General features: G+C 48.6%; 1 protein-coding gene and 1 long non-coding RNA gene across 2 annotated transcripts in view; one reads left to right on the forward strand and one right to left on the reverse strand.

Annotated features, from left to right (window-relative positions):
* Positions 1-231: 231 nt before the first annotated feature.
* On the reverse strand, positions 232-40,964 carry LOC146861379 (putative G protein-coupled receptor 139). The gene is made up of 2 exons (XM_085646429.1): positions 40,833-40,964; positions 232-1,407 (listed from the first exon to the last, which is right to left on the reverse strand). The coding sequence occupies exons 1-2, from the start codon at positions 40,903-40,905 to the stop codon at positions 452-454; spliced, it is 1,029 nt and encodes a 342-aa protein (XP_085502555.1). The 5' UTR covers positions 40,906-40,964; the 3' UTR covers positions 232-451.
* A 25,361-nt stretch (positions 40,965-66,325) lies between these two features.
* LOC146861380 (uncharacterized) overlaps positions 66,326-72,089 on the forward strand; it is an 11,567-nt gene continuing 5,803 nt past the window's right edge. The window contains exon 1 of the long non-coding RNA XR_014979254.1: positions 66,326-66,539. This is a non-coding gene — a long non-coding RNA (uncharacterized LOC146861380). The remainder of the gene's footprint in view (positions 66,540-72,089) is intronic.

The following is a 72,089-nucleotide window of genomic DNA, read 5'->3' on the forward strand; positions in this document are numbered from 1 at the left end:
GAGCTCATGGTGTTGGCATCTAGACACAAGCCCCACCCCTCCACCCCCATCAGGCAAGGCTTGAATCTGGCATGGGGCTAAAGATGGCACCCGCACCCTTCTGGGCTCCTTGCTTTATCTCTTTATCCATTTCTTCCAGATCGCATGCTGATTTGCAAAGTCAAGCCATTTTGCAAAGGTGTTGATTTTATTATATTTTAATTTTCAGAACAGAACAGAAAATCTTTTCTGGGTGATATGTTTTTGCCAGCTGAGGAGGAAGTCCTTTGAAAATTACTTTTCAAAATGGATGAATAATCTGTCCTCTCCTGTACCAGCCGGGTTTTTCCTGCCAATGTGAGATCACCAAAACGGAGAGTCCCATAGATTGAAAAACACAATAAAGTCACAATCTGAGCGCCTTGGCCCTAGTTGAGTCATCGACCTAAGATCTCTACACGACAACGTGTCATTAGGGGGGTACACCTGTTGCTTCTGGCTCATGGGCCTCTGGTTTCAATGTAGTCACTTTTGCTGGCAGCGCTGGGCAGCCTCTGTGGTGCAGCATGGCGGCACACTGATGGCGGAAGCCCGAGCAGGCCAAGCAGTAGAGGCAGAAGTCCAGGCCTGAGTTGAGCCACTGTAGCATGACCGTCACCTCGGCTGCCACGCTGGGGTGGGCGCTGTAGCCTAGACTGTCCAGGCCTCCTGCGCTGTAGGGGATGCACTCGGCCACAAAGCGTGGTAGGCCCAGGCAGACCGCTGTGAGGGATATGGTGAGCAGGAGGCCCACGGAGCGCCGGGCTCGGGCCTGGGTAAGCCTGAAGGCTGCACTGTCCCTCTCCACCTTTACCCTCATTGTCCCCCTAAGCTGGTGGGCGATGAGGGAGCTGAAGAGGAGGATGAGGAAAAAGGGCACTCCCCCACAAACGGTGGTGTGCACCCAGGCGGATGTGGAGAAGTAGGTGGAGTTAGGCACATAGCAGCGGTCCCTGCCTAGGGCGGCCTCCAGGTCTTCTGAAAGCAGCGCCGCGCGCCGCATGTGCTCATTGAGCAGGTAGGCCCCACCGGCTACGAGGTATGACATCAGCACCACCGCACCAACCGTAGTCATGGCGACCCTGGGGCGGGCCAGCACCCTGCGGGCCCGCTCACAGAAGAGCACCACGTATCGCTCGAGCGTGAAGGCCACGATGATCCAGGCCGAGCAGAGCATGGCCCCGTACTCCAGCACGAGCGCCAGGCCGCACCACGGCTTGTACAGCCAGGGGCTCCCCGAGCCGCTCCACAGGCGCTTGCTCAGATTAAAGCCGGTGGCCCACGCCAAGCAGACTGTGTCCGACATCGCCAGGGCAACCAGGTAGATAGTCGTAGTCTTGGATAAAGAGCAGGGACGCCGAAGTACCACGAAGGCAGCAAAAAGGTTGGCTGTGGAAAAAATGAACAGAGAAGAAAATGAGCAGAGAGGAAAGATATTGCGTGAAGTGAGGAAGAAATGGAAAAAAGAAAGAGACAGGAAAAGTGCGGTTAGAAGGGCGGGAGGAAGACATCAGGGCGTGTCACAAAAGGAAAGAGACAGGTGGTAGGAGGAATGGATGTAGAATGAAAGACATATACACATACAGTGGAGGACGAGAGGAAGGAAATGGAGCAGGGGAAAAGATTCTGGAAGAAAAGAAAGAAGAGGACGTGGTAAGATGGATACGAGATACATAAGGACAGATCAAGGGAGGAAGAAAGGAGGAATTAACTGTGATAGAAGGAAAGGTTTTAAGAAAAAAGGGAAAGGAAAGATGGTGCAGAAAGGAATGACAGCGGATGGAGAAGGAAGGGGGAGAGATAAACGAGAAGGAATGTCGAATATGAGGTCATTAAGCAAGAAAGATAGGGAGGAGAGAAATGGAGGGACGATGACAACAGACAGGGGAAGGTGGAAGGAGCAGGAAAAGGACAGTAAGAAGAAAGGGAGGGAGGAAAAGGGAAAGCAAGAGGGAACATGCTTTGCATAAGAGAACGGTGTAGGAGAGGGGCGAAGTGGAGAATAGTCGGAGAGATGAAGGAAAGGAGGACAGGAGTTCAGAAGAAAGATTAAAAGTTAAATGAAGAACAAGAAAGTGGTTAAAACAAAAAGGAAAAAGAAGGAAGTGAGCAGAATGGTGGGTAAGAGGATGGAAAGTAAAAAGGAAAGACGGTACAAAGAAACTACAAATGAGTTACAGGAGAAAGTAGAGGATAATCAAAGAAAGAACAAACTTTGGCTAAGATAATAGATTTGGCCTTTGTATAGTTCATGAATATAGAAGTACATGACATAGAGCGATGTATACACACATGCAGATAAATCAACATCCTTGTAGGTAGTGAACAACACACAAAAACACAGCAATGCATAGTGTGCGACATAGGTGCACACAGACACCCGGATACACACAGATAGGCACGGTTTACACAAGCAACATACAGAAATGCAGTAAGAAAACTTGCATGCAGAGACACTAGGCCCGTACCTCATTTAAATTACGCTGGCTTAATTCATGTAATTTCGAGTTGTTTGCAGTGCGCTTTTTAACTGAAATTACGCCATATCGCGTAATTACGCTGCACTTCGCAGAAAAATTATTGTATTGTATTGATTGCATTTATATAGCGCTTACTACCCCATACGAGGCGTCAAAGCGCTTTTTTGGCGAGTCGTACGCTACTCCAGGACCCATAGAGGATTAGTGTTGAATTAGTATAGTGAAACATGCAAGTACATTTTAAGTGGTGGATAGGTTAGTCAGTTATTTGGATTCGGAAGGATAGAATAGGAAAAAAAAGAAAAAGGTTTGTATTTATATAGCGCTTGTTACCCCTGATGGGGTGTTGAAGCACGCTACTCCGGAAACCCATAAAGGATTAGTGCTGAATTAGTATGGTGAAATATGAAAGTAATTTGAGTGGTGGATTTTAGCCAGTTATTTGGAGTGAGAAGGGTAGCGGAGGGATAAGAGGGAAGAAAGATTTGCATTCATGTAGCACCTGTTACCCCTGATGGGTGTTGAAGCGCTTTTCTGGGGAGTAGGACGCTACTCTGGTATCCATAAAGGATTAGTGTTGAAAATTAGTATAGTGAAGTATGAAGTAATTTGAGTGGTGGATATGTTATTCAGTTATTTGGATAGAGAAGGGTAGGTTGCGGGATACAAGCGGGAAAGAGGTTTGTATTTATATAGCGCTTGCTACCCCTTGATGGGGTTTTCAAGCGCTTTATTGGTGAGTAGCACGCTACTGTGGAACCCATAAGGATTACTGTTGAATTAGTATGGCGAAACATGAAAGTAATTTGAGTGGTGGATATGTTAGTCAGTTATTTGGGTTGAGAAGGGTTAGGGAGGGGTAGAAAAGGGAAAAAGGTTTGCATTTATATAGCGCTGGTAACCCTGATGGGGTGTTGAAACACTTCATTGGCGAGTAGTACGCTACTCTGGAACCCATAAACGATTAGTGGTGAATTAGTATAGTGGAATATGGAAATTGAGAAGTGAACATGTTAATCTGTTATTTTGATTGAAAAGGATAGTGGAGGGACAGAAGAGTGCGATTTCTTTATTTTGATTTTAGGTCATAGCAGTAGGAGGAGGCTTTTGGATGAGTAAAAAGGAGTTTTTGAGGGGAAGAGTCAGAGGGGACAGTTTAAAAAGGTTTGTTTTGGGGGATCGGTATAGTAAAAAAGAGGTGTCAGATGATCCAAGGTGGGGTAGAGTAGGAGAGAGTCTAGAAAGGGTTATTTTGGGGATCATAGTAGTGGTATGAGGTTTGGGATAAATGAGAGAGTGGATGTAGAGGATATATTGATAGATGTATAGGGTGAGAGATAGGGTAGTGCATTGGAAAGAGTAGTAGAAAGAAGTTTGAGGTGAGTCAGAAGGTTGGGCCAGAGGATATATTGGAAGCACAGGAACATCAACAACCATAAAACAGGTAGCTTGTTGTTCGCAGAAATTGTGCTTTTTTGCACTATTTGTTTAGCACGAAATGCATCTGAACTCGAAAATGTATACGAATGTGCATTTCATGCTAAAATATAACGCTAAATGGCAGATTTGCATTCATTTAATTACACTTAATTTCGTGTAACTGTCCCGAAATTTCAAATAATTGTGCAAGAGCAAATGATGCAAATTCCACACACGCCTAGTAAGCACACAAACAGTAACAGTAACACAGCATCAATATGAAATGAAATGAAATGAAAAAGATTTCTAAAGCGCATGGCTGCCCTAGAGCGTCCCAGCGCTAACAATGTACTGAACCACTACCCCAAGACACAAGGGGAGACCTACAGAGGAAAGAGGTAAGTCTTCAAAGCTTTGCGGAATTTTGCCAAGTTGGGTTCTTTACGCAGAGCCATCGGCAGAGCATTCCATAGTTGGCCTGCATTAATGGAAAACCGGCGTCCACCTGATTTCGCCTTTTTAGCTCTGGGTATCATTACTAGATTCCCAACTTCAGAGCGAAGGGCTCGCGTAGGTTTATAGGGGAGAACCAAATCTCTTAGAATGGGAGGACCCGATCCTTGTAAGGCTTTGAACACTATGCAGAGAGATTTAAATTTAATGCGCTCTCTGATAGGGAGCCAGTGCAAGGTCTTCAAGGCGGGCCGGGCTGAAGAGCATTTGGCAGTACCAGTGAGCATCCGTGCCGCTGCATTTTGAGCTCTTTGGAGAACATTCAGTGAGGATTCAGGTGCCGCCAAGAAAAGGGCATTGCTATAGTCAAGCCTGGAAAGCACCAATCCCTGAACTAATAGTTTCCTGGAATTGTCAGGGAGAAGCGACAGGACTACAGGTGTACATGAGGGAATGTCTAAGGGGGATCGGTGAATGGATTCATAAGTGCAGTTGGATTCATGGATGCGTGTGTCTGTATGCCCATGTGGATACATGGCTGGACCGGATTGATATAGGAATGAAGAAACATAAAAGAAAACAAGCATTGGCAGAGCCAATAGGTCTCGCCTTTGGGGCCTTATAAGTATTTAGTTATGCAGCACAATATCCTTGGTGCAACAACATCAACGGTAGCATGGCTAAACACTTATAAGGTCCCAAAGACGAGACCTATTGGCTATGCCAATGCTTGTTTTCTGTAGGCACAGGAAAATTAAGTGACATGCTTAGAATCACAGAATGTTGAGCCGACACAGAGACTCGACCCAGTGTATGTGCACAACCGTAGTTATATATATTTTTTTACCATGCAGCTTACTATCACAGTTTTGCAGCTTGGTTGCAATATTGTGTCTTTTGCTCAGCACTGCGTGTAAACCTATACACACAGAGCTTACTAGCAGAGCTCAGTGAGGTTATGTGGTCATTGCATGTGCAACTTGTAGGACACACTGACCTGCAACATAGCCCGTTTGGTTATGTCCCGGCTGGAAAACATCCGCATGTTAATACTTTGACTTCGCCCAAATCATTGAAGATGTTTGATAAGCTTTAATACATTGTTAAAATTAATTTATTGATTTTCTTGCAAAAAAATTAACTTGCTCCTTTAGAATGCCAGGAAGAGTCCAGTGGACACAAACACCATTTTATCGGTAGCTTCCTGTTTTTGGTTTATTTTCGTGAGCAACACAGGTGTGTTCAAAGGCCCAGAACACTAGCTCTACTGCTCTGATAGAAGCCGCTGCAGTAAATAGCTGCACACCACTAAGCATAAATCCACTCTAAAGGGATGCCATGTTCTCGCGCATGAAGGCTCAGGGACACACATAGGGTCAACATTCTGTGGCTGGTGTGGCTTGCAAAACAGCCTGTTATGGTAACAGGCAAGTCAAAAGTCCTAAAAGAAGAAGTGGGGGGACTAACCTTATTAGGTAGTATGCAAGCGGCATCGCGGCACCCGACATCACACATGGCATCACAGGAATGTACATAATAGAAAGTGGCAGGGGTTAAAAAGCATGGGGGCGGTGCGGGGGAGTCCTTGTTGGCAAAAAGCTATCTGTGATGTAAATCATAACCATTCAGATAATGTTAAAAGGTGTAGAGGGGTCATAGTGCCATCACACCACGGTTATTATTTGAAATACATGTGGTCACCTCATGACAAGTTTCAGAAACCTAAAAGTAACTGGAGGAGGAAAAGGCACACGGTATGGAACCCGGCGGATTATTGGTCTGGAGGGCTCAAAGGATGAGGGGCGTCTAATTCACATACTGCGAGAGGAATACATCGATTTAACAGGACTTATGATGTTAGCAAATTTTATGAAAGGGCGCCTTGCCTGGGTAATAACCACTCTGGCAAAGAATACAATAACTTGTCCCAACAGCATTTGAAAATGGTCTGCTATGGATAGTACGGCAGATCGAACTTGAAAGAGTCGTACTGTAACTTCTGGCTAGGTACAGAGGTGGAAAAAAAACAGAAGGACAAACATCACCATCAGATACGAGTTTGCTCTGTGTAACTTTGACCAAGACAAGGAAAACCATATGATGAGATCACAGCTGTCATCCAATGTAAGAAGTATGCAAACAATTAACTATAGGGTGTTTTGTTTTCTTCACAGCAAAATAAATACATAAAAAGGTAAAGCATAGACAAGTCAAACATTCCCAGGGGCGTCTGCATGACAAATTCCGATTCTAGTAAGTGTGCTTAATAATGGCTGACAGCAAAACGTACTGCTCTTAAGTTCCTGAAAGCACAGAGCCCGTAAACTCCAGGCCACGTTTGCCGTCACAGTCTCCGAAGAGTAAACTTGTCTTTTGGCTAAAGATCGGGTCCACGTTTCCGAAAATTAGATTTTTATTAAAAGGCATCGCGAGTTTGCTATTTCTTCGTTTACAAGGGTGAGCCGGCTATCTTCAAAAATTAACCGCGCTGCTGCGAAAGTGAAAGCGACACGCACTCTTGTGGAGGTGGGGTGGAGGGATGCGCTGGAGAAGGGGTGGAAGAAACGGAGACTGTTGTAGAAGCAGCCGAGGGCAAGAGAGTGCGCGCTGGTCAAAGAAATATATAAAATGACTGGAGATATCTTTTGTGATGTGTAAGTATGTGATGTATTGAAAGCAATATAATAAAGGTGGTGCAAGGAGAGGTAATGGTTTCAAACAATAAGTGAGGCGCTGGATGGCAGAACTGAGAGCTATAATATTTTACTACAAGTGCCATTCACCCCTGCGAGAGGCCGCTGACTGGTCGTTGTAAGGCGTGAAGGAGAGAAAGGGTTCACTTCCTGAAGGGTGATAGTCAGACCACACTGTAATAATTTGTCTACAAATTGTGCCCATTGCTTAACAGGGCATTATTTTATGTGTTGGGATCTCCCTGACAATCACCAGACAACATCAGCTGCAGTCACTCTTTGAAGAAAGACTGTGCCCACAGAGCACCACGACAAGAAGCCTGGCGAAAAAAAACTGCACTGGGGATAAACAAGAGCAGAGAAGCACAACCAAGCGTTCACGCCAACCAAAGGGTGGCACTTTAGAAATCCGTGCCTTCATCAAGGATCCCATCTGCACATGCCTGCCCAGCCCACAGGTTGAAGATTCCCAGCACTGATCAACAGTCACAGCAGCTCCCCCATAGGCTTCAGGGTGTTGGATTTGACGCTTTTTATTATAAAAAGAGAAAGTCCCCTCAAGAGATCACCACGCAATGCTTTCCACAATAAAAGAAATAAATAAAATGAAAGACAAGCGGCCTTCAAAAAGGAGACGGAGAGGGCTGAGCGAGAGAGAGGGAGATGAGGTAGGGAGCAGGAGGTGAGCACGTGAGCGGTGCGCTCGCGCGCTTACCGCGAACAAAAGTGAAAGCGCAAGGATGTTGAGCCGGGAGAGCAGTCTGCTCTTTTTCTAAGCATATACTCATGCTTGTGGCGTGCCCCTGCACGCTCCCGCAAGGTGGATGCCACCAAGAGCACGAGTGTGTGCTTCGAAAAAGAGCAGAACAACGGCGAAAGGTCCTCTTATGCAGCACATGCGCACTGCGTAGGCGAGACCTAAAAAGAAAAAAATCTTTAATGCTTAAATTTAGACAAGTTAACTTGTTTGGGTATAGAGCTTTGAAAGGATGTAATGTGTTTGCGGTGTCAACATTTAGGATAGTTAACATTTAGAATTTGGTACAGAAGCGCCATTTTTCTTGTGTATGACTTGGAGTTTTCTCACTGCAGAAAAATATTGGCAGTCCATAGGTGAAATCTATATTCTGCGCACAATACTGACACTGAAACGCATGCCAGAGGCCTGTATTCTAGATGTAATGACCTAAAGGCTGAAAGCAAAATGCTGCCAGCCAGAAGATGATTAAACGGATGCCAATTAAGGCACCAGAACTGAAAAACTCGACTGTGGATGCACAGGTTGACCAGTCTCTGAGTATAACATATCCGAACAACCCAATACACGAGCTAAGAGCCAATAGGCTTGCAGTGGATCATGCAAGAGCCAGGCGCACCCTGTAGACGAACTGCGACTGTGATTCAATTGAACATAAAGGTGGTTTGCGTCACTCTTGCACCATATGCGATGCAAACCTTAAGTCAGATTTATGAAGCCTCGCAAGGCCACTTTGTGTGGCCCTGAGTGATTCCATAAATTTAGAGAAAGGTACCGCAGCGCAAATCACTGCGTTGCCTTACTGTGCCCTGAGAAGGCGTTCCATGGGCATTGCATGGGTATTCCAAGCAACTCCCATGGTTTTTGACGCATTCCCAGATTTACCAGAACTGGTAGATCCGGGAATACACCAAAAAGATATGCTTTCTCAGGTGAGGCGTAACAAGGAGAAATATCTTTATTTCTCCTTGTTACTTCCTCTTTCTATGTGTGCTGCATTCTGCAGCACACATAGAAAGAGGGAAATGCTTCTCATGACTGTTTCTTTGCAAGAAGGTGTTCCTTTCTGCACAAAAACAACCCTGTATGCAACAGTGGCACCCTTGCCTCATGGCTCAAGGGTGCCTACGTTGGCACTAGGCTGCCAAAAGGGGCCCAGCTCAGGAGAAAAGGTAGGAATGCGCTGTATTGCCTTAAACACAGAATATCCCTGACAGTGCCCTGTCACGCAGTGCAGTGCAGCAGGGTGACTTGCTGTGCTGCACTGCATGACAACTTCGTAAACAGGCCTCCAAGTGCATACCATATGAGAACAATGTAATATTTATCAAACTGATATTGACGAGCTTAAAGATTGTGCTAGTTTCAAATACACAATTGAATGAGTCGAATAATTGTATAAGGTTCGATCGTTTGCGGGGATAATTGTTTCATTGTGTAGTAATAATACTTACGTGATGTTTTTAATTAATGTACTAGTAAAATGAAGTTATATTTTAAATACAAAAAAAGACGTTTATAATACTTTGTGTTGTGACAGTGGTTAAAAATCCGCAGGAAAACTTTCCAGCTTTTTCTGTGGCCTTCATTCTGCCAAAAATCTGTTTCTGAGTAACCAAAACAGGTTTCCATTGTTCATCCTTTTCCAAGAACATATAGAAACGAAAAAACATATAGCTAATCTTTTTTACATGGTGGGGGCGGAAATATGCAGGGGCACATTTACTATTATTTCTCTCAATGTGGCACACCAAGGGAACTCGCTGCGATGCGATAGGGAGAGAACAGAAATGCTCCATATTTACCAAGATATGGCGCATTCCTGCTCTCTTCCTGCACTGGTGCACTTCAGGCAACCTAGCACCAACGCAGACACCCTTGCACCATAATGCGAGTGTGCCTGTATAATGGGAAGATTGTTTTTGTGCTGGAAAGGACACGTTCCTGCACAAAAACATCCATAAGAAGCAATTTCCTCTTTCTATATGTGCAGCAGAATCAAACATCAAAAGAGGAACTAACGAGGAGCATAAAATAGTTTTCTTCAAGTTTCGCCACCCTATGGGAGGCATACGGATTTGACGCAATCCCTGGTTTACAAACGTTTTTAAATCTAGGATTGCGTCAGCTTCATGGGTGGTTGCACGGGAAAGTCCATGCTCCACCCATGGAACACCTACCAGCTTGAAATGTAACGAAACGGAGCACAAGCAGCTCTTTTTGTTTACATTTCTTTATAAAGCCACACAAGGGGGTGCAAATCGCCCATTTGCGTGGCTTTGTTAATATGAATTAAGGAATTGCACTGCCCTGCATGACGCAAAGACAGCGCAACTCCTTAATAAATCTGTACCTCTACTGTGAAAAATAATGGTGTCTCTTGGGCATCAGGCAGACCTATGATATTATGCTCTGTCTATATTGGGACAAGAAAAACATGCACCACTTTTTTTTCAAGCCATGAATGCTCCAAAATCCGCGCAAGTGCTTACGTTAAATGTTTGATCCCCAATTCACATTGTCAGGGTGGCCACTTCTTTAACTAAAATACCCACATGGTGAGGGAATATCATGCTAATGGCTCAGCCTCAAAATTCCACTTCATGCAGTCCTTCCTCGATTTTGATTTTTCGGGAACCTTTCACAAAGCCTACAATTGTGCATTTCCAGCTCAACCTTCCTTCTTCATATGGAGAATATTATATTTAGGTATTTCTCTGCAGGCCAGCGGTGATCTCTAAATATTGCGCCCCTCGGTCTGTCCGGGTGGTGGACATAATGTCCTCCACCATCCTGACAGACAGATCACTGCTAAATAGTAAATCAGGCCCTTGGTTTGCAATGTCTTGGTGCTGGGCTCTTGCCTGGAGAGGGACGGGCACTGTCTGTGCTTGGTTGCAGTAGCAGCCCTTGGCAGTCATAGATCCCATGTGTGCTCTGCCAGGCAGGGCTGCTTGTGCTGGGGCTGTGAAATAATGCTTGGCTTTATACTCCCATGTATGCTTACTTGATTTAGTAATCGCTGATGTATGTCTTTCACTCGTATTATGTTTATAAATATAGAATATACTCTTCCACAGACCCTTTGTCTGTGTTTCTTATTCGTTGGCTTATTTACTCTGTTATTCGATTTGTGGCTTCGGTCCCGTTCTAAGGGATTGCCTGGGGAAATATTTCAGGTACCACATGATACCACAAGTCTCAGAATCCCAGTGGATCCATCAAAAAGTCAAAATATCTAAGAGCATATGTATGAGCAATCTGTGTTCACCCTTGATACACCTCGGGCCTAAACCCTTCTCCCATCACTAACTCGACTAATCTATAATCCACCCGGACATTTCATGACCAAACCTCTAACCAGAACAAGGAGGAGGTGAGGAAAGCATGCTAAAGCCAGGGTTAAAACGGATGCACCCCAGAAGCTGACTGTTGGGATGGCAGAGTTCTCCAGCATCACTGCAGGTAAGTTATGTTCATTGAGTTTATTTACTCTCTTTCTTCAGGCCCCATGCCAGCTGTACCCACCTACTTGCAGAGCCAGACAAACTTCAGTGAGGCAGCGTGGTGTATGCACTAGGACAGAGACACCAGAAGATGTGGCAGGCATGGACAGAGATGTGACTGGGTAACATAGACACCAGGAGTCATGCAGAGATGTGAAAGAGGAAACGCAATGGGTAACATAAACACCAAAAGGCAGGGGGAGCCACTGAGAAGGAAAGACACTACCTAAGATGGATACCATAAGGCTTGAGGAGACATGGACAGTGTAGGAAGGTGGAGTATTATGTGGTGATGCTGGTTAGGCTTCACCATGCAATACCATCACAAAGATGGTCCTTGAATTCACAATAATAAATCCTTAGCTCAGTCCTGGTAGAGTGTCAAAGAGCAGTCAGGCTTTACTAGAGGAACATGTGTTAAGCATTTCAGAGTACAAACATGGACGATAAGTAATTGACGCGACTCAATAGAAGTCTGACACCAATTTATAAAAATATAGCAGATGTTTGTATTAATTTTGACATGAAAATGAACATTATCAGATATATATAACCAGTGTTATGGATTTTAGAAGAAAACATAAATCACAGAAATTCACTTCTGCAGAACTTTTGCATTGTGGTCAATGGAAAAAAGTGGTTGTGACAATCGGTTACCTGCAGGTCAAGTTGCATGGAACCCAAGAAGGGTAACGGTAATGCAGGTCCCAGGAATAAGCCATGACAGTCAGTTTGATTTTACCTGGCTTGAGAAGCCCGGGTGCAGAGTAGTCCTGGCTGTCCTTGGTGCTGAAATGGAATCCATGAAAGAGATGCTTTTACCGCTTACATGGTCATGGTGGTGCAAAATGCGTACAATGGAGCTGCTGCTGCTGGCATCGGATGTAGATTGTGCAGAGTTCCCTCGAGGTGCAGCGTCACGTAAAGGGGTTAGTTGCTGAACTGGCATCCAACAAACCTTGGCAGCGGTAAGCCCAACTTCGTGGAAGCCAGGACTACATTCCCACAGTGCACTGGAACATCACATTTTGGCTGCACCCACAAAGGGCCCGATGGCCTGCGAATCTTTGTTTCCGGAACGACTTTTAAATATGGCAGAAGTCTGCCTTAGCTGTACAGGCCAGGTAGCCCACCCTGGGGGTGTATACCTCCTGAATACCTAATATTCCTGCCTGCATGGGTGCAAAAGTGAATGGGGACATGGAGAGGGCTGTTTCTTCCTTTGGGAGGCAGCCTGGTTGCATATCACAGGCGGTGCAGCCATTGAAGCTCACTGCCTTGATGTGCCACTTCACTAGCCAACTTGTCAGGGAGGTAAGAGTGGCCTCCTTCCCATCGAGGCCATAGTTCCTGACTGCTGGGAGAGTTCACACCTCTTGGCAGGGGATCAGATTCTTGTCCTGGCTGCAGCAAGTGTGAGTTGGCAGCCAGAGCACAGGAAAGGCTGGGACAACCAGGTGGGAAATATCTAAGGTAGCCACCTGGGTGCATGCCACATCATCCTTGATGCAAGATTCTTGTCAGGAGTGATGAGGCACATTGTTTGATACCAAACATGACATATGTAGGTGGTCCCATACTGGAGTTGCCAACCGCTGGTTTGCCCGAGTGCCAGCCCTCGTGATCCCATTGACCGTCTATCACTTATAGTATCCTTTAATGGTAAATGTCACTATAATGAATGAATGGTGATCTTGCAGAGTGCAAACTTTGCCCGAAGGCATCAAGGCACTAGGGATAGAACCGGCGGTCCTAAGTAGCAAAGATGGGAATTAGCTGTTAAAGTGTGAAGAGCCAAGTTTTTACGGCCTTATGAAACGGTAGATGCGAGTCTTGGCAAGAAATCGATAGAAGGAGAGTATTCCAGAGTATAGAGGCAGCGACAGAAAAGGCTCTTCCCCCCCACCTGGCCCTCCTGAACCTGGGAACTCCCAGCCAGTTTTTACTGGCAGACCGCAGTTGTTTGGTAGGGACATACCATTGGAAGAGTCTTTTAATACCTACGGAACCAGAATTATGAAGAGCTTTGTGAACACGGTATAAGGCCTTGAACAGAATTCTCTTTTCTAGAGGAAGCCAATGCAGCTTACAAATGAATGCCGAGACTGGGTGGAATTTAGGAAGATCCAACACAAGTCTTGCTGCTGCATTCTGTACAAGCTGCCGTTTATGGATGGATCCCTCGTTAATGTCCAGATAAAGAGCATTACAATCATCCAATCTGTACAGAACCAAAGCAACAGCTGCCTGCTTTCTAGAGGAGAGAGAAAGACATGGAAAGATCGTCCTCAGAATCCTGATAATACCAAAACAGGTGGAAACCGTTCTGTAGATCTGGGTTTCAAAATAGAGTGAGTTATCAACTATGAAACCAAGATTCTTTGCTGATACAGCAGGACAGGGGCAAGGGCCAAGAAATTTCAGGCAGCCAGGAGTGGGACCATATGGATTGTTGACTGTAAAAAAATCAAAACTTCCATTTTGTCTCAATGAGTCGCAGGTAGTTGTCTACCATCAAAGTGGCCACAGCCCCAAGCAGCTTTTGAAGTTTGCAGCTGACACCTCAAGGCTGTTGGTAATTGACACGATTATTTGTGTATCATCCACGTAGGATAGTGCTTCCAGCCCAAAAGATCTAATAACCTTGGCCAGTGGGGCGACATAGATGTTAAATAAGGTTGGACTGTTAGACCTGTCAGCCCTTTGGGTGGTCCCTCCTCATCATTATTTATTTTGTCCCCCTTTTGCCTCAAACCCTGTTAGAATTTTTCCTTTTTGGGAACCACCAGACTTTTTAGTATTGATGCAGATTCAGGGAGCCATTTTATCTACCCCTGGAACTTCTGTCTGAGGGCCTGGAGCACAAAATGGTGGCCACCTGTGACATCATCAGAACCCACTGGAACCTACTAGAACCTTCTGCAACATTCTGGAACCCTGTGACAGTTGGAGGTGGTTTGGAATGTTGGGAAGCTAAGTCAGAGTTGGCAGTTGGAGTTGGCAGTTGGCACCTGACTGGTGAAGAGAGAGCAGCAGAAACCTGAAGGAGGAAGGAGTGAGGCAGCAGGGGTGGAAACTTGTGCCTGGAGTGGGGTCCATAAACCCACCCTTGATACTAGTCCCTACTGACTGAGCCCAGCCTGGAGCCCTGTGTGGGAAAAAGCAAGAAAAACCATCTTAAGGACCTGGACAGCAGGAACAGGCCTTAGAAGTAAAGAACAGCAAGTTCCTGACCTGATTATTGGTTTCCCTGGAGTCCGACGTCGAGAAGCCTGAGACCTGGAGCCCGAGGTGGAGAAGCAGCGCTGACTGGAAAGCAGACGTCGTACCCGGAGCCGCCGGAGGTCGAGAGAGGGCGCCGACGGAGGTCGTGGAGAGTACCAGAGGTCAAGGAGGAAGACACCTGAGGTCAAGTGAGCGGCGTCGACGGGGGAGTGAAGTCCGCCCTCCGGAGTCGCCGGAGACCGAGGTGAAGGGTACCGGAGGTCGGGAGTGGAGATCGCACTCCGGAGTCGCCGGAACCTGAAGAGGATCGTGCCGGAGGTCGGGAGTGGAGGTCGCACTCCGGAGTCGCCGGAACCTGAGGAAAGGAGCACCGGAGGTCGGGAGTGGAGATCGCACTCCGGAGCCGTCGGAAGTCGACATCGAGCCAAGACTGCCCGACGTCATCGAACCGGAGGTCGACATCGAGCCGAGGCCGCCGACATCGAACCGGAGCCGTCGGAAGTCGACATCGAGCCAAGACTGCCCGACGTCATCGAACCGGAGGTCGACATCGAGCCGAGGCCGCCGACATCGAGCCGGAACCGCCTATCGACGTCGTCAAGAACTGACATTGCGCCGAGGCCGCCGACATCGAACCGGAACCGCCTCACGGCGTCGACACGACTCCAGCGGCGTCGGACCTTCATAAAAAGGGCAGTAAGTGGAATAGAGGGCGCCTAAGGCCCTGTGGAGCCCTGAGAGACTATCCTAGGGGCTAGAGAGGTGCTGGAACCAGCTTGATAGTGCCAGGGGTGAGCTGAGACTAATACAGAGGGATTGTGTAGTGTGGGAGAGCCAGATCTCTAGATTCCCCCTTGATCTACCTCAGTTTAGGCCTCAGCCTTGTCCAAGCCAGGGAGTATAACCCTCAGGCCATCCACCTAACCACAAGCTGTGACTGGGCCAAATCAGCCCATAGTATTTTAAATGTGATCTGATTTTACAAATGTCATTGTTGGCTGATATTATTTATTGAGGGTACTGTATTTATTGTATTTATCTAAGTTATTCCTGTAATGTATTTATTGTCCTGAGCTAACTTATTCCTATACAGTATTTATTCCCTCACAGTATTTATTTGACCTGATCCTATTTATTGCACCTGTAAAGTGTTGTTATTTATTTGACCTGCACTATTTAAGGAGAAGCCTTGTGTATTGTGATTGTATTATTATTTATTTAATCAGCAACTAAGAGAAAAGAAGATAAAGAGATATATTTTCAGTATAATTTTTACGGTGTAGTGTCGTTTTTGGAACGGATGCACGCATGGTTATTGTGTGGGTATAGAGTATGCTTAACACGGTGCCTTCCTTACCGCTCGAGCCAAGCTACCACAGCGTGTCTGGGAGAACACCACCACCACCCTTCCGGTGTGGGAGTGGGTTTTTCTAACATGATTGGTGTTCAGCGGCGGGATTGAGCTGTGCCTACGTATACTCGACAATAACTGTGGGTAGTCCATAGGCCTACACCGGGAGTTTTCTCAAAGCGGCCTTCCTAATTGTGAGTTTTTGTTTTTCCAAATTTACTCTGGTGGTGGGAGGAGGTATTATTAAAGGTACCCCCCTGCATTGCTTCGGTAAAAACCTGTCTTCTGTTCTGAGTGGGCAAAATGGAATTTGTCTTAGAAAATGTGGAAAGTTATACTGTGGCCCAACTCAGAGAGTTCTGTCAGAGAGAGGGGGTGTACTGTCCCCCAGGTGCCAAGAAGGCTGAACTCCAGACCAGCTTGAGGGCTTGGGGGGAGGCACGACGCGAGAGTAAGGCTGAGCAGGAAGACAGGGATGGAGAGTGTTGTAAATACTTATTTACATATTAGCCTTGTTAGTACTTACTCTGTTTCTTGTGTGTGAATCAAGCCTTCCTTTGTGTCCTTTCCCTGTTCAGATCCTAGAACGCTTGTAGCGTTCTTAGTACTAGCATGTTAGTGTTGTGGGGATTCCAGCTGGCGGCAGTTGGTGTCCGGTCAGCGGTTGTGGTGTACGCTTTGTCTGTGCTCTGCAAATAAACATCCTGCTTTATACAGAAGTGGTTCCTGCATTCCTTCATGTGTTTACTTACATCATTTTGGCGACGATTGGAGAAACAGACCGGACGTAGGAGCACAGGAATTGGAGGTAGCTGAGCAGACAGACAACGAGCGACAACAACCAAGGAGAAGCCACGACGTGCTATCCAAATTTTGTCACGACGGGAGGAGGAAAAAAAAAAAGGCACTTCAGCGACTTTTGGGAGAGAAAGTGACGTCACGCCGTGAACTGTAAGCCTTTCGAATCTTGTGAGCGGCTACGAGAAGAAGCGCGGCCAGGCGTGAACGTAACAGCGTGAGTGCGTAACTACACAGCGCGTTACTAGGCAACAAATCCAATGCGCGTGTGAGGCAGTAGAGCGCGAGTGTTGCCTAGCAGCAGGACTGACTGTAACCACACAGCGCGTTACTAGGCAACAAATCCAATGCGCGTATGAGGCATTAGAGCGCGAGTGTTGCCTAGCAGCAGGACTGACTGTAAACATCAACTCGTTTCCGTGAGCTTACGCTTATATTCTCGCGCTACTGTGCGGCCGTCGCAGTTCTGGTTCGTGCATATTTAAGTACAGCTCTGGTGCAAAGTCCACCGCAAGAGGGGATTGAGTGTTCTAAAAGAACAAGTGTCTTTTCTCACAAGCGCAGGAAATAGTGTGTATTTTTAATCCCGTACACAACCTGCTTTCGCTAAAGAGTCACCTTCAGAATATTGTCACACTTCAACTTCAGGGCAAACGGAGGCCAGCATGGCACAGCAAACTAACCAACAAGTCAATGTGACTCTTCCACCTCAATTTCTTAGCGAACCAGGTGCCCCATCAATCTCTTGGGAAGATTGGATACGTATGTTCGAGAACTATTTGGACGCATTAGATGGTCAAGAATTTCCTGCTAAACGGAAGAAAGCATTACTCCTGACTGCCCTGGGCAAAGAGGGACAACGAGAATTTCAATACCTTCCTCAAGCTTTACAAGCTAGTGGTCAGCCTATTCCTAACGAATATAAAGAAGCTGTTACGAGACTGGAAGTGAGGTTTGGTAAAGAGGAGAACCTTGTAATGAATAGATACAAATTCTACACTCACAAACAGCGCATGGAGGAGTCAATAGATGACTTTGTAGCACGACTCAGGGAACTGTCGGTTAAGTGCAACTTTGGGGTAATGAATGACGAGTTGATACGTGATCAACTCATAGTGCAGTGCAACAATAAGAAGATTAAGGAGAGATTGTGGGCGGCTAAGAATCCGTCATTGAAAGTAGCTATAGATTTAGCCAAAGTAGTAGAAGAGTCAGAGAAATGTATAAAAGAGCTAGAAGGTTGTAATTCACAACAGGGTTTGATTTCTGTAGTGGCCGACAAACCAAACAGTGAGTGTGAGTCAGGTCATGAAGAGAATGTAGCTGCGTTGGGTTACAAGGGTAAGAATCCCTTAAAGAAAAGTAATTTTGGGAAATATTCAAACGACAGAGGTTGTTGTTCTAGATGTGGTAGCAATAACCATAAGTCAGACGCAAAGTTTTGTTTTGCGAACAATAAAGAGTGTCTCAAGTGTGGGAGATTGGGGCATTTCTCTAGGATGTGCAGGACGAAAGGAAATTCTAGTGTAGCTTTCGTTGAAGACGAATCCAAGGGGTTAAAGCGTGATAAAGACAAAATTTTGTGTGTTGAGGATGTTTGTGTGAGTGACTGTAATGAGAAGAGAGAAGTGAGACCTAAAGCTCAGTTTGTGATTAATGAGCATAATATAACTCTGATGGTCGATACGGGTTCTAGACACACAATTATTCCCGAGCCTTTATTCAGGGGCGAGTGGGGTAGTCAACCTTTAAAGGAGAGTGACATCTCACCAACAGGTTATCAAGGAGAGAGGATAGACCTATTGGGCTACTTTGACGCGGATATTCACTTTGAAGGAAGATCAATCACAGGGAAAGTTTATGTTGCAGTTGATGGTCCACCAATTTTGGGTTGGATTCATCAATATGACTTGCACATAATAGTGAACCCTAGAGCACCTAATCAAGTCATGGTAGTGGACGAACACACTCTTAGTGACATTCTCAATGAGGCAGGGAGTGTGTTTAGGGATGAGTTGGGAGAGTTGAAGGGATATGTCCACAAGATAATTATGAAACATGACACAGTTCCTGTGCAGCATAAGGTGAGGAGAGTCCCAATTTCAGTGAAAGATGAAGTCAAGAAGGTGATTGAGGAGATGTTACAGGGGGGTGTCATTGAACCGGTGGAGGCATCTTCTTGGGTATCTCCGGTCGTTATCACGCAGAAGGCTGATGGCAAAATTAGGTTCTGTGTGGACTTGAGATCATTGAATAGGTATGTTGTGGCTGATACATTTCCTCTTCCAAATATAGGCGAACTTGTCTCAACCTTACAAGGGGCAAAATTTTTCACGAAGTTAGACTTAAAGAGTGCTTATCACCAAATCCGCCTTCATGATGAGTCTAAAGGACTCACAGCTTTTATTACCACTGAGGGCACGTTTCAGTTTACTAGACTCCCGTTTGGCTTAAGCTCTGCGGCTAGTGTGTTTCAACGCATGGTTTCAGAGATTTTTAAAGGTATTAAGAAAGCGGTGTTCTTTCAGGACGACATTTTAGTCTTTGGAGACACCATTACAGAACACAATGTAGTTCTTAAAAGAGTTTTGGGGAGAATCCAAGATGCTGGGTTGACTCTACGTAAAGAGAAGTGTCGGTTTCTTGTCCAAAACATAGAGTATTTGGGTTATGAGATTTCTGCTCAGGGAGTTAAGCCGAAGAAGGACTTACTTGAGGCTATTAAGTTAGCTCCGCGTCCTATGGATAAGGAGCAACTCAGGTCTTTTATGGGCCTCATCGAGTTTTACTCGAAGTTTGTGGAGAATTTTTCTAGCAAAACCATGACCCTAAGATCCTTACTCAAAAAGGGGGTGAAATTTTGTTGGAGTGCTTGTCATGAGGAGTGTTTTAACCTGATTAAGGAAGAGTTGTGTCAGGCGAAAGTGTTAACCCCCTTTGACATTAGACGTTCTTCCATTTTGATGGTGGATGCCAGTGCCATAGGAATAGGTGCGATTTTGTTGCAAAGATGGCAGGAAGGCGAAAAGACCATTGCTTTTGCTTCTCGCACCCTTTCCTCATCTGAACAGAATTATTCGGTTATAGAAAAAGAGGCATTGGCTGCTGCTTGGGGTGTCCAGTACTTCAGGACATATTTGTGGGGAACTAAGTTCCAGCTTAAAACAGATCACAAGCCATTGTTAAAGGTTTTGTCCCCAGGGGGAGCGGGAAAGGGTTCACCGAGATTGGCAAGATTAGCTTCAAAACTTCAGGAGTATCAGTACGATATCTCATATGTTCAAGGGTGGCGTAATGTACAGGCGGATTGTTTATCAAGGCTTCCTGTTAGAGAGGATGTTACGGTGAAGGAGGTGTCCGTTACGCATTGTGATGAAGCTGTTGCCGTCATTCAAGATGTGGTCGCCTTGAGCGATGGTACTTTCACCAAGGAGGAATGGTTGGATGCCATGGAAAAAGACATAGTTTTGCAGAAGGTTATTGATTTGGTGAAACTAGGCTCCCGGCGGGAAAGCTGTGTCCAACCACCGGTGCGACCTTTCATTAAGGTGTTGGATGAGTTGTCAGTGTATGGTGGTGGGATCTTAATGAGAGGCGATAGATATATTCCACCGTATGGTTTGAGACTGAAAATTGTAAAGTTGGCTCATGAGGGTCATTTAGGGCAAACTCTTACACAGCGTAGGTTGAAAATAGACTTTTGGTGGCCTGCCATGGACTCACAGGTGACTTCGTGGGTGGAGAATTGTTCGGTGTGTAAGGACAGTGAAAAGAGACTCAAGATTGGGTCTAGTTCTACGCCCAGCCACATTGTTGGTCCGGGTTTACCATGGCATACCGTGTGCTTGGACTTTATAGGTCCTATGGACGAATTGCCTTTTGCTCAACGGTTTGCCATTGTAATAGTGGATGTTTACTCGAAGTGGCTTGTTGTGGAGTTTGTTAAGGATATAACCACTGATTGCACCATTCAGTTTTTGAAAGGGGTTTTTCTGGATGAGGGGTATCCTTCGATTTTAATCACAGATAATGGTACCCAACTAACATCTCAGAAGATGCGTGTGTTTCTGAGTGGGTGTGGTGTGACGCATCACCGTACTTCGCTTTATAACCCGCAAGCGAATGGTGTGTGTGAGAGGGCTAATAGAGTGGTCAAGGGTATTATTCAGATGTCGTGTGTTTCAGGTGGGTTCGCACATGAGATGGTCAGGAACATGGTATGGGCCTATAGGACCACTGTTCATAAAGCGGACTTTAAGTCGCCTTTTGAACTCATGCGGGGGAGACGTCCTGGCACTAAACTTGCTCCCTCTTGGATTAAAAATTCAGCTCTTGGTTGTACTCAGCAAGAGACTATTGTTAAAACGGGGAGTACAATTTCTGAGGGTGACTTGGTTAAAGTCAAATCGGGGAGAGTGGCCAAGGGTCTTTCGAAGTTTAGGGGTCCACATGTGGTGAAGAAGGTTTTTCAGCATTATGTGGTGCTTGACAATGGGGAGAAGTGGAATCTTCGAAGGGTGGCTTTGTATAGCAAGTCTGCAGTGGTTAAGGATTTCACCACGCCTGTTGTTTCAGATTCAACCAGTAGCGGTTACTTGTTTTCTACTCCGGAGGATCTTACTCCGGGTCTGAGTTCAAGCCGCTGTAGGGAGGATGGTGGTGATGATGCTTGTAGTTCTTCTGATGTACAGAGTCAAGCCCGTGTTAACAATGATTCTGTTCACTGCGAGGAGACCAGAGTGGTGAGGTCTCGCAGACCTCCAGCTTATTTGGATGATTATTTGTGTCACAAGTAATGTGATCGCATCTTGGGGTATATCGTTTCTTTGTTTAGTTTAGGGAAGAAGATGTGTTGTAAATACTTATTTACATATTAGCCTTGTTAGTACTTACTCTGTTTCTTGTGTGTGAATCAAGCCTTCCTTTGTGTCCTTTCCCTGTTCAGATCCTAGAACGCTTGTAGCGTTCTTAGTACTAGCATGTTAGTGTTGTGGGGATTCCAGCTGGCGGCAGTTGGTGTCCGGTCAGCGGTTGTGGTGTACGCTTTGTCTGTGCTCTGCAAATAAACATCCTGCTTTATACAGAAGTGGTTCCTGCATTCCTTCATGTGTTTACTTACATCAGAGAGCCTGACAGCGAGGGGGCTGGGATGTACCAACCTGAAGTGGGGAACCTAGTAGCGGGGCCCAGAACCATTTCCAGGAAGGGCAGCACTGTCTCTAGCGGTGGCTTATCTGAAGTAGAGTTAACTGACCGGAGGGAGAAGAGACAGCTCACATGGAAGTTAGCAGAGCTGGAGAAAGAGAAGGAGGGACAGAGGATGGCTCACGAGTTAAGGCTGAAAGAGATAGATCTTCAGATCCTAAGAGCTAGGGCCCACCCTGTTCCTAATGGTGGCAGCAAAGACCAAGAAATCACCAGGGAACCCAAACCCTACCTGCCAAAGGACATAGTAGCTAGCTATGGGGCGGGTGACGATATCGCCAAGTGGCTAGCGGCCTATGAGACGTCTCCTTAAGGGCCCATGGGGTTCCAGAGAAGTACTGGGGAGGGGGATTGTACAAGTACATGCCTCCAGCTGGTAGGGATGCATTATTGGCCCTAGAGGAGGATGAGCAGACCTTCTACCCCACCATGAAAGTGGCGCTCATAAGAAAGTTTGGACTAACACCCGAAAAGTACAGACAGAAGTTCCGGGGTAGTCACAAACTGGGCACACAGAATTGGGTGGACTTCCTGGACTATGCAAAGAAGGCATTAGAGGGTTGGATTCAGGGCAGTGAAGTGAGGAACTACGAGGGGTTGTTTGATTTAGTACTGAAGGAACACCTGCTCGAAAAATGTTTCCCTGAACTGCGTCAACACCTGGTGGATAGCAAGCTGACCAATCCCCGGAAGCTTGCTGAGGAGGCGGACATTTGGGCTAGTACCCGGGTGTCCACAAGGGGGACTGGAGGGGATACTCAAAAGGCCGGACAGGGCGCCCCTCAGAAGAAAGAGGGAGGGGAAAAGAAAAAGGAGTTCTCCAAAGGCCCCCAAAATAATTTCCAAGGAAAGGGAACAGGATTCACCCCTAGGGCTAACCCACCCAGAAACCCTAATCCTGGCCAGAGTCAGCAGCCAAGGGTTGTCCATTGCTTCGAGTGCGGTGGCGTTGGACACTATAAGGGAGATGCGAAGTGCCCGAAACGACCACCCCCTCCCATTGGAGGAAAGGCCCCCGGAGTAGCTAGTGCAGTGCTCGGGGAGGAGATGCCCTTAACTAAGGGAAGGGAGTGGGCGGGTGTCACTTTAGTGTCCCTGGGAGAACGGGAGATGGTTCCTAAGATCCAGGTGCCCGCAAATACCGTAAAGTATGGGCAGTGGGTCACCATCAACGGCCAAAGAGGGGAGGCTCTGAGAGACACAGGAGCCAGTATGACTATGGTACGTAGCCAACTGGTGTCTCCAGAGCAGGTAATTCCCGATGTACTCCACCCAGCCGCGATGGCTGACGGCAGAACAGGCCACTATCCAGTGGCCGAGGTTCCCTTTGAATGGGAGGGGGTTGCAGGTTCACTTCGAGTTGCGGTAAGCCCTGCCGTGCCAGTCGATTGTCTGCTGGGGAATGACATGGAGCACAATGCTTGGAAGGAGGTGGAATACCGGACTCATGCCGAGATGCTGGGTACACCTGACTGGGCCTGTGTGAGCACAGGGTCCGCGACTACCCGGAGAGGGAGTTCGTTTCGGCTGGAGCCTGGAACAAAGGCCCAGCCAGCTGCCGATCAAGGGAAGAACCGAGGACAGGGGGAGCCTGCCTCGGCGTCCACACCCCGTAAGACGGATAGGCCACCGGAGGGGGTGGACCAGGAGTCTGCGGAGGGGGATGTTACCAAACTGGAGGACCTACCCATCCCGGCCGAGTGGCACGTGGAGGGAGGCCCGTCCAGGGAGGAATTCTGCCAGGGCCAGAGGGAGTGCCCTACCCTTGAGGGGCTGAGGCGACAGGCCAAAGCCCAGGCAGCAGGGAACGTTGAAGGGAACTACAGTGTTTACTGGGAGGATGGCCTCCTCTACAGTGAACCCAAGGCACCCCTACATGGATCGTCACGAGCCTTGGTAGTCCCTCAACGTTATCGAGCCTTCCTTCTGGAGTTGGCTCACGAGATCCCATTGGCAGGACACCTGGGGCAAGACAAGACCTTCGCCCGTCTTGTCCCACACTTTTATTGGCCTCAAATGAAAGTGTCGTCCGATACCTACTGCCGGACATGTGTGTCTTGCCAAGCCAGTGGGAAAACAGGGGTGAAGCTGAAAGCTCCCCTGGAACCACTTCCTGTCGTTAGCACCCCCTTTGAAAGGGTGGGCATCGACATTGTGGGTCCGTTAGATCCGCCTACGTCAGCTGGTCACAGGTTTATCCTGGTCCTGGTGGATCATGCCACACGGTACCCAGAGGCAATACCTCTGAGGACCATAACAGCACCTGTTGTGGCTAGGGCCCTGATGGGAATCTTTACCCGAGTGGGTTTTCCCAAGGAAGTTGTGTCCGACAGGGGGACCAACTTCATGTCAGCGTACATGCGGGCCATGTGGAAGGAGTGTGGAGTGACCTACCGGTTCACAACTCCTTACCACCCCCAGACCAATGGTCTGGTGGAGAGGTTTAACAAAACCTTGAAAGGCATGATCAGAAGTCTGCCTGAAAGCCTGCGGAGGAAATGGGACGTCCTCCTACCCTGTCTATTGTTTTCCTACAGGGAAGTGCCACAGAAGGGAGTGGGCTTCAGCCCCTTCGAGCTTCTGTATGGGCACCCTGTACGTGGACCTCTCAACCTGGTGAGAGACGGATGGGAAAGAACTCCCAGAAAGCTTCCCCAGGATGTGGTGAGCTACATGCTGGCCTTCCGGAGCCAAATGGCTAAGTTGTGGAAGCAAGCTTCTGACAACTTGGAAGCCAGCCAAGCAGTAATGAAGGCGTGGTATGACCACAATGCTCACCCGGTGGAGTTGGAGCCTGGCCAGAAGGTGTGGGTGATCGAACCAGGAGAGCTTAGCGCCCTCCAGGATCGCTGGTCAGGACCCTTTGAGGTATTGGAGAAGAAGGGTAAGGCTACCTACTTGGTGGATCTTAAAACCCCTCGTCAGCCCCTACGGGTGCTGCACGCCAACCGCCTCAAGCCCCACCACGAGAGGCCCGAAGTCATCTTGATGATGGTGACTGACGGAGGAGAGGACGTGGAAAGCGAGCCTCTCCCCGATTTGTTTGCGTCTCAAGAGAAGGATGGGTCGGTGGAGGGAGTGATTCTCTCCCCCTCCCTAACTCCTGAACAGCAAGAGGACTGCCGCCAGGTCCTGGGGCAGTACTCTTCGTTGTTCTCCCTTGTCCCGGGTAGGACTCACCTGTGCGTCCATGACGTGGACACAGGAGACAGCCCACCTGTGAAGTCCAAGATCTACCGGATGTCAGACAAGGTGAAGGCCAGCATTCACAGTGAAGTCACTAAGATGCTGGAGCTAGGAGTGATCGAACCTTCTAGCAGCCCCTGGTCCAGTCCGGTGGTACTAGTACCAAAAGCTGCACCACCGGGTGCCCAACCGGAACTGAGGTTCTGTGTGGACTACCGGGGGACTGAATTCAGTAACCAAAACTGATGCTCATCCGATCCCTAGGGCGGATGAATTGATTGACCGGCTGGGAGCTGCCCAATATCTAAGTACCTTTGACCTTACTTCTGGGTACTGGCAGATCTCTTTGACTGATGGAGCAAGGGAAAGGTCAGCCTTCTCCACGCCCAATGGCCACTACCAGTTCTGTGTGATGCCCTTTGGGCTCAAGAACGCACCTGCCACGTTTCAGCGCCTGGTAAACCAGATCCTCACCGGAATGGAGAGTTTCTCTGCTGCTTATCTGGATGACATAGCCGTCTTCAGTAACAGCTGGGAGGATCACTTGCGTCACCTGCAAGCTGTTCTCCAGGCCCTGAGACAAGCTGGATTGACGATCAAGGCCAGCAAGTGCCAGATCGGGCAGGGGTCGGTAGTGTACCTTGGACACTTGGTGGGTAGGGGAGCGGTGCAACCCCTCCAGGCGAAGATCGAGGCCATCATGGCCTGGGAACCCCCCAAGACACAGACTGAGGTCCGAGCTTTTCTGGGCCTCACGGGATATTACCGCCGCTTCGTGAAGGGGTACGGTACCATTGTGGCCCCCCTCACGGAGCTCACGTCCAAGAAACAACCTCGACGGGTAGTCTGGACGGAGGCTTGTCAGCAGGCCTTTGTGAGACTGAAGAAAGCCATGTGCGAGGCCCCGGTCTTAAGGGCCCCAGACTTTTCCAAGGAGTTCATTGTCCAGACGGATGCATCAGAACATGGCATTGGGGCAGTGTTATCGCAACTCAATGAAGAGGGTCTGGATCAACCCGTGGTCTTCCTATCCCGGAGACTACTTCCCAGGGAACAGAAGTGGAGTGCAATAGAGCGTGAAGCCTTTGCAGTGGTATGGGCTCTGAAGAAGTTGCGGCCATACCTGTTTGGCTCGCACTTCCTAGTTCAGACCGACCACCGACCCCTTCGTTGGCTGATGCAGATGAAAGGGGAGAATCCCAAGTTGTTGAGGTGGTCTATTTCCCTACAGGGAATGGACTTTCAGGTGGAACATCGGCCTGGAGTGGACCACGCCAATGCAGACGGTCTCTCAAGGTATTTCCGCCTTAGTGATGAGAACTCCCAAGGGGTTGGGTAGCTCTCCCCACTTTCAGCTGGGGGGGACGCGTGTTAGACCTGTCAGCCCTTTGGGTGGTCCCTCCTCATCATTATTTATTTTGTCCCCCTTTTGCCTCAAACCCTGTTAGAATTTTTCCTTTTTGGGAACCACCAGACTTTTTAGTATTGATGCAGATTCAGGGAGCCATTTTATCTACCCCTGGAACTTCTGTCTGAGGGCCTGGAGCACAAAATGGTGGCCACCTGTGACATCATCAGAACCCACTGGAACCTACTAGAACCTTCTGCAACATTCTGGAACCCTGTGACAGTTGGAGGCGGTTTGGAATGTTGGGAAGCTAAGTCAGAGTTGGCAGTTGGAGTTGGCAGTTGGCACCTGACTGGTGAAGAGAGAGCAGCAGAAACCTGAAGGAGGAAGGAGTGAGGCAGCAGGGGTGGAAACTTGTGCCTGGAGTGGGGTCCATAAACCCACCCTTGATACTAGTCCCTACTGACTGAGCCCAGCCTGGAGCCCTGTGTGGGAAAAAGCAAGAAAAACCATCTTAAGGACCTGGACAGCAGGAACAGGCCTTAGAAGTAAAGAACAGCAAGTTCCTGACCTGATTATTGGTTTCCCTGGAGTCCGACGTCGAGAAGCCTGAGACCTGGAGCCCGAGGTGGAGAAGCGGCGCTGACTGGAAAGCAGACGTCGTACCCGGAGCCGCCGGAGGTCGAGAGAGGGCGCCGACGGAGGTCGTGGAGAGTACCAGAGGTCGAGGAGGAAGACACCTGAGGTCAAGTGAGCGGCGTCGACGGGGGAGTGAAGTCCGCCCTCCGGAGTCGCCGGAGACCGAGGTGAAGGGTACCGGAGGTCGGGAGTGGAGATCGCACTCCGGAGTCGCCGGAACCTGAAGAGGATCGTGCCGGAGGTCGGGAGTGGAGGTCGCACTCCGGAGTCGCCGGAACCTGAGGAAAGGAGCACCGGAGGTCGGGAGTGGAGATCGCACTCCGGAGCCGTCGGAAGTCGACATCGAGCCAAGACTGCCCGACGTCATCGAACCGGAGGTCGACATCGAGCCGAGGCCGCCGACATCGAACCGGAGCCGTCGGAAGTCGACATCGAGCCAAGACTGCCCGACGTCATCGAACCGGAGGTCGACATCGAGCCGAGGCCGCCGACATCGAGCCGGAACCGCCTATCGACGTCGTCAAGAACTGACATTGCGCCGAGGCCGCCGACATCGAACCGGAACCGCCTCACGGCGTCGACACGACTCCAGCGGCGTCGGACCTTCATAAAAAGGGCAGTAAGTGGAATAGAGGGCGCCTAAGGCCCTGTGGAGCCCTGAGAGACTATCCTAGGGGCTAGAGAGGTGCTGGAACCAGCTTGATAGTGCCAGGGGTGAGCTGAGACTAATACAGAGGGATTGTGTAGTGTGGGAGAGCCAGATCTCTAGATTCCCCCTTGATCTACCTCAGTTTAGGCCTCAGCCTTGTCCAAGCCAGGGAGTATAACCCTCAGGCCATCCACCTAACCACAAGCTGTGACTGGGCCAAATCAGCCCATAGTATTTTAAATGTGATCTGATTTTACAAATGTCATTGTTGGCTGATATTATTTATTGAGGGTACTGTATTTATTGTATTTATCTAAGTTATTCCTGTAATGTATTTATTGTCCTGAGCTAACTTATTCCTATACAGTATTTATTCCCTCACAGTATTTATTTGACCTGATCCTATTTATTGCACCTGTAAAGTGTTGTTATTTATTTGACCTGCACTATTTAAGGAGAAGCCTTGTGTATTGTGATTGTATTATTATTTATTTAATCAGCAACTAAGAGAAAAGAAGATAAAGAGATATATTTTCAGTATAATTTTTACGGTGTAGTGTCGTTTTTGGAACGGATGCACGCATGGTTATTGTGTGGGTATAGAGTATGCTTAACACGGTGCCTTCCTTACCGCTCGAGCCAAGCTACCACAGCGTGTCTGGGAGAACACCACTGTAGGAACCCGGGGTCACCAGGCCCTATAGGCGGTAGCGTGGCGCGAGCCGGTCGGGCAACCAGAGGGCTATGTGTTAAGCAACCATACACCACACGCTTCTCATGGACTAGGGACACACACAATAAGTGACGCCACACCGTTTAAATTATGCAAATACTTCAAGTTTATCCAAGTATAGCTGGTCAGTTGCAGTTCAGGAAGTAACAAGGCGATACATGCATCATAATACCATCCATCAGTAAATACAGCAATCTTGGCGATATTTATGCAGTGCCTAACCTCATTCAGACACCCACGGCAGTTGGCTAACTGCGGGTGATTATAGCGCTGTGCGCGCTAAGCGAGGCCTTTCCCTGAACAGGCCGTCTAACACAGCACGATACTCGTAATGGGTGACATCGGGTACATTAACATGGAGCCTGTAGAACTGAACGCTCCTCGTAATCGATGGCCCCTAATCCTGTGAAGCAAAGCATATAAACCCAAGCGCTACGCGCAATCATTTACCTGTGAATACATTTGAGCAGGGCATATAACACAACGCGTTATTCTTAATCAGTTGCATAACATTACTTTCGAGCAGAGCATATAACACAATGCGCTATTCGCATTCCTGGGCATGTAACGACGGTCGAGCAGAGCATGTAACACAATGCGCTACTCGCATTCCTGGGCATGTAATTACGTTCGAGCAGAGCATATAACACAATGCGCTACTCGCATACCTGGACATGTAATTACGTTCGAGCAGAGCATATAACACAATGCGCTACTCGCATTCCTGGGCATGTAATTACGTTCGAGCAGAGCATCTAACACAGTGCGCTACTCGCATTCCTTGGCATGTAATTACGTTCGAGCAGAGCATATAACACAGTGCGCTACTCGCATTCCCTGTCATGTAATCTACTTCGAGCAGAGCATGTAACACAGTGCGCTACTCGCATTCCTTGTCTCTCCGGCCGGGGAAGCAGGGTCGGTGGCGTGAAGCGCCACACGAGGGTAATGTCAGTCAGTTCTTGGGGCGGCTTCCAGCAGGGAGGATGACCGGACTTGCGGAGCGGGTCCCTATGCTCCGGTGCAGGTCACAAGGCACCGCACTCAGTCTCACTAAAGGGGGACACGGAACGGATCCCTCGGCGGGGTCTCTCCGTCGCGCAGCAGGGGAGGGGACTCCCACGGAGGGGACAACCCGGGCCAAGTGCGGTGTGGTTTCCAGACCAGCAGGGGGCGCACCAGGGGGGATCTCGGCCTCCGGGCTTACCTCCGTCTCGGCGTCAGCAGGCGTCCGTCCTCACGACGATGGGGGAACTCGGCCCCAACCTTGCGCACCTCCTCACACGGCTGCGACGGCAGCGACGGGGCCCCGGGCTTCTCCTGGGCCTCGCGACACAGCAGGGCACTCCTCCAGGGCCTCACGACACAGCAGGGCACTTCTCCAGGCCTCCAGGCCGCGGTGGTGAGCGCGCTGGCTTCGTCGTCGCAGGGGGGGGCTCAAATTAAGGATGGGGATATGGTGCTCAGCGGAGCACGCTGCCGGGGGTCCCAGACCAGGGCAGGGAGCGCGGGGGTCACAGCGCTAGTACCTGGTCGATCCCCGGTGTCTCGGCAATCGGCTTAGTATTTTGTTCAAAAGAGTAGCTTGGACACGCAGTCTCAGCTCTGGCATTCAAGGCTTACAGCTCGCTCTTGTCATGCAGTCTCAGTTCTTAAAGTTAGGTTTCAGTTCTCAGTGGACAGATGAAGTCTTTTGGCGCAGATGTATCTGGCGCCCTTAAGGGGTTCTGTTACAGGGGTAGGGATGGAGAGGGCGACTAGGTCCTTCCTAGTCAGGTTGGCAGAGAGTCTCTGGGTCCTCCTACTACTGGGCAAGATCAGTGGGATTCACAGGGCACCTCACTCACTTAAGAGGCAGTACCTAAATCCTGTCACTCTCAGAGGCATAAGTCCCTGGCTAGGCCCTACCGCCTACACTCCTGGTGGATTCTTCCAGCTCTGCTTCACCCCAATGGCCAACTCACCACACAAGTTTCCCTCCCACTCTTAAGTAGCCCTAGGTCAGGTGACCTCTAGCCAAGGCGGCAAAAGTAAAACCCCACCTCCCTTCTAGAAGGTTCCAGCTTCTTCCAGGAGCTTCCCCACTCTAACTATGGGACAAAAAGGCGGGCTGGTATCGCAACATTGTTGTGGGTCCCAGCCAGCTCCTGGCAGCTAGGGTGCTACTATGAAAAACGACCACCCTGCAGTAGCAGGGGTCTGTGGCAGCCATCTTGGGAGAAGTAAGCACCTGCACCTTAACACTGCAAAAACGAAAAAAATGAGGGAAAAAGGGCCAAGTCCAACATAACCCCCTTCCAGCCGAAAGCCAGGGTAGACCGATCAATGCCTTGATGGTCTTCCCTGCTTGGGGCGAGAAAAGGTGGACGCAGGCCCGCAACGGCAGGAGCACCCGCAGGTTCTCCTCCGCTCTGGAACCCGATGGTTCCCTAACAAACCTTCCTGGACCAACGAAACCACCCCACTGGGGCTCCCTAGCTAGTTGTGGCCAGGACCGGCCCCTGGGCCGTCCAGATGTCTCTGGCCCGGGTGATCTCGTGGAGTGGGGGGCAGTAGCCCCAGGCCTGTAGTGCCCGTTGACCACTCCGGTCCTCCTCCTTGCAGTCCTAAACTGCCTCTGGTCCTTCCACCTGGGGTCCACACCCTTAGGCTGACCAGCCTTCAGGGGCGAGGCTCTCCTCCCCCTAACTCTCCTTCTGGGGTTCCTCACCCTACCCTGCGAGGCACCCTCAGACCACCACTGTCTCCTCAGTACAGGGCCTTGACCCTTCAACTGAGTCCTCAACCTAGGGTCTAAACCCTTAGGCTGAGCCGGTGCCCGAGGCGAGACCTTCCTCCCTCTGCACCCCCTTCCAGATTTCAGCACCCTCCTAACGGGAAAAGTACCCCTGGAAGTCAATTTCGGGGGGACCCTGTTAACAGAGGCCCCACCCGCCAGGTCAGGCAACCCCTGAGCCTGGCACCCCAGCCCAGGATCTAAATCCTGCAACTGGGCCAACCCCAGAACCTCAGGCGCGCTGGTTACAGTCGCCCTGGGTCCTCCTGACACTAGGGGCTCCCCTGCACTGGATGGCACATCGGGACAGCCTAGGCTCCCAACCTGGGGCTCCCTTGTGGAACTCTCCAGGCCCTGAGACTGCGGTTGGGGCACCTCGGGACACCTCCCCGTCTCACGCCTTCCTATAGATAGGTCGTGAGGTCCTACAACCCTCTCTCCCTGGGACCTAGCTGGGCTATCTGCCACTTCTCCCACCTCGCTGGGTTGGGAGATCCCTGCACCACCCCCTTCAGGTTCACACCCCAATGCCTCCTCAGACACCCTGGTGATGTCATCCTGGGGTAAATAAACTTCTAGCTCCTGTGGAGCTTCCGGTATGCTGCCACCAGTGTCCTCACCGGACACATTCATCTGGAGGGCACGCAGCTCCAACTCCTTCATTCGAAGCTCGTGCGCCATCCTCCTCTCCTCCATTGCCCATTTCTTATTCTCCCTTTCTTGTTCCAATCTGGCTAGTTCCCATCTTAATTGCCTCTCTTCCCTTCTGTCCTCATACTCCTTTGGAGACGCGCTCCTACTAGACCCTGTCCTACTACTGGCCCCAGAACGTCTCCCTGGGGGCACATTTTCAGACTCCTCTAGGTTTACGATGTCTAGGACTTCTTGGGCGCTCTCCTCCTGAGGTGCCTCTGGCGCCTCCTGTCCCTCATCCCCTCTCCCTTCTGGGTGGGCTTCTACCCATGCCCTAATGGCGGTGCGGAGTTCCGGTCCTTTGGCCCTCCGCATCCCAGGCACCCCCATCCCCTGCCCGAACTCCCTTAGTTGCTTCACAGTGTACCCCTCGAGGTCAGCTAACCGGAATTCCATTCTAGCAGGTGGGGACCTAGACTCTAAGGAGAAAATTCCTAGGGTGTAGGCAACAGTTAGTGGCCAACCAGGTTTCTTGCACTCTCTACCTGGACAGTGGAACTAATGATCCAGCAACAATGGTTTATGAGCTGTGGAACAAAAAAAAATGTAGGATAGGCGTTTAATTGTGGCGCCCTTCGCCTCACGGAAGGGTGCTGTATGGTTACAAGTCCCAAGGATCCCACCGCTGGCCAACAATGTAGGAACCCGGGGTCACCAGGCCCTATAGGCGGTAGCGTGGCGCGAGCCGGTCGGGCAACCAGAGGGCTATGTGTTAAGCAACCATACACCACACGCTTCTCATGGACTAGGGACACACACAATAAGTGACGCCACACCGTTTAAATTATGCAAATACTTCAAGTTTATCCAAGTATAGCTGGTCAGTTGCAGTTCAGGAAGTAACAAGGCGATACATGCATCATAATACCATCCATCAGTAAATACAGCAATCTTGGCGATATTTATGCAGTGCCTAACCTCATTCAGACACCCACGGCAGTTGGCTAACTGCGGGTGATTATAGCGCTGTGCGCGCTAAGCGAGGCCTTTCCCTGAACAGGCCGTCTAACACAGCACGATACTCGTAATGGGTGACATCGGGTACATTAACATGGAGCCTGTAGAACTGAACGCTCCTCGTAATCGATGGCCCCTAATCCTGTGAAGCAAAGCATATAAACCCAAGCGCTACGCGCAATCATTTACCTGTGAATACATTTGAGCAGGGCATATAACACAACGCGTTATTCTTAATCAGTTGCATAACATTACTTTCGAGCAGAGCATATAACACAATGCGCTATTCGCATTCCTGGGCATGTAACGACGGTCGAGCAGAGCATGTAACACAATGCGCTACTCGCATTCCTGGGCATGTAATTACGTTCGAGCAGAGCATATAACACAATGCGCTACTCGCATACCTGGACATGTAATTACGTTCGAGCAGAGCATATAACACAATGCGCTACTCGCATTCCTGGGCATGTAATTACGTTCGAGCAGAGCATCTAACACAGTGCGCTACTCGCATTCCTTGGCATGTAATTACGTTCGAGCAGAGCATATAACACAGTGCGCTACTCGCATTCCCTGTCATGTAATCTACTTCGAGCAGAGCATGTAACACAGTGCGCTACTCGCATTCCTTGTCTCTCCGGCCGGGGAAGCAGGGTCGGTGGCGTGAAGCGCCACACGAGGGTAATGTCAGTCAGTTCTTGGGGCGGCTTCCAGCAGGGAGGATGACCGGACTTGCGGAGCGGGTCCCTATGCTCCGGTGCAGGTCACAAGGCACCGCACTCAGTCTCACTAAAGGGGGACACGGAACGGATCCCTCGGCGGGGTCTCTCCGTCGCGCAGCAGGGGAGGGGACTCCCACGGAGGGGACAACCCGGGCCAAGTGCGGTGTGGTTTCCAGACCAGCAGGGGGCGCACCAGGGGGGATCTCGGCCTCCGGGCTTACCTCCGTCTCGGCGTCAGCAGGCGTCCGTCCTCACGACGATGGGGGAACTCGGCCCCAACCTTGCGCACCTCCTCACACGGCTGCGACGGCAGCGACGGGGCCCCGGGCTTCTCCTGGGCCTCGCGACACAGAAGGGCACTCCTCCAGGGCCTCACGACACAGCAGGGCACTTCTCCAGGCCTCCAGGCCGCGGTGGTGAGCGCGCTGGCTTCGTCGTCGCAGGGGGGGGCTCAAATTAAGGATGGGGATATGGTGCTCAGCGGAGCACGCTGCCGGGGGTCCCAGACCAGGGCAGGGAGCGCGGGGGTCACAGCGCTAGTACCTGGTCGATCCCCGGTGTCTCGGCAATCGGCTTAGTATTTTGTTCAAAAGAGTAGCTTGGACACGCAGTCTCAGCTCTGGCATTCAAGGCTTACAGCTCGCTCTTGTCATGCAGTCTCAGTTCTTAAAGTTAGGTTTCAGTTCTCAGTGGACAGATGAAGTCTTTTGGCGCAGATGTATCTGGCGCCCTTAAGGGGTTCTGTTACAGGGGTAGGGATGGAGAGGGCGACTAGGTCCTTCCTAGTCAGGTTGGCAGAGAGTCTCTGGGTCCTCCTACTACTGGGCAAGATCAGTGGGATTCACAGGGCACCTCACTCACTTAAGAGGCAGTACCTAAATCCTGTCACTCTCAGAGGCATAAGTCCCTGGCTAGGCCCTACCGCCTACACTCCTGGTGGATTCTTCCAGCTCTGCTTCACCCCAATGGCCAACTCACCACACAAGTTTCCCTCCCACTCTTAAGTAGCCCTAGGTCAGGTGACCTCTAGCCAAGGCGGCAAAAGTAAAACCCCACCTCCCTTCTAGAAGGTTCCAGCTTCTTCCAGGAGCTTCCCCACTCTAACTATGGGACAAAAAGGCGGGCTGGTATCGCAACATTGTTGTGGGTCCCAGCCAGCTCCTGGCAGCTAGGGTGCTACTATGAAAAACGACCACCCTGCAGTAGCAGGGGTCTGTGGCAGCCATCTTGGGAGAAGTAAGCACCTGCACCTTAACACTGCAAAAACGAAAAAAATGAGGGAAAAAGGGCCAAGTCCAACAACCACCACCACCCTTCCGGTGTGGGAGTGGGTTTTTCTAACATGGACTCAATGAGGAACCCTGTGGCACCCCGCAGAAGGTGTGAATGGAATCAGTTTAGAATTGATCCAGTTTTACTTTTTGTGACCTATCTGTGAGAAATGAGGACAGAAGCGCCAAGGCGGAGCCCGAGACCCCAATTTCTTTAAGACGGCTGATCAACCTTCTTGGCGAGATGGTATCAAAGGCCGCAGTTAGATCTAAAAGATTTAAACTATAGGGACATGTAAGCTTGCACTTACATGTCCACACCTTTACTATAATGCACCCTGCCTCCTGAGCTCAGGAGGCCTTCCTTAGGGGTTACTGGCATATATTAAAAATAGTGTATTGACTTTGTCACCCATGGTAAGGGCAAAGTCGGGTTCAAGCAGTTTGCACTACTCCTGCAGTCTGCAATGGCAGGCCTGCTGTTAGTAGTTTACTTGGGTCACTCAGGGTGGTACAAACAGTGCTTCAGGCCCTGGTGACCCATTTAATACCCATGCCCTGGGTAACACAGGTATCATATACTAGGGATATCTAAGGGGGTTAAAGTCCTTTGCCAATTAGGGTTACCAATTCACACATATCAGTTTTATGGAGAGAGCTCTGGCACTGGGGCCTGAGCAGCAGTACAATCTCAGAGTCATAACCATCAGCACTAGAGCAAAATAGGGGGTGGGGGGAGTGTCACCTACAGACAGGAAAGACAATCTGGGATACAAGACACCAAAAAGATTTGGGAGGCATTGGCTGGAAAAGACTCAAGGGGGCATATTTACAAGCCTCTTTCGCCACAGGAGAGTACATTTTTCTGACACGCTGGTGGCGTGGCGCCATTTTATATATTGACAAGGTGGCGCTAAGACTGCTGCTGCAAAAGGGCGGGCAATGGGTGTTGCGGTGAACATTTCACCGCAACAACCATTGCTTTTTGACGGTGCCCCAGATTTACAAGGCTGGGCAGCACTAAAAACGAAGGCCCGGTAATACCTAGTCTTAGCATGGCGATACAAGGACAAATAATGAATGTCTCCTTGTTTTTTGCTCTTTCCATGTGTGCTGCATTCTACAGCACACATAGAAAGAGAAAATCAGCATTGTTGATTGTTTATGTGCAGGAAGGTGTCCCTTCCTGCACATAAACAATCACCCCTACAGCGCAGGCACCCTTGCAACAGGGCGCAAGGGTGCCTGCGCTGGCGCGAGGCAGCTTTTTTAGAGCCAGCACTAGGGGAAACGCAGGGGTGCGCTGTATTTTTTAAATAAGGCGCATCCCTGTGTTTTAAAAATGTCAAAGCAGGTTATTGCCAAATTTGGCGTAACACCGCGCTCCAGCAATTTTTTAGTAAATATGCCCCAATGTATGATGTAGGCTTGGTGAGACATGGACAGGGAAAGACAGATGTACACTTGGAAACAAGGATGCCAGGAGACAATGAGAGACATGGACAGAGGAAAACAATCCGGAACAGAAACACCAAGAGACTTAGGAGACAAGGGCATGAGAAGAGAGAATGGGACACAGATATTAGGAAGTACATTGGGGCATGGTCATGGAAAGGGAATGGTTAAGACAGACACGAGCTGGCTTGGGAAGAGAAAGACAGAAAAAGTTACAATAATATTACTTAAATATACAAACATCAAGAGTGCAAGGGAGGCACTGGGAGGAAACAGTAAAGGACTCTCAGGCACAGATATGGGAGGCTGGGGAGACATGGACAGGGAAAGGCACTGTGTAACACACTCACCAGGAGAAAAATAAACAGGAAAAGACGTAGTAACTTGGACACCAATATGCATAATGTGGTATTCACAGGGAAAGACCTTGAGTCAAAGACCTCAAGAGGCAGGAGGACACATGGACATGAAAAGGACATAAATGCTGGTAACACTGACACCAAGAGTGACAGGGAGAAAGGGAGAGGGAAATACACTGGATGACATAGACACAAGGGGCATGGCGTGACATACATAAGGGAAGACACAGGGTAACATGAGGAGACAAAGAGAGACAAGAACATGGAACCACACTGGGTAATAAGGACATGGGCCAAAGGGAGACATGAATCTGGAAACACTGGATAACACAGACAAGGCTATGAGGGTGGGGGGGGGGGACTGGGGCATGGGGGGGACATGGAAAGACAAAGGGTAACATGGACATGGGGCTTTCGAGAGACTTGGAAGTCACAGAGTAACACAGACACAGGACCCTGGGAAGACACTGAGTAACACGCAGAGGCATGGGGAGACCTGAAAATGAAAAGACATTTAGTAACACGGTGCCACTGGGACACATGAACATGGAAAGACAACAAGCAACACACAGAGGCATGGGGAGACAAGAACATGGAAAGATACTTCATGGCATGACACTGGACCACTGGGAGACATGAGCATGAAAAAATTCTGGGTAACACTGACACGGCGACATAAACATGGAAAGACACTAGGTAACACCAACATATGAAAATTGAAAGACATTGGGTAACATGGACACAGAGAGATGAAAATGGAAAGACACTGGTCAACACTGACACTGGGGTATTATTATTATTATTTAATTTTATAATGATTATTTAACTTTATAAGGCGCACAGCTACCCAGTGGCGTAACAAAAGTTTAAGGGGCCCCCCTGCAATGTACAGGGTGGGGCCCCCGCTCCGGATTTTATCCGGAGCGATAAGACCTGATTACTGTGCTGAGGGGGCCCCTTGCAGCTGGGGGGCCCCCGCACCGTGGGGGATGTGGGGGCCTGTGTTATGCCCCTGCAGCTACCCAGAGTTTCCCGGCGCCATCATGGGTATGGGCAGACATGAACATGAAAAGACAATGGATAACATGGACAAAGAGGTACGGAGAGATATGAACATGGAAAGCCACGGAGTAAGATGGACACCTGAAGAGAAGGTGGACAACCAGACAGTGGGCGCAATATTAAAGAACACAGACATGAGAACACATAAGGACACACAATTAACACACATTCGAAGCACATTCACAGGGTCAGGGTCACTCCAACATACATGTAAAAACACAGACACGAGGAGGCTCCACTGATACACACAAATGAATAAGAAGTCCCCAATAGCAACTCGACTCTAGGTCACAACGTGTCCTACCATATCACAACATATGACTTACATACCATACCACAAAACACAGTTTCAGAACACATACCATCACTCCCTAGTACTCTACATCCCACTACGCTACATGATACATACAGAATCATAGAACAATACCACACGCCAAACTATCCAGCACCGCATTGTTTCATCTTACACTAAACCCACCACATTACACCCAACGATTGTATACCTCACCCCTCCCCACATGACACCATACCACATTGCATACAACCATATGGCACCATAACATAGCATGCCAATCTATTCAACACCGCATTATACAATTTAAACCCATACCCACCACATTACACGATGCTACCCCGCATCACGCTATAAAACACCAAATTACAACGCAGCAGTTTACAGCACTACTCAGTATTAAAACTCATCATACAGCACCACGCATGACTAGCCCACACCATCCATCACCATATCAAAGCATACTGCATCACACTTTCCAACTCCACGTCGTACCAAATACAACTATGCAATTCAATGCTTAATTTGTGAAAGAATAAGTGCTGATGCTCTGACGTCTGCGGCCAGCGCTATCAAATGTAGGGAGTGCTGAATGCCAGGGCTGCAAAGTCACATCTGCCTTTTTATCCTACCATCAGACACTCGCTGTCTCTTTACTTTATCTTGCAGGTTCTTGTTTGTGCCAACTTTCTGCATTTGTCATAGTTTTTTCTGTCTTTCTATTCCTCCTTCTTTAGCTCTTACTATTGTTCTCCCTCTTGCTCTGGGTCAAAGTCTGATGATGAAAAATAAGTGCTGGTCCCCAATAAATAGTGCCTATGGACCCCACCTGCAAACACTGGCTCAAATGAAGCACTCGCAACACCGCATCACACCATACTACACTACTGAACACCACAGCACATCTCTGAGCACCTGACTGGCTGCCCAAGCAGCTTATTCAAAATGAAGCTGCTTGTTCATCATAACAGGCTTATTTCCGGACTAGATGGCCAAAGCTTCTTAGTTCTCAGGGCCGTTGCTTGATCAGTAAGACAGGGGGTGGGGGTGCAGATTTTCCAACAATCACGCAGGCATATAATGTTAAAATACATTATATGATAAGCAGGGCGCATGAGAGGGGAATGTGGATTGTAGGGGGACTAAGTGAGAGAAAAAACACAATATTTTGTGTGCGGACTTTTGTCTGTGTGTATGTAAAATTAGTGGTGAATTCCAACAGAAACCTCACAATACCCGACTATAAGACCCCGTACCCAACTATTTACCAGAAAATCAATTTATTAGGAGGTGTACCACTCCAAACTACCTCCCTGAAGCTACGCCTGTTAGTTCTGTTCCAAACAGTTTAGAATTCTCTTCCATTTGACCTTGGAAGCATTACTGATCTCTGCCTTTCTGGAAGCATCTGGAAAAGTGGCTTTAAGGCATGACATAATCATTCCATAACTTTCTGCTACCACACAGTAAACTATTATTCACCACAGCACTCTGACCTTATCCTACAAACCACAAGAGAAAGTTCACCACATTGAATGACACCTTAATCACACATTGCCACAACACCACCCCATAATACCATACACAATCTCCTTCATATCCCACCATGCAACATGAACTTCTAAATACATACCATCGATGCTACGTAAAACGTGATGATTTTAGAAGCGACACCTGCGCTTCTTAGTAGCAAACAGGTACTCTGGGACAGCGAGTGCCTACATTTTATTGTTCTATTTCGAGCACTTTATGGATGTCCTCCCTCCGGACACGTAAATATGTGCGCAAAACCTTGGCAACGACCAGAAACGCTATCTCACTGCACATATTTAACTGTTTCTATTCGGGTGTTGTGTTTAATGTCTCTTCAGCATCACTATATGCAACCTCATCATGGCATGCAGTGAGAATGTCTACTTAAGTTGCCCACAGCAATGCAAACTAACCCGTGCCCGCCTGATGCACCCAACTACAGAGGCAATGTGCCTGATGCACCCAACTACAGAGGCAAGGTGACAAGCTGGAGGTCCAAGCCTTGGTCTCGACCTTTAGGCAATAATGGACAGAATGTGGAACAAATCAAACATTCACCCCCCAGTCCACCCCCCAGTCGAGAGATCTGGGTTAAATCCATCATTCTTTTGACTCTGCGTGGGAACAGTACAGCCCGAACTGCCTAGCCCTCCCTGGACCAGAAACAAGCATTCTGGGACCAGTTTCAGAGTATCAACCCTCATCAACCAGGCTAGCTTGACTCCAGTGGCACAGTGAGTCTGGGATTACCTGGTGCACTTACGGCAAGAAAGCAAAAGACACACAAACGATGGACAGAATGCAGAACAAATCTAAATTCACCCCCATTCAATAGATCTGGGTTAAATCCATGATTCTTTTGCTCAGCTGCCACCCCAGTTTAGACCTAGCCATATGCAAATCAGTCTTGGCCCTGTGCCTCATGGGAACAGTTCAGGTCGAACTGCCAAGCCAGGTCCTTCCTGGACCAGAAACAGGCATACTGGGACCGGTTTCGTGGCATTTAATAAAGCTAGAAGACTTCAAAAAGTGAAAGTGCTTCAAGCCTAACTGATAAACTGCTTGTAAAGAAAGGAAACCCCGCCCTGACACGCACTACTACTACATGCCGCTAATAAGAGGCCAGCTAGTGACCGCAACGGGATAGGATAACAAATGAATGGGTTTCTTGAGGCGCGGTTTCCGGTCGGGTACCAGAGAGAGCGAGGGATTGTTGGTGTTACTGTCTGCCAGACTCTGGCGCCCTTACCAGGTATCCCGATAAGACCCAGTGACACGTAGTATACTACCAGGAGCTCCTCAAAGGCCTCGGGGTGCCCCATGCCAGCCTTTTTCAAACCCCCAAAACACTTCTCTGGCCAGGATCTTCAATGCTTCTCGGCGCTGGACCTGGCCTTCTCGCGGCGACACGACGACCTCCCGCTCCTGGCGTGTTAAGTTAATGCGGCCACTGTAAAGGGGCGAACGAAGCGCTCTTGACACTGTTCTTTTTGCGCATGCGCTGGAAGCATCAATTAGAGTCCCGAATTGCCGGGGCACGGAGGCATTTATAGTCTGGCCTTTACTGCTGAGAGCAGAGTCCAGGAAGGGGGTTTTTGAGGGGCTGGGGCCTACTGAGAGAGGACGCCAAACCGAGCAATGTTCGGAACTAAAAGGACGGGTGAATCAATGCCATGAAACAACACATTGTTCTGTCTACCAGGACAGGACGCTTCACTGCAGCTCACATATAACTGTGCAGATGGCATGCACGTGGCATCTTCGCTCGTAAGGTTTTATGGTCGGAAGGAAGCTCTGGTGTACGTTGCTAGTAGCGACTGAGCTATAGAGTGTCAGGCGCTGTGCCCAACTACAGGACCCGATGACCCTGTGAGGCGGTGCCGGTGAGCCAGCGAGGTGGCCTGAGCACTTCCGAATTTGCATGGGTTAAAAAAAAAAAACTATCAGGAGCTGGGATAATTCAGTGAGGATTTAGGATGGTGACGGTGCGGACAGCTATTTAGTCATAGGCCCAGGAGGCCTCCTGAAATGGATCCTGTCCCCTCCAACTCAACCGGATCAATGACAAGATATGACGTCTTAAAACGACTGTTTGAGTACACACCGGACATGTTTATTAATACAAACATAACATCAAAATAAACAGCTCTTCCTTGTTAATTTAATATATTGCAATACGCCGTTTTGGAGCCTGTTTGCACCGCTGACTCTGTTGGGCTGCCTGTAAGGGGACTCTATCCCCCATAATCCATCGTGTTCCCAGGAGGGAGGAGAAGCTGAATGTTGCAACCCAGGATTTGCCCCTGTTGCGTCTTAAGGTACTGTCACGAGTCATTGTACAAATTTATGTTGTTTTACACGACTAACGACTAACTGTGCTATACCCAGCTGGCCCTATCAACTCTCTTTTATTTTTACTTGGTTAGTTTGAGAGTGATTCTTGATTCAGCTGTTGTGTTTACTAAGCCATTTAACGGTGTTTAAGGGCCACGCCCTGTGGCACTATTTATAATGACCAAGCGTAATGGTGTGGCGGGTACCCTCGATGCATTTATTATTAGGGCAGAATTGATGCTTTTTCATGAAATTGAACTCACAGAGAAGCGCCTATCGTTAGACCCTGTCTCTCTGCAAAGGCGTTTATCGTTGGGTTCCCCAGGGACATCTTAAGGATTTTGGGGGCCCTGGGCCAAACATATTTTGGGGGCCCCTGTTCAGAACAGATTTGAATTAATGATCCAATTTGAGCCCCTGTTTCCCACGCAGTTTCTGCTTCCCCAGCTGCGTTAGCGATCCAGTTTGCATCATAGGCATTAGCCTATATATTCCCGATGTAAATGGACACGCGCAGGTGACAGCGGTAGGATTCAGTGTTTCCTGCCCTGCTACTAGGTTTTTAATACTTTTGAAATTGTATATGTACGGCTGAATTACTCTGTGCTTTTTAACAATATGCTCCTACCTACGAGAACTTGCACTTTACTTGATTCTGCTTGCCTACACCTCCTTAGCTGCTCACATTCGCATCTCGCTTTTCCTCCAGTCCTGGTCCGCTGCGGCTGATACACCGATTGTGTGGAGGGCTGGGGCTACTATCGGGCTCCTCACTTCCGCCCACGCAGTTTCCGCTTCCTCAGCTGCGTTAGCGATCCAGTTTGCATCATAGGCATTAGCCTATATATTCCCGATGCAAACGGACGCGCGCAGCGGACGTGTGCAGCTCCCTTCCGATGATTTTCTTCCACTATATTACAATAGGGAAAAACTGCTTAGCCCTAGGCAGCTACCATTATGTCAGTGTACAGCGGCTGATCTGAGTTTGGAGGTAGACTTTCGATGCAATAAGTGCAACTGGTCTCTCCTCCAGCCCAGGAAACTCGCACCCAAGATCCTCCCAAGCAACAACAAGCGTAAAAACAATAAGAAAACAGAGGACTTAAAGGCCACCCTTTTAAATTGACGCTCTATGCAATAACATGAACCACACATTTCTGGCCTACTTTTAGACGAACAGCCTGATCATTTATTTCTCACTGAGACCTAGCTGTCTGAAGCCTCCAACCCTACTATGACCTAGGCCATCCCTACGGGTTATAAAATCCTTAGGAGGGACCGACCGAGTGGGAAGGGGGGCGGTGTCGCCACAATTTACAATAAAAAACTAGACTGCTCTCCCATCCCGATGTAAAACATCGAGGGTGCAGAGTCCTTAGGCTTCCGCTGTACCATATCCCCCCATCATAGCATAGCTGGTTTTCTGATTTACAGACCTCCCAGTGTAATTGGAAATTGTCTTACTTTGCCTAATACAGCCACCACCTCCCTGGCCTTAAAATAAAACAACTGCCTTATTCAGGGAGATTTCACTATACATATGGACAATGGAAAAGACCCTCAAACAATTTCCTTGCCGGAGACGCTGCAAGCCTGCAACATGTTTACATCTATTTCTTCGGCCATCCATGAGAAGGGCCATACCCTAGGCCAAATCGTTCACAACTTTGACATATCAGTAATCCTACCTCTTCCCATTACATGGTCTGACCACCTCCTATTAAAATTTGTCATGCCCAACTCTGCCACTGCCCCTCGGGCTAACGCAGGGCAGAGGGTCTCTAATTATAGGACACTCCATAAAATATCCATCCCGATGTTAGAAGACGCCCTCGGTCGTTCCTCACCGGAGCTGTCTGGCTGCCCCAACTCGTACGCCCTCTCAATAGATACATGGCTCTGAACCAACATTCATGGAGCGGTACCGGTTGTTTCCTGCTCTTCAAAGAGGTCGGCCCCACCAGCTCCATGGTTTAACTATTCCCTCAGATCTAGCAAAAGAAATTGTAGAAAAATGGAATGGAAATGGCGTAAATCCTATCTACCTGAGGACAGGAAGGTGTATAAAGACACCTTAAAAGCTCATTACATTCTCGTGAAGGCAGCCAAAAAAAACGTCTTTCAAACCAAGATAGAAAATGCCCAAAATAAGAGTAAGGAAATCTTTAGCATACTTAAATCCTTTACCACCCCGAAAGCCGGCACAAAGGAAGGGCCATGCACGTAAGATTGGTCTAAGCTACTAGGTCAATTCTTCCACATAAAGATCTCTGTTATCCAACAAGCCTTCACTAACATCTCAGAGGAAGAACTGACCTTCTACCGTAGTTCTAATAGCAAATTTCACCTCTTGGATCCTCCATCTTTACTAGCTTTCCCTGAGTTTCAGCTTGACGAGTCTCTGACCTTTCTCCAAAGCATTAAGTCTGGCTCTCCTACCGACCCATGTCCAGCAAATATCCTGGGTCTATTAGCTCCCACCATAAACCTCATGGTAAACCAGCTCTTTAATGCTTCCCTCTCCTCAGGCAACACGCCCAAATTATGGAAGAATGCTAAGATTCTTCCACTGATAAAAAAGGCTAACGCCAAACCGACGGACCCTGCCAACTACAGGTCAATCTCCCTTCTTCCGGCCCTCTCCAAAGTATTAGAGAAGCATGTAAACAAGGCCCTTCAAAAACACATTGAAGATGGGAAGCTCCTTCATGAGTCCCAGTCTGGTTTTAGGGCTAACTACAGTACAGAGTCCGCTCTGCTGGAAGTGACTGAATTTCTGAAGGGTAAGCTGGACCAGGGAGGAAAGGCTGTTCTGATACTGCTCGATCTGTTGGCGCCCTTCGATACGGTCCCACATGAGAGGCTCCTGGAGAGACTTGCTAACATCGGCCTGGGGGCGACCTCCTTAACATGGATGTCATCCTTCTTGACAAATAGATCTCAGGGCATCTGGCTCCCCCTTTCTCATCCTCGGTTCCTGCCATGAATGTAGGTGTCCCTTAGGGCTCCATTCTCAGTCCTACCCTTTTTCATATCTATCTATCCCCCCTTGCATTTCTGGTAGAGGAAGAGGGCGCCAAAGTTGTTTCCTATGCTGATGACACTCAGCTGATTTTTACGTGTGAAAAAGGAACCGACTTTGATGGGGCAATGATTAGGTCTTGCCTCACAAAGGTTTTTAACTGGCTTAAGATTAATCAGCTGAAGTGCAATCCTGACAAAACTGAAGTTGTTTTCTTTGGTAATCCAGAAACGCCTGCCTGGAGCTCTTGGTGGCCAAAAGATCTGCTGCCCCCGCCCACGGAAAAGGAGAAAGTAAAAAAAAGTAGGAATTGTCATAGACAAGACACTCTCCATGTGCTTTCAAATCTAAAATCTAACTGGCGCTTGCTTTTGCATACTCTCGATGCTAAAAACATTCCTGCCACTGTTACCGCTTGAGAGCAGAAAGATCGTGGTGCAGGCTCTGGTGACATCAAAGCTTGACTATGTCAACAGCTTGTACCTCGGTCTTACCAAATCCCTTATCCAGCACCTACAAGTGGTACAAAATGCGGTGGCCAGAGCCATCCTGAGACCTAAACCCAGATCTAGTATGACCCCCATTCTTAAGTCTCTACACTGGCTCCGCATAAAAGAACGGATTGACTTCAAAGCGATGACCATCTTCTTTAAAGCTTTCCATGGCTTAGGAGCTGGCTACCTAAATAAGCGTGTTAATCGCTACACAACATCTAGACCCCGAAGATCTTCCAATGCCAACCTGGCCGTCATGCCTAAAATATGCTGTGCCGCACTGGAGGCATATCCCTCGGCTCTATAGGCGCAAAATTGTGGAATAGCCTTTTTGAGTCCCTGAGACTAACCACAAACCCACTCTCTTTCAGGAAGAACTTAAAACACTGGCTTTTTAATAACTGATGGGTCTTTTACGCACGTTTTCCTCCCGCTGTCACATGCCTGGACACTCTAGTCTGGGTAGCTGCGCGCTTTATTAAATACACTATTTCATTTCATTAGGTACCTGACAGTGCAAAGGAACACTCGTCCAAATTCTAAGGGCCTTATTTATGAGGCCTTGCTTCACTTTTATGCCGCTGGTGTGCCACTTTTTGTGACGCACCGGCAGTGTAAAAAATGTGCCATGTTGTGCCCTATTTTCAAAGTGACGCATCTAGGCAGATGCGTCACTTTGTAAACCCCTGCATCACATTATACCTGCACCAGGCATAATGTATGCAGGGTGGGTGTTCCCCCGCAAAAAGCCTTGTAGAAGTGGCGCATTGAAATCTATGAGAACTCAGTGCGCCACTTCTAGGACGCCATTGCATCAATATCTAACAACTGCCTCACAGCAGGCTTAGGACTGATGCAGGCCCTTTCACATGGGGCTTGCCCCATGTGAAAAGACACATTGCTGGAGTTGTGTCTATTTTCAGACACACCCCAGCAATGCATCAGTTCTGTGCCTACAGACACGTCAGAAATACTGACGTATCTGTAACTCCTTGCGACATGATGCGTCATACAGTAAATATGACACATCCATCATGTCGCAAGCAGGGCGCACTAAGAAGTGACGCATCCCTGTTTTCACACAGCGATGCATCACTTCTCATAAATAAGGCCCTAAATGTGTTTACATCTAATATTCAGGGATAGTTATGTGTGTTTTCAATATCGTAACACAGCAGCAGCTCACCAATATTACTGCAAATAATCTCTGTGACGCCCTCCCATTTCTTATATGTTATGCCTTGTTTTGATTGAAGAAACTTTTTTATGTATATTGCATGAAACAAACACAACATTTCTCTGCAAAATGGCTGTACTAGACTCTCACACATCAGGTACATAAAAAATACATTAAAGGAAAACAGTATTTAAAACAAACTGTTTAAGAAATATTCAAGGTCATTAGGACAAAACTATTGAGAATGGAGCTGACTCTGAGGGGGCCCCCTGATAGGCTGGGGCCCTGGGCCAGAGCCCACTTTGCCCATGCATTAAAACGTCTCTGGGGTTCCCCACTGCCTAGTGATGCCTGACCATTTGAGCTCTTTCCTACTGTTTTTAAACAACAACAGCCATTACTTGAAAGTGGTACTCTTCCCTCGGACTTGCCATCTGGGCCAACGATTGCAACAAGGTCAAGGACTGCCACTCCTTTTGCCAGGGTCTCCGTGGACAAAGAGGACAAGTTGAGAAAACTGGAAGAGAAGCGAAGGAGAGGGGCGGCTGCCCTTAAATCTAAATGGAAGAGTACTCTCAGAATTAACTCCGATGTGTCTAGAACCCGCTCTATTAGTACACAAACTGATGTCGCTTCTCCTGTATGTAATGTACAAGACTATACAGCGGTGGACTCTGTGGGGGGGGTTTAACCCGGACACTGTTTTTACTTCTTTGAAAGAGTCAATTGGCATTAGTTTTGTCTCCTTGTGGGGCCGTTTAGACCACTTGGATTCTATTTTGATTAAACTGACTAGTCTTACTGAGGCTTTACAGTGCGAATGGGAGAGGGTGGGCATCAAGGCATCTCAAACCCAAGCTACAACTTCTATAGAACAAGTATAGGCCAGGTTAATGGCCATTGAGGGTTTGATAAGCAAAGGCCAAGGCCAAGGTACTTGTGTTGCGGGTCCCGTTGCGGTTCCCTGGACTCGGAAGGTGTTATTGTAGATAATCCACGTCAGGCGAAGCCTACCCGTGATCCAGTTAATGCTCCTAGGCGACCTGAGAGTATCCCCAGCCTAACACCTAATCCTGCTCCCGTTAAATCCTGTCCTACTGCTTCGATATTTATCCCGCCTTTAGTTCATGGGGCTGGGCAGGAGGTGAGGTTGGATTTGTCCCCTGAAGCTACTCCATTAACCATTATTTTGGCAAACGTCCCGGCCCCCACTTCCAAGTTAAAAGAATCTTGGGAGGCATTGAGAAACAAGGCTCTTTGGTGGCTTGGGACTCAAACCGGACTATCAGAGGCCTTGTTTATTGAATTTAAAATGGCAAGAAGAGTAGGTTGGGTTGGGAGAAGGGAGAAAACACTTTACGGGGACTGTATTGTTCTTTCCTTTAAATCACCTAAACTGGTGCGTGAGATTTTACGTAGACTTGGAAGCGTTCATGGGCTTCATGAAGTAATCAATATCTTACCTTTGGGATGTTTTTATCCCCCTAAGCCTCATTCCTTCTGGCCCCCTTACCAGAAACCCAAATCAACTAATGATTATCAACAGTCCAGTTTACCTCTCTACAGCACAACTGAATTACCCTGTCAAGCCCCTAGAACATTTTTCAACATCCCAGTAGCAAATAGATTTGGTGCACTTGAGGAGGTGGACTGACTTGTGTCACAGGCTGGCTATATTGCCAGTCCAGGGACTGGTGGGGTTGGTATGGCATCTGGGGTGAGTTATAGCGAACTCCACATTCAGAACATTCTTGGTTGTATTGGATCAGTGGACCAACAACCAGAAACTGTTGGAAGCTGTTGAATTAACCCCTACGTTCCAGCCAGAGTCCATCCAAAGCTCCATCACTACCAGTCTTAATGCACACAATGGTAGTCTTAAGTCCTGCCACTCATTGAAGGTTCTATCGTGGAACATTGCCGGAATGAAAAATAAATTGCAAAATCCAGATTGGAGTCAATTTGTAGGTGACCATGATGATGTGTGTTTGTTTCAGGAGACCTGGGCAAGGGAGGATATACAGAGGGGGGACTATGCAACTTTTAATGTGTGGGCTACGACGGGAGGAAGGGGCAGACCCTCGGGGGGTATATGTACTTGGTTTGCTACCCACCTTGATTGCACGGTAGAACAGTTAACCTCTTCCATGCTCATGACGTCTCCCGGCCGTCATGAGTCACAATGGGCGTGTGCGGACGACGGCCGGGAGACGTCATGACCACGCCCACGAATGGAATGTCCAGCACTGCGGCAGCGCTGCGGCGGAATTTGCGCCGCAGCGAAGAGGTTAAATACATCATCTGATGACATTCAGTGTATTGTATTTACCTTTCCTTCTAGGATCAAAGTAGCTTTTATTAATATCTATTCTCGTCCCATATGTTTTGCACATGAATCCCCGACTATGAATCCCCGACTATAGATCTATTAAATGTATTTATTGAATTAGTATCCCCAAAGACAAGGTTGATTATAGGGGGAGATTTGAATTGCCAATTTGAGACCCTTATCAATCCCACAGATGGTTCTACTAGTGATGAGGATCGTTTTTGGCTAATTCCTGCTACCCAAATTCCTCCGGTCAAGGCCTAGACCCCCCTGGTTCTTCAGATCAATGCTCTAACTTTATCCCATTCATTGAGGGCCTGCAATGGCCGTTTTAAGTCAGACCAGCCAGGAAAGTCAACCTTCAACAGAACAGGTCAATCGTCTTTGTTGGATTATATTTTAGTAGAAACAAGCATATGGCAGTGGCTTGTTGACTTTGCTGTCATGCCGCGACATGACAGAGATCATAACGCCCTGATATTTGAGTTGGAGCCTCCAGGCCTTAATAAACCTATGGCCACTTGCACTTTTGCAGCTGGCAATTTAACATTGCCAATACGAGAAGGAGAATTAAATGGGGAGCCTTTAAACAGTCGCCAGACAAGGCAGCCGCATTATATTCTTTAGTCATCATGCCTTTAATGGAAATGGGAGAGGCTGTCATGCGATTGAGTTCTCCATAAACCGCCAGTAGAGTGGAGGAGCTGCATGTGGAATTGACAACTGGACTGACTAACATTTTTAATCCTTTGACGCAGTCCAGGGCAAGCAAGGGTGTTAAACAAACTTGGTTCAACGACTCTTGCCGCATGGCAAAGGGTGCACTTATTGATGCAATTAAAAGTGAAGATAGATCCTTAATCAAACTCAACAGGGCTCTCGACCGGGACATAATAAACCTGGCCAAGAAGGATTGGGAGCTAGCAAGATGGAGGTCTATTAAAACAGCTTTGGCCAACAGGGACATGAAGATGTTTTGGTCACTGGTTAGCACAGGCACCAGTACGGGGAACTCAGCGGTAGAGCCGAACATGGCTGCAGCCGCTTGGAAGTCTCATTTTTATACTCTGTACTCCACCGAGGTAGTCTTAGAACCCATTGATATACCATCTTCGGCAACCCCTGGGATGTGTCTTGAAGATTTTCAAGGGTTCACTTTAACAGAAGTTTTGGATGCTATTAGGAAGCATCCCCTTGGGAAGGCCCCCGGATTAGACAAAATTCCCAGGGATCTATTCGGGGAGAAACCAAATATATGGGGACCATACCTCTGGGTAATCTTTAATGCCATTTTGAATGGCATGAAGGTCCCATTCACCTGGCTAGCAGCCAATATTTTTCCAGTTTTTAAGAAGGGTTCTCCCCTTTTGCCCACCAATTACAGGCCAATCAGCCTGATTGATGTCACCCAGAAATTGTTTGCTAGGATTCTCCTTGAGCGTTTACACTCTTGGATAGTGGAGCACGAAATTCTGAGCAGGTATCAAGCTGGCTTTCGGACAAATCTTTCAATCATCGATCAAATCTTCAGTCTCCAATGATTATACTGGAAGACAGTGACAGTAGAGGGTGGCAGCCTCTACTTGATATTTGTCGATCTTAAATCGGCCTTTGATTCCTCGAGCTAAACTGTGGGAGGTACTTGAGCAACTGGGCATTCCATCCTATTTGCCATCAATGATTATACGACTGCACTAGGGCAACTTCGCCCAAGTCAGGTATGGGAGATTCGGAGAATTGACTCCCCATTTCCCAGTAAATAGAGGAGTAAGACAGGGGTGTGTGTTGGCCCCTACTTTGTTTTGCCTTTTTATTAATGCTTTGGTGGCCCAGTTAAATAAAGTCGTAGATAACGATGCTCCAAAATTGGTGGATGGTAAGGTGCCAGCAATGATGTTTGCTGATGACACCTTGTTGCTATCAAAATCCCCTATGGGCATCCAAAGGATTCTTGACAGTTTCTTTCTATTCTGCAAAAATAGGGGGCTGGAAGTTAATACATCTAAGACCAAATTTATGGTCTTCAATCCAACAAATACATCTCGACCAAACCCCTCCTTAAATGGCATTTTGCTTGAGAAAGTGACTGTCTTCGACTATCTTGGTGTTACTTTGTCTGAGACATTTGAATGGGGCACACAACTAGACAAGGCAGGTCTGAGGCTAGAACAGATAGTCAGGGGTATTGTAAAAACACTTGGGAACTCGTCATACAAGCTCCCGGGCCCGGTGGCTGAGATCTATAAAGTGCAGGTCAGGAGTGCAATATTGTATGGGGCAGAACTCTGGGGTCACCGTCCCTCTGGCGGTCTGACAAAAATTGAGAACACATTTATGAGACAGCTTCTTGGTCTTCCCCCAAGCACCCCTCTTAACCCACTACGACTGGATTTGGGAATCAGACCTATTGATGAGGAGGTTGGATTGAGACCATTGACCTTTTGGCATAGGCTGTGGGTGACCCCCGAATTAGCAGCTTATCGGTCTGAGCTCAAGGGGGTTTTGCGACTTTCAGGGGTTGGTGAATTACCGTGGATTGTACATATTAAAGATCTATGTTTGAGAATAGGCATTCCTGGTCTCGGGAGTAATCCTGAGGAAGTGTCTCCAACTATTCCTCGATTAGAACTGGTTAGAGCCTACAGGTCGCTAAGATTAGCTGATGTCCAGAGAAGTATCAAATTCGGGCCTTTAACTGCTAACTTTCTTAATATCAAAGCGCAGTATCTTTTTGACCTTTTTTTGGACCAAATACAGCCACCCATGGCAAGGAAGCTATATATTCCGTTTAGATTAGGGACCTTGCCGGTCCATGCTTTCACAAACAAATGGTCAAAACTTATTTCCCTTGGGTGTCCTGCATGACAATAGCCAAGACGAGTCAGGCGTACATGTTCTCTTTTTTTGTCCTGGATATAAGCACGCCAGGCGGCGATGGCTCGTACCACTTTGTAGAAATCTGGGGTGTAGGCAGTGCTCGGTGGCATATAGAATACTGAGATCGAACATCCACCCCGCTATAGTTTTTGCAGTGTCTCGTTTCTTAGCGCAATGTGGCATAGGCGTAGGGTGTTGTTAAACTCACCCAAGTAATGCTTTCTATTGCACTTTCTTCATTTTAATTGTTTTTAAACTTTTTTATTTCTTTTTACAACTATTTTAACTTATTGAAACTTCATTGTAATGATACATGATTACTTTCAAATGTAATTTGTTCTTGATGACGTCTTTTTAATATTGTCCAAATTTGGCTATGTATGTACTGTATCATTTGCTTTTTATGGTCAATACAGGCCGAAATAAAGCTTGTTAAATGAAATGTAATGAATATTTTGCAATAAACATGAAGTGCAGCATTTTCTTGTCATGGATTATTTATTTTATTTATTTGTCGGACTTGTATAGCGCATAGCTTCCCCAGCGATGGGGCGTCCCAGCGCGACCAAAGACAATGAGGGTGGCTGGCGAGAGGGCAGTTATGCAACAGTGGGGAAAAGCCAGGTCTTGATAGCTTTTCGTGAAGTCAGATGACTCTGGATCTCTTTGATCGAAACAGGAAGCAGATTCCAGAGTTGCGCCGCAAGACAATGGAACGAGCGGCCCCCAGCTCTCGCTCTCACAACACGAGGAACACTTACTAAGGCCTGATTTGCCGATCTAAGAGGCCGCCGAGGCACATAAAGCTGAAGCAACTTGGACAGACCCAGGGGAGTCTGTTGAGTAAGTGAATGACACTCTACTACCCAATGGTTGCATGTTCCTGCTCAAACTAAATTATTAAAATTTTATATACAACTTTATGATTGCAGGATATAATTACACAGCTCTCTGGCCCAATTCTGATCTCTTTCTAGCCGGGCTGCACAGGTGAAGCCACGTAGATCCCAGAGGGGGGGTGCCACAAACCCGGGCTAGCCAGACACCTGTTGGGAACCTGCTCCTCTCCACCACCTGGTATCAAGGGGTATCCCATGCCGCATGACGGGGACCTGCATCCCACACCCTCTACTGCAGGGTGAAATCACGAGCCAACACCTCAACCTGGTGTGAAATTTCCTTGCAGAATGAGGCCTGTCTGACCACCTCAGTGCTGTCCTAAAGCTAAATCTGCAGGGATGCGTCAACAATAAAAATTATCAGATGGTGTTGCTGCTATCCTGCAATCCCACGTGCACACCACATTCCACGCTCAATGCCTTACTTGACCGTATAGGCGAGAATTTGCACCAGTGACACTGATCCTTGCTAAAAGTCCAGGTGCAGTGGTCTCAGGAGCAAAAGAGGGTGAGTCAAAGATGGTGGCACCTTAAAAAAGGCTGCCTGGTTCCGTGACAACAGGACCCACAATGATGCAAGTATCACAACACCCAGGGCCCCAGTCCAGGGTACACGCAGGCAGACCGCGTCTATCCATTATTTTCACAGGGTGGATGCCGTCTACCGTGCCAGAAGGTTGGGACCCACAGAAAAGTGGTAAACTTGTCCCAGTGTAATATTTTCAGACGCCGGGACACATTCAGTAGCGAAGTTAAGGGGCCTTTAGGCCTCCTTTTATTGGAGTATCCTGGCTGCGAGCTAAGCAAGTCTCACACCAAGACGCAAAGGAGGGGTAACAAAGGCTCACACCTTGTTATCACTTCACACGTTCTTGAGATAGAGAAATGCTTTTGACTTTATTTAGTCTCTGTATCTAAAATATATGCATACATTGTATGAATGTCAGATGTGTTGGTCTACCCCAGTATTTACATAAATATTTTTTTTTCAAAAAACACTATTTTGTTTTATTTTATTTATACCGCTTTAGCACTAGTCATCCCAATGCAGGGTGTCAGAGCGCTTTACATCACATGTACACATTATACACTGACGATAAATAAATCATATGTACACAATTTGTTACATAAGACAGGGAGGGTTATAAGGTGTGGGAGCCACATGTCCTTGATACCTCACTGTGCTATATTAGAAGTATTACAATATATGAACTGCACGGTACAACTTTATCTCCATGCTAAACGCAATAACCCACTTACCCATTTACATAAAATACCATTCTGTCATCTGCATGTTACATAATGTGCTTTGCAGGAGAGATATTAACCTTCTATGCTACTTTGATTAAAAACTGGGACTACACAAAACACAGATCCCTCCAGCAAATACGTTATCTTACAGAGTTATTTTACCATTATTATTATTCTCTGAGATTTAGCTGGCACAGAAAAATCTCTGCAGCAGGTACCTTAACCCCATAAGATATTTCGAAATACAGACTTTGCAACCAATTAAGCAGAATTGATTTACTGCCACATTTCTCCTTTTTGCCAATTTCTTAGTGACAGGGTTTAAAAATGAAATGTATAAGTTGAGGCACGGATTTTGCATCAGGGATGCGTCAATTTTTTGGGACAACCCCCATGCAAAATCAAATTTGTTAAATATTGTAATGCATTCAAATGTACTCATGATAGTCCTGCCAAAAATAAGTGAGGTCTTAAGATCTGATGTCACTTCCTGTGAAGGCATGGGTTGTGATGGCACATACTGTGATGCCATGTGCGATGTCACACCACGTGATGTCATGCACTGTGATATCACATGCCATGATGTCACATGCATACTGCCTAACTTGGTTAATTCCGCCAACTTCTTTTTTAGGACTTGCCCTGACAACACCAGTTTCCGGACGCTCACCCCAACAAAATTGTCAAGAAATGGCAAGCCTGAAACACGCCATACTACCCATGTGTGACGCCTTCCTGTCCTCTGCTCTGTGCCAGAGTTGCATGAATAAGGGAGGGTTAGAGATTCAAGGGGTCCCTGGCCTAGCACAGTGCCCCCTCTAGGTAGGGGAGCACATTGTTCACTTTTGGCACAGTTGGAAGCCAGAAATATAGGGAGGTTTTATCTCCAGCGTGCCATTACCATGGGTGGTCATACTGGTCGAGGCAGAGTCAGTCACTCATCGTTTATCCAGCTCTAAAGGGTCAGTAGGGCTGGGTGGCGTGCTGTCCCTACACCCACTCGCCATACAAAGGCACTTGGGCCCACCGGGTAATATTCTAATTTCCATACAGGTTCACAGTCATCTGTGACCAGTATCAAGTTAACATCATGGACTTCAAACGGTAGCCATGAGTACCTGTTGCTACCCTCTCACTTTTCCTCTGCCACCCCTTGATGCAGTGGCAGAGAGACAGCGACTGGAACAGAAAGTAAATAGCCTTTTTTAGCAAGGTGTACTTTTAATATGTTGCATAACTTGGCCTTCCCAGTGGGGCACAAAGCAAGTCTTGCAGCACCTGTGGCACAGGGGAACCCCATCGCTTGAGGAGCGTCCTAACCTTTCATTGGGCTTCCATTCAGCCCAAGGCTAATGAATATCTGTGAGACTGTAATTGTAATTGCATTTATATAGCGCTTACTACTGCTGACAATTAATTGAAGTAATTTACGGCGCATAGCATGCTACTCCAGAACAGAAAGTTTAGTTGTTAATCAAGTCGTTCTTTTTAGTAATTGCAATCAGTCGTGTGCTCTCAAGAAAAAAATGCTTGCTTTTACTCCAGTTACTTTGTGATAGATTATATTAATACCAGTTAGGTGTGATCATGAGTGCTACGTGGTTTCAGGCGACTGGTTGGGTGAGAGAGATATGAGAAAAGCCGGGGCTTCTCATCAGAATCTGCAGGGGGCCCCATCATTTGTTACACCGCTGCCTTTCCGCAGGCCGGCAGCAGCAAACCAGTGGCCATGCGATACTATAATGGGGAAAGGGTCGACCCTGTCATATTGTAGGAAAGGAGGAAGGTAAAAGGGTACGTAAAAACAATTCTGCTGCCACTGGTGAATTGACATCTAAGTAACATTTGCTCGCTTGGAAGCAGAGGTAAAGCAACACAACTGGACAAGCCAGAGCACATCTGACCGGTGGGTGATCCAGGATAGACCGTCCATCATTACCCTAGGCAGTGCTTTAAATGAAAATATAGAAGTGCAGTTACTCACTATTTAGAGTACCTGTTTGCTCCTGAGAAGTGCTGGTACTCTCCTGTTAAATGTATTGCAGCAGTGCTGACAAGTGCAGGTACTTTCCCTTTCAAATGAAAGAAGTGCTGGTACTCAGTACCGGACAGTACCTGCCCATTTAAAGCACTGACTTTAGGAAGTAGTTTCATACACAGACTCGGATTAAAGCTGTCGCTAGTCTATCTCCGAAGGGCGTATATCCTCCTCTGTGCTAGCCCATCCCCAGCACAGTAACAGGAAACTGCGTCATGGGGCTCGTGCACACGGCAGACATTAAGCTACACAAAGCTCTGCATCACCGCTGCCTCCCGGGCTCCCATCATCCCATGGCTGTGAGAGAGCATGGCGGGAAGATGCTAGAAAAGAACCAGGATGCTTACTGGCTCTGGCGTGCCCCCAGAGGTTGTTAAAGGAGAGGTAAGGTTCGTGGAAGCTCTGGAATGTTCCAGAAAGCTAACAGGGATCATATTCGTAGGAAAGGAGACGGGAAATCCTGGAACATTTCAGAAACCAAACTGGTCACTAGAAAACATAATACATAACTGCATTTCATTGAGGTCAAAATGGAAATTAAAAGGCAAAAGTCAATGTTTAAAACGACAATGCCGAGGCAGTGTCTCAGAGGGACAAACGCGGCAGCATCAGAGACAGAGGAAATCAGAGACAGTATGTGGCAAGGGAAAGGGGAAAAGAGTGATGGCAGAGTCACGAGCCAGGCTGCGAGGATGGGAAAGAAGCGCAACAGAGGTGAAAAGAAAGAGAAATAAAAGGAGACTCTCAAGGGAGACAGAAAAGGAAACAGCACGCGAGAGACTGAGGAGGTGCAGTTGAGATGCGACAAGAGGAATGGACTAGAATTAAAGAGTAGGGAAAGTGGAAACAGTTAGTATTAAAGTCATTAGTCAAAACTCCGAAGAAAATCTTTCCTTCCCTCCCAAAGGAGCTTAGGGTGTCAGTGGTCATTGCGCTTACCACGTCTCGCCTGGACTACTGTAATGCCCTTTACTTAAATGCCAAATTAGTATTCCTTAAATATGCTCCAGGTTATCCAGAACGCAGAGGCCCGACTGGTCCTGGGCCTGCCTAAACACACCTGAGTCCGGGAGGGCTTGGGGACTCTCCACTGGCTGCCAGTGAAGCAGTGGGCGTCTTTTAAAGCCCTCTGCCTGGCTCATAAGGCTTTCCATCCGCAAGGCTCTGGTCATCTCAGGTCCGCCTTCAAATGGTATGAACCCAGCAGACCTCTGAGAACGCAGGGCGGAGTAAGGTAAAGGAAAGTTAAATGGGGTGGGGGGGGGAGTGCTTACACGGTGGCTGCTGCCAGGTTGTGGAATTTCCTCCCAGAATACATCAGGAGGCTGAATTTTTACTTGTTAGTTCGTAGTCAAGTGAAAACGTGGCTATTCTCATAAACAGATACACTTTAGTGTTGTTTGAACTTTTTGCCTTCCCTGTTTTGATCTCTCCATTTCCTTACAGAGGCCTTCCGGTTTAGCACTTTGATGCCTTTTGGTTTAACACGCTCTTACAAATCCAAATTATAAATTAACATAATCAAAATAGTTTTGACTTTTGTACTGTGGGAATGGGGTTTCAGGAACCAATTTTACTGAGAGAAAAAGTGAATAGGATAAAAAAAAGAGTTTAAGCTTACCTCATGCAAGGTCAAATACAGTGTGGTCAGCAACAGTGCAGGCTTCCCTTACACACCCCACAGGCACTTAGTAGTCTGCAGTAGGCCACCTTCTCTCACACACAGACCAGGTGTAGCATGATAGAAGAGGAAGTATTGTCAGCAGAAGTTGTGCAAGCTTCCCTACTGACATAGAAAGGGAATGTTGCAGACAGCAGCTTCATGCGCTTATAATACACACAAAAGAAGTGCATAGCATGGACAGCAGCAATCCAATGTACCGAGCACACACAGGAAAGAAAAGGCAGAGACAGGATTGGTGCAAGCCTGCTTACAATCAGGGCAGGCACTGCACAATCAGAAACTGAGCAAGCTTCCCTCACACATGGCGCTGTTACAGTATAAATAGCAGTGGTCCAAGCTTCCTTCACACATGATCACAGGAATATTAGCGCATGTTCAAAAATAGTAAAATCACTTTTCACGTTCACAGAAAGGTTAGGGCCAGTGCATACATCCCTCACACAAGCAACACAGGTTCAAAACGGACAATTAGAGTACAAAAGAGGCGTACAAGAATGCATTTAATAGCTGACTTCATTAAAACACAAACATACGCGTAAACATACACACACATAACATACACACACAAAACACGTGCTCTCTCACGCTCTCTCTCCCTCCATCTTTCTCTCTCTCTTTCGTTGGGTCATCATGTTACGCGCCTGAAACAGGGGCCTTGTAAAGTTGGCAGCAAACAGCCATCAGATCATATAATTCAAGTTTATAGACACCCATAACCTATTTACTAGTTCACACACTTTACTTATACCAGATTTCTTTAATTGAGGCAGTGTCCGCCTCACGGCCATCCATGCAGCGGTGAGGAGAGGATCGTATTTACAAAGTTATGCAACGCTTCGGTAAAAAACAAAAAAAACAAAGCCACACGAAGCGTTAAGATGGTGGAGGTGGGGGGACAAACGAGGAAGCATCTAAGCAGATTTCTGTAATTAAGACAGAGCCCGCATCATAGGCTGCACGGCTGCCATTACTGAAGCTGACGTCTTGTGCGTGCTGTGTCCATTAATTAAGTAAATAGTTCTCAGGACTGCTAATGAAAGCTCCTGAGTTAGGACACATGTAAAAGGGCCAGTCCTGATAGGAGGTAACAACCGAGGACAGGGCGGTACTAAGTAGGGACTAATATTCCTATTAACAAATCAGAAGCCAACATTTACAAAGGACAATGATGCAAGCCAATGAAAGCCCCAATTCCATACCTGAGTACAACATGCCCCACGGAGCAGCGCATACGCTGCCCAGGCTTGACCTAAAAAATCATTAAATAAAAACAAAAATATGTTTTGGGTCAGAATCAGCACCCATTTGCCATAGTAGTACCTGGCACTTAAAGGAACTACATTGTGTGTGTGGATGTGCTCCTTGTGAAAGGGCGGAATGCCCTCACTCAGTGTTAGCCAATAGTTGAAGTGGGCTGACCCATTGTCATAGTCTGTAGTGGGCAGAAAAAAATTGAATGACACAATAACAGGTAAATGGACGAAGAGAGCTGACTGAAAGCCCCTATAAGTAATATATTATACATCCATTTTGAGTAAAATCAAAAGGCCTTGGCTAGTGTCAGACCAAACCAGCCTGCAATAAGTCACAAACTCCAGGAATTGGTTTCTCTTTAACTCACTTTCTCTACCGTCTTTGGCATGTACTTTAAATTTCCACTATGTGAATTCAGAATAACCTGTGTTTGTCTAAGGGATGCTTGCAAACAAGGCATTGGTCCTTCAATGCAACAAAAGTTTCCCCAAAGTAAATAACACCTTAGTGTATTTTTAGGTCTCGCCTAGGCAGCGAGCATGTGCTGCTCTAGGAGGGCTTTTAGCCATCGGTCTTCACTTTTCAAGCACTGCACTCGTGCTTGTGGCGGCATCCACCTTGCGGGAGTGAGCAGAGGCGTGCCACAAGCACGAGTGCAGTGTTTGAAAAGTGAAGACTGCTCTCCCAAGCGCGCGCACTACTCGCGGACTCCATTTCCACCCTCCCCACACCCAGACACCCCTCCAGCCCGCACATAAGCAGTTCTTCAAGCGACGCTTCACCCACTCGGCCACGAGGCCTCTGCTTCAATTCCTGCCTTCAAAGGAACACCCTTCAGAGCGCATTTCTCTTTTCAGCGCCCTCCCGATGCACCTGGTTCAGATCGCAGTGCAGTCCAGCGGGACCGACATGGCGAAGAGATTTACGTCTAAGGGCTGTATTTTTGTTGCCTCGAGTCAGTCGCACAGTTGTACAAACAGTGAAGTGGGCATTTCATCATCACTGAAAGCGCTGGCCTGAAAGTGTTGTGTTCCAATAGAGGGACATGAGATGCTCTCAAATACCACTGGGGATCGATCTGTCTGTATGTCCGTTTTGCTCTCCCTTTCTCTTTCTCTGTCACTCCCTTTCTCTGTTTCATTCCCTCCTTCACACACATTCCGTTCTCACTCCCTCTTCCCCACATCTTCCACCCGCCTGTAACATCTGCACACGCTTCTGAATCGCAGACACATGTGATCATCTGACTGACCACCAGTGTCTCACATAATCTACACTTGACAGCATACTTGTGACTGTTTCTTTCATTGTTCAGTTGCTGCTCATGTCTCGCAGCTAAGTATTAACACAGCCCACGTTGTGTGTCCAGAGGCTGGGGTCAAAGGCCCACCTTTGACCCGGCATCACACTGCCAGGTAGGTAAACATGACCCTGCAATAAACTGCACCAATTTCATCAGCAGTCAGTGGTGCGTGCGCAGAGTCAACAACACACCCGTCTCCTGACAACGCCGCCTCCAGCGTGCCCCTGCCCAGCAGTCCGAGTCCACGCCCAACGCCGTGGAATCATAGAGGTGAACCCGTAGCTGAGCCGACTCAGCCTTTCATCCTTCCTAGGTGGATACAGCTGGCATTACCTACTTCCAAGGTGGTACAGTGCTCGCACGCAGGGCAGAATTTGTTTGGTAATGCTTGTGACTGTACCGTGCAGCACGGACTGCTGAGTAAGTAAACTAGTATTTGGTTTGAATGGCATTGATGGAAACACAGAGGGAGAGGTTAAGGGAGAAAAGCAGATGCTTTGTGCTTTGATGTGGCTTACCCCTGACTCAGGCAGTGCTGGGAAACTACATCTGCCCCCAGGTGACCACGAGCACACCAGCAACCCACCCTCTGAACCGCGTGCGCCGCCAGACCTCTAGCCTTTTGCCACTGTCTCACAAAAGGTGTTTAGTGCTTTTGTGTGGATTATCGTGTTTTTTTCATTTATTTATTTTGATTTCAAACACGTCTGCTGTCTACTTTGACATGGCTAAACACTTATAAGGTCCCAAAGGTGAAACCTATTGGCTATGCCAATGCTTGTTTCATCTTCCAGTGAACTTCAACGTTTTCCAGAGTTTTACGAGCTTGGTACAATACAAGTTAGAAAAATATTTAAAATAAATATTTCATTGCACATAACATCATAAGCATTGCAACTGCACTATACATGCCAATCGTCTACAACTAGCAGATATTTCAATATTTTTCAACAAGAATTTTTACCTTGGATATAACTGGCTGCTGTTACAGTCAAGGGCCCCACTTTCAGGTTGGATGTTTAATTGCCAGAAGGGAACCACCCAATTACTGGTAGGCAACATGAATCCTGATACAAGATGAAAAGTGGTAGCAAATGGTATCGGAGGAGCATTTTTTTGTATACATAAAACAGGCATTCACAATTATGTACCTAGTATTGGGAGCACTCATAAGGTGATTTCTTAAGAATGAATATCAGTTCTCAAGCATATGCAGAGTTGTAGTATTTGTCCTTATTGAAGGCTTCTTGATTCAACCCACATCAGATTTGCATCAAGGAACAGATAACACGTTTCGCCCATAGAACTTTATCAAGGCTAGGACAGCAGAGTACTATTTGGAGTCTTCGGAAGGCAGTAGAATATTCTTGAAGAGATCAGTGAAATATTGCAAAGTTGTGATGCTAAAGCGCTTTGAAGGATAGTCTGTACTGGCCACTATTTGATAAAAAGGGTACAAAGTAGTGCAGCATTGTCAGCATACAGAAGCAGAGGTTGACGGGGTAAAAATATAGCTGGTGCCCATTGCTTAATTTGAGCAGGTGGTTTCCGGTGCTCAGCACCGGCACTTAATTGTCAGCACCAGCACTTGTCGACAGCAGCACATATGACAGGTGCCACTTGGTGGTGCTGTTTGTAAAATTTAGAGATGAGCAGAACAGCAATTGTTTATTAATTCAATATGCATTATAGACAACTATTACCCTGCCGCCCAAGCCATTTTTATAGCTTTGGGGGCCTGGAATAGTCTGACTTGTCACGCTTGCAGGAGTGTGCTGGTTAGTAGTTGTGTAGGTACTGTTACTGGCAACGCTGAAAGTGGCAATGGGTGGTGCCGCTTCTTTGGATTTGACTAGAGTTCCAGGGCCCACGGTGCCTGCCATTGGTAGAAGGCCTAGATATGGCAATTCTATCAGCGGGCACAAAATGTAGAACGGTACCCGGTGGAATGAGTGGTTCACAATGGAGGTGGCAATGTAGCAAAGCTTACCATCTTGGCACGGCAACTATGCTCACACACATGCAATTACAGTATTGAGAGTGCGTTCCATGCAGTGTCCATCCAGATCAGCGTGGTGGTCAGAGCAATATCCAACCTGAAGGAACCAGTAAGGTTTATTTACAAGAAGAATGCCTTCAATTGGCAGTTTCCTATTTCCGTAAAGCACTTTTTGATGCTAAAAGCAACAAAATAAACACATACAAAATATGCACCATGGGCAACGTGCATTCTAGACCTACAAAGCCCCCTTGAGACTCTGGTGACGTTTACAAACCACTCGCCCTTCAGCACCATGGTTTATGATTTCACAAGACCCTGCAATGGCGCTATTGGCCCTTAATAGACTTAGCCATTACATATCCTCTCTCACTGCATACACATGCGCACAAGCGATCACACAAACACCTATATAAATCGGGGCTAATTTACAAGCTCCTGGTATGTCACTTTTTCCCATATTAGAAGTGACGCACTGGCGGCGCAGGGGCTTATAAATAAGCCCCTGTATATATACTGAGCAGAGTACGCTTGGTCTAGCGAGGATCCTTAAACTAATTCCTCACAGAATAACTGGAATAGATGATTCCACTACAACCTAAAAACAGCATATATACCAACATTTTCAACGTGGAGAGAGGGAGATTTTGAAGGGAAAAAAATGGGAATTTATTTTCCCCATTGACTTTCATTGAAACTGAGGAGATTTAGGGGCATATTAACAATGGCCAGCGATAATTATCGCTGGCCGTGCTTAGCGATAATTATATTATTGCAGGCTATCGCTGGTATTTATCGCCCTGGTAGCGCGCTATTAACAAAGCGTTACTCCAGGGCGATAACAATTCCAGAGATAGCGAGGTTATCGCCCTTTTGAAGGGAACATCGCTGGTTTTCCAGCGATGTTCCCTTCAAAAGGGCGATAACCTTGCTGATACAACCCACAGGGTCGTATCAGCATAATTCACCCCCTATGTTAGGGATGGCTAAGTCAGGATTTTAGCAGACGTTAGGTTTTGGCGAAAACGGCTGTTTTCGCCAAAATCTAATGTGTCCTAAAATCATGTGGGCTGCCTTGTAAATATTGCGATGTAAACATCAACGATATTTGCAAGTTAGTCCATCTTGGGTACGCCCAGTAACACCCACTTTGCATCTCACTGGAGATGCAAAGTGAGGCGTTGGGAAAAAAGGGAAAACCAGCACCCTATTTACAAGAGGGTGCTAACATGCATAATCGCGTGTTAGCACCCTCTTGTAAATAGGGTGCTGGTTTTATCTCTGCTTTTTTGGCTTTGTAAGCCAAAAAAGCGTAGATAAAGCCCTTGTAAATATGCCCCCACATGCGGAAGACAGCTGAAAATAAAGCCATTTGGGACTTAAAAAATCAGTCGTACTCCGCTTGAACCGTTTTTTGGGGGGCATGTATATACCTTAATAGGCAGCCATTAAAATCTGCGGACCCCACATTCTGCAGGTGGATGTAGTTTTCTCCGCTATCCCCACTGCAAATCCAATTCAATGGCAACGTGCCACGTGCACTCGTGTACAATTATTTTTAAATACTTTTCAGCCTGTGTGAAGCACAAGCCTACCCCCAGGTGGCAGCAGAGTGTCGTGCATAGCTAGAAGGAATAGAGAGAGATTTTAAGGGATACGCTTGAGACCGTTCACAGTGAGTGCTAAAGGCAGCATAGTTGCAAAATGTAAATTATGTGGCAAGGAATAAAAGGGACAGCTATTTTCAAATCTTTGCTGAACGCATACCTTTCTCTGTGCATGGTGTTACCCCGTGCATGCACTTTCAATTCTGCCCTCTTCCTCCCTGCTATGGCCATTGCAATCTCCTTGTATGAACAACTGCCACCACAGTGCCAAATGCCAAACCTCAGGCAACTTGTCAATAACAGCCATGCATTAATACATAATTTTTTTTTTAAAGATTTATATAGTGCGAACTCGAGCACCAGTTGCATTACAGACGGACACACAGTCGCGGACTGCATGACTCGCAGGTGGGGGGGGAGAGGGAGGGGGAAAGGGGGTCGTACGAGAAGGGGGTGGGGGTTAATTTAATAAAATTTCAACAACAAAAAACGTACCTTCGCCTCCGGGCCCAGGCTCCCATGTTGCATCTCCTGCGCTCTCTGTGCTCACAGAAAGCAGATGCAGGGAGCCTCCCTCTCCTCCCCTAAGCCAATCACAACGCTGCAATGGCAGTGTTGTAATTGGCTAGGACGCTGTCCTTACAGGTGTCTATGGGGAGGCCATAGAAAACGGAGAGTGCTATGACTGGTTTGGTCAGCCCTGGGGCCGACCAATCAGTCAGCATCCATAACATTGAGCTAGCCACTCCTCCCCGAACCCCCCAACCAGGCATTCCCTTCTTCTGTTTTCTCCCACTGCGAGAAGCAGAAACGTAAAATGGTATTTATACCGTTTTACATTTCTGCTTCTCGTAGTGCGAGAAAGCAGTAGGGAGACGCTCCGACGCCCAAGTGGAGGAGCCGCCTCTGCCGACACATTCATTTTTTGGTAGGCATGGGGAGATTAAGCGATTTGTCCAGAATCACAGGAAGCTGAGCCGACGCCGAGGCTCGAACCTGGTTGCCCAGCTCCAAATTTACAATGGAATAAACAAGAATTTAACTAAAAAACTTGGACTGGAGAAGCACATCACACATGGACCTAGGAAACTTACAGCAATTCAAAGACAAAGCAAACAGAAAAATCACGCATACTTATGATCCAACACCAATGAAACAATGCCGGTGCCTGGTCCACACCAAAGCACACCCCAAGTCAGCTCGCTCCCTAAAGTCACATAGCAACACACGTCCTAGACAGCCGACAGTTGTTTCACAAAGAGCATTCAGATAGTCCAGCCCTATGCGGCAAGCACATTCCAGAAAGCCAAGTCATGTGACAGCACAGATTCCAGACAGCCAGAGTGCGGCATTGTACACAGCAGACAACCCAGAGCCTAGCGTCAAAGCACATTCCATCCAGCCCACATCCCTAGCAGGCTATAGCAGTAAAGCGTGGTGCAAGTATCCATAACATAAGGCATGAAAGGAAACCTGCTCATAGTTTTCTTCTCATGGTTGCCTCTCTGTACATTTGTGGTGCCCCCAAAGCTCCCTGAAGCCAGCAAAAGGTAGCAGGTGGACTCTTATGTAGAACATCTAAAATATATAATTCATAATATGAGGAAAACATTATCGTGTTATGCGTTTGTTTGTATCGCACAGCTTCGCCATGTTTGCCTGCCATGCCCTCGGTCGTGCTTTGGGCTCTCGTGGACTGATTCTTTGATGGATGGTCGCAAGGGGTCCACATAATCATCTGATCTTAGAGGGTGGTGTATTTTGTAGGGTGAGGGATTTCTCTCTCTTCGTGTGCGTTAACTATCGCGAGTCTGAAACCTAAACTGTGTGAGTGAGTGGGAGTGAGTTCTGTCATGGCTTATGCCTTCAGGATTGCTGCAGGGTGCGCATGTATTAGCCACACCTTGTCGTCTTGTGCTCTTCGTAACCACTTCTGTGGCTGGTTGTCAGAGTCGTAGTAACGCATCGGTTGTTAAGTTTGTGTTTCTTTTCTGGGGTGCATTGTTCCAGATACGTGTTCCGCTAATCCAATGGCTCCAGGGTTCTTTGATTCTTTGGCACCTATCTGTCCTCGCCTGTCTATGTTTGTGTTTTTCTGAAGCGTGTTCTTCCTGTGTCTGGTATTTCCTGCGCAGTGTCACTCAGTGTGCCCCTATCACTCTTCATAGCTCCCTGCGGCTCCTGCTCTGCCCCAGCTGTGGTCACTGGACTCTCTCCACCGGGCCCTGGCCTTCCAGACTTCCTGCCCTCGAGGCCCTCTGTTCCAGGCTCCCTGGGGCGGGTCAGTATAGACAGAACAGACAGAGAGAAATCGGTCTGCAGGCATGCACCAAGGCAGGGGTACGCCCGGGGTTGACAAGTTGGGGTGACGCACAGCTGGCAACTAATAGCTCTCCGAGTCCTGTCAGTGAGAAGCGAGCGCGCGCGTTATCCGGTGCCTCCGTCTCTGGACGGGCCTCGCGCTGCCCCAGCCCCTCCCCCTCTCAGCGGCGGGTATTCTCAGAACTGTGTCCACGAGGACTGCAGGGACGGGCGTCCCCCCTCCCGCCAGATAAATATACTCGCAGGGTTACGCCATGCCTATGTACACATGACAGCACGGAGGAGAGTAAATCATAGAGGCACATGGCCTCGTGACGACAGAACATGAAACGAGAGAGGGCAAAGACCGACAGAGAGGTAGAAAAGGTAAGAACAAAAAGCCGAAACATTCCGCGAACAGACACGGAGGGTCTGGCAGAGTCACGGAGGTACACATAGACATAAGAATGAGAGCAGATGCAGGGGGGCGGGGGGCGGGTGGCAAGGTGCAGATGGCAGCTGAGTGAGAGAGGAGGGATGAGCGCAGGGTGGGGGGTGAGGAGAGAAGAGGCTGAGAGAGGAGAGATGACATGACAGGCCTGTGTGCTGCAATTACCATCTGAGCTTTAAGCACTTACAGGCGAAGTGAGGAGACCTGGCAGCCCCAAGGACACCGCGGGAGGGCGGGAGGGGGGAGGGGGAGCTGCAGAAGGACGAGGGCATCGGGAGGGAAGGGGGAGGGGGTAGAGACGGGCAGGGAAAGATACAGGGGGAGATATGAGGCGGGGTGAAGAGTGGGTGGAGTAGAGAATTGCTTAAGTGGATGAGGGAGAAAGAAAAGAGGCGAAGGAGGAGAGAACAGATCAAGGAGAGGGGACAGGCAGCAACAGGGGCGGAGGGGGGAGAAGAGGGATCAGGTGTGGAGAGACAGGAGCAGAGAGGCAGAAGAAAAGGATGGTGGCAGGTGGCAAGGCGAGAGAAGCCACGGCGAGAGAGGGCGGCCCGTGTGCTCCACTTTGAATGTTTTCACACGAGAGTTACGTCTATTGACAGGCAGTAACCGCAAAACATCCCCAGTGCCGACAATCAACCCGAATTGACAATCAGGTGCAATGGCGCTCTTTCTTAACGTCCCAGTCCCGCAGGCGCACATGGCCTCTCTACGACTGGCAGAACTTGGCCTCTCCTCCGTCACACTGGCTGCAGGGCCTGGCCTCCCTTCGCCTCTCTGCTGTTATAACAGCTGCAAAGACAGGGCCTTTCTCCACTGTCCCACAGGCTTCTCAAGTGGACCAAACGTGGCTCTCCCCTCCCGCTCAAGGAACCTATGGTAGCTTAGATGCGCAAAGGACAAAGAAAGTTTTCCCTGGCTGTGCGACCACTACTGAGGTGCAGTGAAGTCCTGTGTATTAGTCTCTTTTCCTACACCCATGCACCCCCCCCCCCCCCCACTCCATTTCTCCCAAGATGGATGTCTCCGGGGATTTGTGTTCGCACTCACCAATCATAGCGTCTGCAGAAAACTATGGGTTTCGCATCTATGTTCATCTAACGTTTATTGTGAGGTAGTGGTTGTCACAAGGCGGCCTTTTGTCTCTCCCTTGTCACAGTGTGCAGGGAAGCTGACCGTTCCGGGTGTCTCCTTGATCACACTGGCTGCAGAGCTTGGCTGTTTTTGGGCTCTACCTTGTCAGGGAGCCTCGCCACCCTGGATCTCTCCCTTGTCACAATGTGCACAGAGGCTGACTTCTGTGGGTCTCACCCTTGTCAGAGTGTGCACAGTGTCCAGACAGGTTGGCTTTTGTGCGTCCCACCCTTGTCTCAGTGTGCAGAGCCTGGCCGCGCTGGGTCCCTCTCCTGTGACACTGGCTGCAAAGCCTGGCCGCGCTGGGTCCATCTCCTGTGACACTGGCTGCAGAGCCTGGCCGCTCTGGGTCCCTCTCCTGTGACACTGGCTGCAGAGCCTGGCCACGCTGGGTCCCTCTCCTGTGACACTGGCTGCAGAGCCTGGCCGCGCTGGGTCCCTCTCCTGTGACACTGGCTGCAGAGCCTGGCCGCGCTGGGTCCCTCTCCTGTGACACTGGCTGCAGAGCCTGGCCGCGCTGGGTCCCTCTCCTGTGACACTGGCTGCAGAGCCTGGCCGCGCTGGGTCCCTCTCCTGTGACACTGGCTGCAGAGCCTGGCCGCGCTGGGTCCCTCTCCTGTGACACTGGCTGCAGAGCCTGGCCGCTCTGGGTCCCTCTCCTGTGACACTGGCTGCAGAGTCTAGCCGCGCTGGGTCCCTCTCCTGTGACACTGGCTGCAGAGCCAGGCCGCTCTGGGTCCCTCTCCTGTGACACTGGCTGCAGAGCCTGGCCGCTCTGGGTCCCTCTCCTGTGACACTGGCTGCAGAGCCTGGCCACGCTGGGTCCCTCTCCTGTGACACTGGCTGCAGAGCCTGGCTGCTCTGGATCCCTCTCCTGCAGAGCCTGGCCGCGCTGGGTCCCTCTCCTGTGACACAGTCTGCAGAGCCTGGCCGCGCTGGGTCCCTCTCCTGTGACACTGGCTGCAGAGCCTGGCCACGCTGGGTCCCTCTCCTGTGACACTGGCTGCAGAGTCTAGCCGCGCTGGGTCCCTCTCCTGTGACACTGGCTGCAGAGCCAGGCCGCTCTGGGTCCCTCTCCTGTGACACTGGCTGCAGAGCCTGGCCGCTCTGGGTCCCTCTCCTGTGACACTGGCTGCAGAGCCTGGCCACGCTGGGTCCCTCTCCTGTGACACTGGCTGCAGAGCCTGGCCGCGCTGGGTCCCTCTCCTGTGACACTGGCTGCAGAGCCTGGCCGCGCTGGGTCCCTCTCCTGTGACACTGGCTGCAGAGCCTGGCCGCGCTGGGTCCCTCTCCTGTGACACTGGCTGCAGAGCCTGGCCGCTCTGGGTCCCTCTCCTGTGACACTGGCTGCAGAGCCTGGCCGCGCTGGGTCCCTCTCCTGTGACACAGTCTGCAGAGCCTGGCCACGCTGGGTCCCTCTCCTGTGACACTGGCTGCAGAGCCTGGCAGCGCTGGGTCCCTCTCCTGTGACACTGGCTGCAGAGCCTGGCCACGCTGGGTCCCTCTCCTGTGACACTGGCTGCAGAGCCTGGCCGCGCTGGATCCCTCTCCTGTGACACTGGCTGCAGAGCCTGGCCACGCTGGGTCCCTCTCCTGTGACACTGGCTGCAGAGCCTGGCCGCTCTGGGTCCCTCTCCTGTGACACTGGCTGCAGAGCCTGGCCGCGCTGGGTCCCTCTCCTGTGACACTGGCTGCAGAGCCTGGCCGTGCTGGGTCCCTCTCCTGTGACACTGGCTGCAGAGCCTGGCTTGTATTTTGCTGTTTCTGTCATTGCATCCACATATATGATACAACAAGTAACAGCATACCTAAACAAGTCAGGACTAATGGCTTTCTCAATGGTTGTTAGTTGCATAAGATAATTAAGCAGCAACTATGGCTTGTTATATAGAATATTGAGAAAGCTTCCTCTTAACGCCCTGGTGACACCACGACAATGTTGCTGCTCTTGAACTTCAAAAAGAGAAGGGAAATCCAGAGAGAAATTACTCTCTTTAAAGTATTTCCCTACCCCTAGAACGCTCACCTGGCATGTCGTCATGCCCTAACTTCTCCACTAGTGAGAAGTGAGCAGTGTGAGCACCAGCACGTCAGGTGCCTGCTGTCACTGCAGTCCGGGGGAAAAACGGACCAACTGTGGCAGGGCACAAAACAGAGCCCGATAGAGACCCGTTTTGAGGCCTTCTTAAAAAAATTGCTGGTGCTCAGACCCGGTGAGACCCGGCCCACTGAAAGCCCTGGGTCTCTCCTTGTCACATTAGCTGCAGAGCCCGGATGCTGTGGGTCTCTTCGCTGTCACTGTGTGGAGAGAGGCTGGCTAGTGTGAGTCTCTCCCTTGTCACATCGGACAGAGAACCTGGCTACTGTGGGTCTCACCCATGCCACAGTGTGCAGAGAGGTTGGCTGCTGTGGGTCTCTCCCTTGTCTAGTAGCGGCTGCTACCAGACAGGAGTGGTACGGCGGCGTGGGGGGAGAAAATGTTAAAAAAAACACTTACCTGTGCCGGCCGGACGCCGTCTCTCCTCAGAACTCTTCCTTCTTCCTGTCTCCAACGGCAGTAGGAAGCAGCAGGAGGCACCTGGGCTCCCAGGCAGCGTTGTGATTGGTCTGAGTGCTGTGGTTCGGCTCTCAGACGGGGACTGGGAGGCTTTGCATGTTCCTCACCAGGCTGCGTAATGCAGCCTGGTGGGGAACATGCAAAATGTGTATGACTGTTTGCCCGTCCCAAGAGGGCCGGCCAAGCAATAATGCGCACTTAAGGAGTGCAAATCACTCCTACCCCTGCTCTGCCCAGCACCGCCCGAGAGCCACTGACTTCAATAGGAAAAATAAAATGATAATAAGGATACATTATCATTAGATTTTTTCTTTTGAGCAGTGGGGCGACACTCCTGCGCCTTAGCGGAGGAGCTGCCCCTGCCCTTGTCAAAGTGTTTAGAGAGGCTCACCCCGTTAAGTGTCTCCCCCGTAGCACTAGATGCATAGCAAAACCAGTCTAAATTTCAGAGAAATATGCAATCTTTTAAGATTTCATAGGGTGGAAATTAAAGTTGCGGTGTAACGTAAGAAATCTGGAGAGAGGACATTTAATAATTCGGAAAGTAACTGAAAAAATAGTGAAAAACAACACATCAAACTCCGCCCAGTGTGGCTATGTCATGCAGTGCGAAGTCACAGAGAAAGTGTATAAACGAACACATGCAATAGGTGTGTGTGCTGCTCTGACCCCAGAAGATCACACGTATGAAGAATATGTCACACTTTTATACCTTACGATGTACACAATGAATGCAGATGTACGTGCAGAGTGGCAAATGAGAACACGACAGCATGCAATGCATGAGGTGGACTTTAAGCATATAACATGAACTGCATTTTATATAACTGCTAATCTGCATTATTCTGAAGACAGGAAGGACGGACAACGTATAACAAGCGGTGACGGAGCTCCTCACTGCCCACGATCTCCCTGTCCTCAACCAGCAGCCATCGCCTCCAGCTTCCCCGGGAGAGGCATGCCAATATATCCTAGACACGGGTAGTGTGCTTAAAAAATTCTGGTAGTGCGGCACAGAGCCGGGGAACCGCTGAATGATCCCGGCTCCTACACTCGCAACGTAGCGAAGATGGCGAGCCCACTCTGATCGTGGAGGCCTTTCTGATTGCACTGGCAGCCGCAGCGATTTATTTTTTGTGGGAGAGGTTCCCCCTTCCCAGCAGACTAATTCAGGGGAGCTCATGGACCTGGTAGGCGCCCCCACAACTCCCCACATATACAGTGGCAGCAACTGGAGCACAGACATTTGGCCCTGTCCAGAGCACTATTCTACCCGGAGCTACGACAGTGAGTTTCAAGGGGCTGGTGCCCTCTTCTTTTGCCGGTGCTGTGGAGGGATCTGTGGGTTAGTCAGCTGGCCCTCCTCCTCCGCTCCATCACCCTCAATACCTCTTGGCTACAGATCTAGCACCAGGACTAAGATGGCGGCCTTCCTTCGATTCCGCGGGTCACCCTGATTCCTTTAAGGGAGATGCTCCTGCTCAGGGGAACACTTTGGCGCGCACAGCAGACTTGCCGGTTCCCACTACTCCAGTTTCTCTCCCACAGCACCGAACCAATGACTACCTTTCCTCCATTTACGAACTCCCCTTCACAGGCTATGGAGCCTTCATGCTCTATAGCGTCGAGCTACCCCGCTTCCCATAGTTGACACCCTGCACAAGTTCAAGAACAGCCCCAGGCTCCAGCACGGCACCTTCACACACCACCAACCGGCCATCTACCACTATAGCCATCACCAGCTCGGGAATCCCTCCAGGCCCTAAATCACTACCAGTGAGTGCAACAGCACCCT

Source organism: Triturus cristatus, chromosome 3_1 (assembly GCF_964204655.1).
Source record: "Triturus cristatus chromosome 3_1, aTriCri1.1, whole genome shotgun sequence".
NCBI classification, from domain to species: Eukaryota; Metazoa; Chordata; class Amphibia; order Caudata; family Salamandridae; genus Triturus; species Triturus cristatus.

Excerpts from the sequence above, each read along its gene's own strand:
- LOC146861379 (XM_085646429.1), bottom strand. The coding sequence starts at position 40,905 with ATGGGGCACCCCGAGGCCTTTGAGGAGCTCCTGGTAGTATACTACGTG. Across the intron at positions 1,408-40,832 it reads GGGTCTTATCGGGATACCTG|CCAACCTTTTTGCTGCCTTC; the intron begins GTAAGGGCGCCA and ends TTTTTTCCACAG.